Source organism: Eucyclogobius newberryi, unplaced genomic scaffold (assembly GCF_026437365.1).
Source record: "Eucyclogobius newberryi isolate DKJ021-1_F unplaced genomic scaffold, fEucNew1.0.hap1 SCAF_1, whole genome shotgun sequence".
Classification (NCBI taxonomy): domain Eukaryota; kingdom Metazoa; phylum Chordata; class Actinopteri; order Gobiiformes; family Gobiidae; genus Eucyclogobius; species Eucyclogobius newberryi.
Window position 1 is genome coordinate 15,269,542 of NW_027315723.1, and position 60,948 is coordinate 15,330,489.

The 60,948-nt window shown below is 42.4% G+C and overlaps 1 protein-coding gene across 1 annotated transcript; it reads right to left on the minus strand.

Moving 5' to 3' along the window:
* Positions 1-32,347: 32,347 nt before the first annotated feature.
* pudp (pseudouridine 5'-phosphatase) lies at positions 32,348-55,280 on the minus strand. Its single transcript, XM_072451005.1, has 4 exons — positions 55,174-55,280; positions 52,070-52,288; positions 50,425-50,654; positions 32,348-32,623 (listed from the first exon to the last, which is right to left on the minus strand). The coding sequence occupies exons 1-4, from the start codon at positions 55,241-55,243 to the stop codon at positions 32,447-32,449; spliced, it is 696 nt and encodes a 231-aa protein (XP_072307106.1). The 5' UTR covers positions 55,244-55,280; the 3' UTR covers positions 32,348-32,446.
* Positions 55,281-60,948: the final 5,668 nt, after the last annotated feature.

The following is a 60,948-nucleotide window of genomic DNA, read 5'->3' on the forward strand; positions in this document are numbered from 1 at the left end:
CATTGCATTCAAGATTTTTCAAATTGCTATATTTGATCAATGTTGAATCTGTAAATGTAGTTTTTGTAGATCATTGCATGATTATATGTTCGCTATTTGTTCACTGCCAGATGCCGTACTTATTAGGGGGTGCGCATGCTCCACCTTACGGCACGCGCTTGGAAAGTAGTTCTGCTCTGATACACGGTCACGCTGTATATGTTGGAAATAATGTGTGATTAAACACGAGTTAAACTTTGATCAAGACTCCTCGCACATTTCGACAGTTTTGTTTTTTTCCTGGATGATTTTGTCGTGGTGTTGCATTGTTTAATTTTTTGATTCGCCGTGGATTACTCAAAGATTTAGTCGTAAATTAGTTCTGGTTTGGATATTTTGTAATCCTGGTTTAGCTCAAATGTAGCATTATAATGTAGTTCTGGTTTGCTCATTATTTAGGTTAGGTTAGGTTGGGTTAGGTGTCTTTATTCGTATCCTTGTGCAAATTGGTTTGCAATGATTAAGAGACATCAAACACACATTTAGTCTTAAGGTCTGCTTTTGTCCTGATTTAGTCCTGGTTCATTTCTGGTTTTGTCCTTTGTCTTTGTAATCCAAAGTCCTTAGATCTAGTTTAATATTTATTTAGTCTTGTTTTAGTACAGGTTTACACCCGGTTGTCTAGGGCAAATAAAGATTTTGTTTAGCCCAAAAAGAAATGAAATATATTCCGTCCATATAAACCCCATTGAATCATTTTACACTGTACAAACTGACTTGTGTCCCTGAACATATTAATAGAGGCATTGGACACTAAGCATTTATCAGTCCCCTATGTCCCCCCTCCTCTCCCTCTGAGCCAATGCCACAAAACGCTCTTAAGCCCCGACAAATTAAGCTCCAAACCCCAATGGACGTTAATTTTTACCGCCTTTCCCCCTGCTCTTGAAGGCGACATCTCAATACTAACCCTATGGGAAGAGAAACTAACTCATTCAAAGATATTGTAGCTTTTAATGAGACTTTTGGTCAATTAAACCAGCTATTCTGTCAGAATTCTCAAGCTTTCGAATTAGAATTGTGGTACATGAAAAGTACAGACTTTTGGGGGACTTGAGGGGAGATCGTTAGCTTGTGTTGTGCAGTCCGAGTCCTGATTTCCTTTTGGTCCAGCCCTGGATTGCTTCTGGTTTCATCCTGGTTTAGTCCTAATAAAGCCTTAGTTTAGCTATGGTTTAGTACTAGGTTAGTCCTAGTATAGTCCCGGTTTAGTCCTGGTTTAGACCTGATTTTGTCATGGTTTAGCCCTCATAAAACCCTGGTTTTATCCACTCTAGCATATACAATGCCTCCCGAAATATTTCACTTTTTCCACATTTGGTTGTGTTTAATTCCAAGTGGCGTAAATTCATTATTTGCCTCAATGTTCTACAAACAATACCCCATAATGGCAATGTGAAAGAAGGTTGTTTGAATTATGTTTGAATTTAGTTGTTTTTTTGTTTTTTGTTTTAAAAAGCACATTAGCATTCAGTGTTTGCCATGACACTCAAAATTGAGATCAAGTCTATATAAGGTCCCGCATTTAACAGTGTCAGAGCACAAACCAAGCCATGAAGTCCAAGGAATTGTCTGCAGACCTCCGAGAAAGGATTGTAAGAACAACCATCTCTGCAGCACTCTGCAGCACTCCAAAGATCAAAATGTTGTCATTTTTTGACTCGGAGTGACCACCAGGGGTCAGGCTTCAACAGTCAATGACGGAAAACGTCTCGATCAACCCGATGAGTAGACTAAATCTCACGATTTTGAGATATTTCAATCGACCTTTTGTAGGTCGCTATACTTTATTTTGGTAACGAAGGCAAGCGAGGGGAACATGCGGGGGACACGGGCGCCGCCATGTTTGTTGTGATGACGCTGCTGGGCGTGTTTCAATCCAAGAAGTCAGGCTTACCATTTTTTCAACAAAATGCTGATATTTTTTTTTTCAGTCGGCTAGTTTCATAGCGGGTCGGTCGGGTTATTATTTTGCCTAGCCTTATGTACAAGTGTTTTGTTTCGAATAGAAACAAACATATCTTTTTCACATAGTCATTATGGGGTATTGCTTGTAGAATGTTGAGGAAAATAGAATTTACGGTAATCTATTTTGGAATAAGACTGTAACATAACCAAATTTGGATTTATTATCTTTAGTATATTCCCGATTTAGCCCTATTTTGTTCTGTTTAATCCTGATATGTCCATGTTTAGTTCTATGGCCCTGGTCAAGCCCAGGTTTAGAGCCCTTGCTTAGTCCTGGTTTTGGCCTCCTATCAGCTCTAGTTTGGTCCAGGTTCAGACCTGGTTAGGCCCGAGCGCCACAAGCTGGCGAGAGGCCTATTAATCTCGTAAGGCCGTGCGAAGCACGGCTGCGAAAGTGCGCACGTAGTGCGCACGAAATCGAGCGCGAAGCGCTCGCCCACTTCCAAACACTCACTAACGCACTCCTCCACTCATGCACGCCCCGTGCATACTAATTAGTTGTAGGAAAATGGAACATTACCGTTGTAAACGGGCGAAGCCCGTGCAAAAGTTCGCACTAAACGAGCACTTTACATTGGGATGACGACCGCGAAGCGGTCGTCATCCCCATATAAAGCACTCATTTGCGCTAAGTAGCTCACGAATACGTTCCCCATCTCTTGCATGTTCCGTGCATATAAGCATGTAATGCAAAAATTGAACATTATTACTGTATAGAGGGCCAAAAACACAAAGTGGGCGGAGCCCACTCAAAATTATCGAAAGTACCCGTCAGTGACCAGGGACCCACACCATGAGGTAGGAAAGCGCGAGCGCTTTCCGAAAATGTATAGTTTATGATATTTGAAAAATGGGAAACATTGTTTTCGCATCGGAATATTTAGGCCCGAGCCCCAGCAGGGGGAGGGCCTATTGCTCCCGCAACGCTGCCGAAGGCAGCGTTGCAACTGTCTGACCAAACATGCGGGCGCAGCCCGCATGTTTGGTACCCCGTCGCCCCTGGCAAGTACAGTGAACTAGCCCATGCCGAAGGCATGGATCATGCATACTTACTCCTGCTATGACAGAAATAGTCAACAATTAGTGAATGGGCGTAGCCCATTCACTAATTGTTGACAACAGCAGCGCGAAGCGCTGCATTCCTCCAAAAACCCTCCTGGCATCGTCTCGTACGCGAGAATCCATGCCGCAGGCATGGGCCATGCTTGTATCTGCTCAAATCAATGGAAGTCTATGGGGAGTGGGCGGGGCATCCCGACGGAATAGGGAGTGACGAGCGCGTAAGCGCTCGTAATGATGATTCCACCCCATGGCGGCATCGGGAAGGCTTAGAGCTTTCAAACGATGTATCATTTGTTGTTATAGTAAAAACGGCTATATTGTTTTTGCTAAAAATATTATTATTATTATTATTATTATTTTTCTTGTTCTTCTTCAGCGCTTTGATCTCTAATTTGACCCCCTGAACATGCTCAAAAACTCACCAAACTTTGCCCAAAATTCAGAATCGGCGAAAAATTTTATTTTTTCTGGGCCATTTTTTTTTTCGTTAAAAAATGGCGCGACAGCGCCACCGACAAAAGTCAAAATACATTGCGCCTATGGGAGACGCCCCGAGGTCAACTTTGGCGTAAAGCTACGAAATTCGGGACACGCATTCCTCTCGTGAGGATAAACAAAAAAAATCATTGTGGCCACGCCCCCAAACTTACCCTATGGCCGCCATCTTCCTTTGAAAATGAAAACAAGCTGAGTTAGCCATTTTGTTTACGTCAAACTTTGACGAACTCCTCCTAGGGCGTTTTGCCCACCGACTTCAAAATCGGCGTACGTCCTCTGGACAAGTGGGGCATCTAAAGTTATTCAATTTTTTGAGATACCTTTTACGGTCTGTGTGCGGCGCAGCCGCAAAGTTGGACAACTTATTTTGGAATATTGCAGGTCTAAAAATTGCTCCCATTTGATCAAAACCAGTCCGATTAGGACCAAATTTGAATCAGTTGTTAAACTTTCTAGTTTGGACCAGTTTAGGCTGACAAAATTGAAATGGCAGTGATAGCGCCCCCTACAGAGTGACCTTTAAATTAACATTGAAGGTCAAAAATTAGTTTTACCAAAATTGTCTAAACTTTACCCAAAATTCTATTTTGCCGTCCCGATCACAAAAGCCAATCACAAAAATGCCTAAATTTTTACGCCGTAGTCGTAGCGATGACAGAAACCTCCCATGTTATCCCTATGGGAAAACCACAAAATCTCTCAAATTACCACATTTTTATGTTTTACACTTTAACGAAGTCCTCCTAGTGCGTTTTGCCCACCAACCTCAAAATCGGTGTACGTCCTCTAGACAAGTGGTGTATCTAAAGTTATCCAAATTTTAAGGATAACTTTTACGGTCTTTGTGCGACGGAGCCGCAAACGTTTCCCAGAATTCTGACTATTTGGCCTTCAGAGTGGCCTATAAACAATAGAGTTTTTCCAAATGACATGATATTTTGAACGAAATTCTAATTTGCCATCCTGATCATACAAGTATGAGAGCCAAAGTCATATTTTGTACGGCGTAACCGTAGCGTTGACAGAAACATCCCATGTTATCCTTATGGGAAAATCGTAGAATCGCTCAAATCACCACATTTTTACGCTTCACACTTTAACAAACTCCTCCTAGGGCGATTGTCCGATCAAGTTCATATTTGGAGAATATCATCTACACAAGCGGGGCATCAAAACTTACCCATATTTTGATTCTAAGTGCTACGGTCTCTGTGTGGCGGACCCGCAAATATATGTCAGAAATGGGAAAACAGCGAAATCTCTAAAATCACCACATTTTTACGCTTCACACTTTAACGAACTCCTCCTAGGCCGATTGCCCGATCAAGCTCATATTTGGGGAAAATCATCTACACAAACGGGGCATCAAAAGTTATCCATATTTTGATTTTAAGTGGTACGGTCTCTGTGCCGTGGAGCTGCAAATATACTGTCACAAATGGGAAAAACGCCAAATCCTTGAAATGTTCACATTTACGCTTCACACTTTAACAAACTCCTCCGTGGGCAATAGCTCGATCAAGCTTTACTTTGGGAAAAATCATCTACACAAGCGCGGCATCAAAAGTTATCCATATTTTTATTCCAAGTGCTACGGTCTCTGTGCGGCGGCGCAGCAAATTTGACTGACACTTGTGTTCATTTGCACTGGATTGGCCATGTCCAATGTGTCGCCGTCTGTCAAGTTCTTTTTTTATTCAACACACAATAAGGGCGCCATCTTTATCAAGTCAAAAGCGCAGAGTCGGAAGGCCGGCGGCCCGCGAGGGCCGTTGGATGCCGCTTGCGGCTTTAATATTCTTTCTTTCTTTCTTTCTTCTTCTTCTCGGGACCAACCCCCCTATTTTTCACCCAGTGAACATTGACGAAAAGTCACAAAAATTTGCACACCTCTAAAAATCGTGCCTCTCTACATTCTGGCTATTTCCCTTTTCTAAAATAAAAAAAATTGGCGCGTCAGCGCCACCAAATGTACCAAAAATGCATTGAGAGATGGGAAATGACCCAAAAAAAATCTGATCGTAGAATCATGAAATTTGGCGCAGAGGTAGATGGTGACAAGAGAAGTAAAAAATATTATTACGGCAACGCCGTCCCCCGAACCAAATGTCGGCCATATTGCTTCAAAAATGGCTAAACATGACTTGGGAGTTTTTCCAAACGTCGTACTTTTACGAACTCCTCCCAGGGCGTTGGCCCTAAAAAGCTGAAATTTGGTGAAAATGCTACTGAGGAGTGGGACATCAAAAGTTATCCAAATTACATTGATACCTCTCACGGTCTCTGTGCGGCGAAGCCGCAAACTGTAACTAAAATTTCAGAAATCTCCCATATTTAAAATTTCTGCCGTTTGCGCAGATAAAGTCCGAATTGCGTCAAATTAGAATCAGTTGTTAAACTCTTTGCCCTAAACCTACTTGAAGTGAAATAAATTCATTTGGCGCCACAGCGCCCCCTACAGATTTTATATGGAGGTTAAATGTTTAGTTTTGCGAAATTATATGAAATTTGACACACAACTCAATTTTAGCATCCCCATCAAAAAAGTCAATGAGACCCATGTCATAATTGTTATGGCGTTGCCGTAACGATGACCGAAACCTCCCATGTTATTCCAATGGGGCCAGAACATGTTTACACTTTAGACTTTCACAAACTCCTCCCAGGGCGTCAGCCCTATTAACCTGAAATTTGGTGAGACTCATCTTCAGGACCATCAAAAGTTATCCACATTTTCATTCAAAGAGTCACGGTGTCTGTGCGGCAAAGCCGCACATTTTGCCAAGAATTCAAAATAAAATTGCTTTTTGATGGTAAAACAAAGGGGAGAACATGTGACAGCGTCACAGATTCAGCAGTAGGCGTGATAAAAGGACAATTGGGGCGCGTTAGCGCCCCCTCCTCTTGCGGCGTGGCGGCGGTGTGGCGGCGGCGTGGCGAGGGCCGATCATTGCCGCTTGCGGCTATATTTTCAGTTTCTTCTCCCTCTCTCCTGCATTTTTATTTCCCTATCACTTTGTGGAATTATAGCAGCTCATTTTCAAACTCCTGGATTTCAATTAGAAAAGGATGAGACGGATTTGAGCAAACTGCACAGAAAACCTGGTCTGAATACTGAAGAGGGCTCTGGTCCTGCGGCCGCCCAGGAATGCAATACATTATTATTATTATTATTTTCTTATAGACATATATATGAGGCTGAAGAATTTAAAAAGACGGCTGCTCAGTTGTTCAGCACATTTTAGTAGTAAAGATGTTTAGTTTTTGTTTTTGGAACAAAATATGCACTACAATGAGAAACAATTAATCAACAAGAAAACTGTGAATATAAAAAGGGGGGAAATGGAATACAATAGAAATAAAAGTATAATAGATTTCAGGCAAATCTAAATTGTTGTGCATAAACTATATTTTTTCACTGTGTGAATTTAAAACCAACTAATTCAAGTCAAATTTGATTCTAAACAGACATTGTTGACGTTAACTCAAATGTTCGAGAATCTCCCTGTATCCAAATTGTATCTCAGAAATGTAATGAGTCGCTCTAAAATAATATAAATAAAGATGATTATTGCATTATTAACCTTTCTTTTATTTATTGAAAAAAACCTCTTTTTCGAGGGTCATGGAGAGATAACCACAGACGGCAGGTGAAGGTCTTTACTCACTATGTCTGTGTTTATTAAGGTAAGCGTTTGATTCTCCAAGCTAAAAGCTAATGCTGACCTAATTTGAAACTTAAATAGGAAATAAATAACTGGTCAATTGTTAAGTCAATTGTTTTTGTATACATAATAATTCAGATTGCAGTGCTATTTTAACATGAATAATTCAACTAGCTTTGACGCAGGGTTTCAGTGTCCAGATACAAATTGACTGCTGCCAGTTGTCATAAGATAGGACAAAGAACAACTAATTCTGTAATGAAACTAATCTGTCATGGCCTTGTCCCCATTTACTGGTGTTCACTGGTATCTTTACTGTAGACGTGGCCTTCACGCCTCTTGGTTTGGTATAAAATGTGTGTTTCTGGTTTTGACTTGACTTAAGGACAGATGGGACTCTAGGAGGGACAGATTGCTTTTACTTGTTGCACTTGTAAACTAAATAAATCATCATGATTGGACTAAAGACAACTCTGCTCAAGCGTTTTGAAGTCTTTCAATAGAAAGTCCACAGCACAGTCGGACTGTACCATGAACACTGCCAGCCCTGTACACGTGTCATTTCTCTGTAGTAATAATGTGCAAGTCCGCTCTATTCTTCATCACTCGTGTCTGTATTGGAAACAACATAACTCTAAAAGTCTGCGTTTTCTTTTGTAGTTGTGGAACAGTGGGTGATAGAACAGCTCATCTACATTAAACTGAATGGTTGTTTTCGCCATGAGGTGTCAAAGTGGGCGTTCCCTCAAATGCCAGTCCATTCACCTTCACCACACTTCTTTCATTTAAGTGCTTAAATTCCCTTCATTAAACGACTAGCCATCTTCATTGCAAGCAGTTATCATTGTTAGCCTCATTAAACTGCTTCACTCCACAATGTTCCAGCAAGTAGCAAGGCAAGTTTATTTGTAGAACCCAATTTGCACATTCAAATTCAAAGTCAATTAAAGCCGCAAGCGGCATCCAACGGCCCTCGCGGGCCGCCGGCCTTCCGACTCTGCGCTTTTGACTTGATAAAGATGGCGCCCTTATTGTGTGTTGAATAAAAAAAGAACTTGACAGACGGCGACACATTGGACATGGCCAATCCAGTGCAAATGAACACAAGTGTCAGTCAAATTTGCTGCGCCGCCGCACAGAGACCGTAGCACTTGGAATAAAAATATGGATAACTTTTGATGCCCCGCTTGTGTAGATGATTTTTCCCAAAGTAAAGCTTGATCGAGCTATTGCCCACGGAGGAGTTTGTTAAAGTGTGAAGCGTAAATGTGAACATTTCAAGGATTTGGCGTTTTTCCCATTTGTGACAGTATATTTGCAGCTCCACGGCACAGAGACCGTACCACTTAAAATCAAAATATGGATAACTTTTGATGCCCCGTTTGTGTAGATGATTTTCCCCAAATATGAGCTTGATCGGACAATCGCCCTAGGAGGAGTTTGTTAAAGTGTGAAGCGTAAAAATGTGGTGATTTTAGAGATTTCGCTGTTTTCCCATTTCTGACATATATTTGCGGGTCCGCCACACAGAGACCGTAGCACTTAGAATCAAAATATGGGTAAGTTTTGATGCCCCGCTTGTGTAGATGATATTCTCCAAATATGAACTTGATCGGACAATCGCCCTAGGAGGAGTTCGTTAAAGTGTGAAGCGTAAAAATGTGGTGATTTGAGCGATTCTACGATTTTCCCATAAGGATAACATGGGATGTTTCTGTCAACGCTACGGTTACGCCGTACAAAATATGACTTTGGCTCTCATACTTTTATGATCAGGATGGCAAATTAGAATTTTGTTCAAAATATCATGTCATTTGGAAAAACTCTATTGTTTATAGGCCACTCTGAAGGCCAAATAGTCAGAATTCTGGGAAACGTTTGCGGCTCCGTCGCACAAAGACCGTAAAAGTTATCCTTAAAATTTGGATAACTTTAGATACACCACTTGTCTAGAGGACGTACACCGATTTTGAGGTTGGTGGGCAAAACGCACTAGGAGGACTTCGTTAAAGTGTAAAACATAAAAATGTGGTAATTTGAGAGATTTTGTGGTTTTCCCATAGGGATAACATGGGAGGTTTCTGTCATCGCTACGACTACGGCGTAAACATTTAGGCATTTTTGTGATTGGCTTTTGTGATCGGGACGGCAAAATAGAATTTTGGGTAAAGTTTAGACAATTTTGGTAAAACTAATTTTTGACCTTCAATGTTAATTTAAAGGTCACTCTGTAGGGGGCGCTATCACTGCCATTTCAATTTTGTCAGCCTAAACTGGTCCAAACTAGAAAGTTTAACAAATGATTCAAATTTGGTCCTAATCGGACTGGTTTTGATCAAATGGGAGCAATTTTTAGACCTGCAATATTCCAAAATAAGTTGTCCAACTTTGCGGCTGCGCCGCACAGAGACCGTAAAAGGTATCTCAAAAAATTGAATAACTTTAGATGCCCCACTTGTCCAGAGGACGTACGCCGATTTTGAAGTCGGTGGGCAAAACGCCCTAGGAGGAGTTCGTCAAAGTTTGACGTGAACAAAATGGCTAACACAGCGTGTTTTCATTTTCAAAGGAAGATGGCGGCCATAGGGTAAGTCTGGGGGCGTGGCCACAATGATTTTTTTTGTTTGTCCTCACGAGAGGAATGCGTGTCCCGAATTTCGTAGCTTTACGCCAAAGTTGACCTCGGGGCGTCTCCCATAGGCGCAATGTATTTTGACTTTTGTCGGTGGCGCTGTCGCGCCATTTTTTAACGAAAAAAAAAATGGCCCAGAAAAAATAAAATTTTTCGCCGATTCTGAATTTTGGGCAAAGTTTGGTGAGTTTTTGAGCATGTTCAGGGGGTCAAATTAGAGCTCAAAGCGATGAAGAACAAGAAAAATAATAATAATTAAAGCCGCAAGCGGCATCCAACGGCCCTCGCGGGCCGCCGGCCTTCCGACTCTGCTCTCTGCATTTTACAGAGTTGGCGCTAACGCAATTGTCTAAGAACTAAGACAGTGACACATTGGACATGTACAATGCTGTGCTTAACCAGTGCAAATGAAGACAAATATCGGTCAAATGTGCAGCTCCAGCGCACAGAGACCGTGACACTTGGAATAAAAATATGGATAACTTTTGATGCCCCGCTTGTGTAGATGATTCTCCCCAAATATGAACTTGATCGGATAATCGCCCTAGGAGGAGTTTGTTAAAGTGTGAAGTGTAAAAATGTGGTCATTTTAGAGATTTTGCGGTTTCCCCATAGGGATAACATGGGATGTTTCTGTCATCGCTACGGCTACGCTTTACCAAATATGACTTTGGCTCCCATACTTTTATTTTGGGGATGGCAAATGAGAATTGTGTGCAAAATGTCATGTCATTTGGAAAAACTCTTGTTTATAGGCCACTCTGAAGGCCAAATAGTCCAAATTCTGCGAAAAGTTTGCGGCTCAGCTGCACAGAGACCGTAAATGATATCCATAAAATTTGAATAACTTTTGATGCCCCACTTGTCTAGAGGAGGTACACCGATTTTGAGATCGGTGGGCCAAACGCACTAGGAGGAGTTTGTTAAAGTGTGAAGCGTAAATGTGAACATTTCAAGGATTTGGCGTTTTTCCCATTTGTGACAGTATATTTGCAGCTCCACGGCACAGAGACCGTACCACTTAATATCAAAATATGGATAACTTTTGATGCCCCGTTTGTGTAGATGATTTTCCCCAAATATGAGCTTGATCGGGCAATCGCCCTGGGAGGAGTTCGTTAAAGTGTGAAGCGTAAAAATGTGGTTATTTTAGAGATTTTGCTGTTTTCCCATTTCTGACATATATTTGCGGGTCCGCCACACAGAGACCGTAGCACTTAGAATCAAAATATGGATACGTTTTGATGCCCCGCTTGTGTAGATGATATTCTCCAAATATGAACTTGATCGGACAATCGCCCTAGGAGGAGTTCGTTAAAGTGTGAAGCGTAAAAATGTGGTGATTTGAGCGATTCTAAGATTTTCCCATAAGGATAACATGGGATGTTTCTGTCATCGCTACGGTTACGCCGTACAAAATATGACTTTGGCTCTCATACTTTCATGATCAGGATGGCAAATTAGAATTTTGTTCAAAATATCATGTCATTTGGAAAAACTCTATTGCTTATAGGCCACTCTGAAGGCCAAATAGTCCGAATTCTGGGAAACGTTTGCGGCTCCGTCGCACAGAGACCGTAAAAGCTATCCTTAAAATGTGGATAACTTTAGATGCCCCACTTGTCTAGAGGACGTACACCGATTTTGAGGTTGGTGGGCAAAACGCACTAGGAGGAGTTCGTTAAAGTGTGAAACAGAAAAATGTTGATATTCGAGAGATTTAGCGGTATTCCCATAGGGATAACATGGGAAGTTTATGTCATCGCTACGACTACGCCGTAAAAATTAAGGCATTTGTCTGATTGGCTTTTTTGATCGGGACGCCAAAATAGAATTTTGGGTAAAGTTTAGAATATTTTGGTAAAACTAATTTTTGACCTTCAATGTTAATTTAAAGGTCACTCTGTAGGGGGCGCTATCGCGCCCATTTAAATTTTGTCATCATAAACTTGTCCAAACTAGAAAGTTGAACAACTGATTCAAATTTGGTCATAATCGGACTCGTTTTGATCAAATGGGAGCAATTTTTAGACCTGCAATATTCTTAAATAAGTTGTCCAACTTTGCGGCTGCGCCGCACACAGACCATAAAAGGTATCTCCAAAAATTGGATAACTTTAGATGCCCCACTTGTCCAGAGGACGTACGCCAATTTTGAAGTTGGTGGGCAAAACGCCCTAGGAGGAGTTCGTCAAAGTTTGACGTGAACAAAATGGCTAACACAGCGTGTTTTCATTTTCTAAGGAAGATGGCGGCCATAGGGTAAGTCTGGGGGTGTGGTCACAATGATTTTTTTTTTTTGTCCTCACGAGAGGAATGCGTGTCCCGAATTTCGTAGCTTTACGACAAAGTTGACCTCGGGGCGTCTCCCATAGGCGCAATGTATTTTGACTTTTGTCGGTGGCGCTGTCGCGCCATTTTTTGACGAAAAAAAAAATGGCCCAGAAAAAACAACATTTTTCGCCGATTCTGAATTTTGGGCAAAGTTTGGTGAGTTTTTGAGCATGTTCAGGGGGTCAAATTAGAGATCAAAGCGCTGAAGAAGAACAAGAAAAATTAAAGCCGCAAGCGGCATCCAACGGCCCTCGCGGGCCGCCGGCCTTCCGACTCTGCGCTTTCGACTTGATAAAGATGGCGCCCTTATTGTGTGTTGAATTAAAAAAGAACTTGACAGACGGGGACACATTGGACATGGCCAATCCAGTGCAAATCAACACAAGTGTCAGTCAAATTTGCTGCGCCGCCGCACAGAGACCGTAGCACTTAGAATATAAATATGGATAACTTTTGATGCCCCGCTTGTGTAGATGATATTTCCCAAAGTAAAGCTTGATCGACCTATTGCCCACGGAGGAGTTTGTTAAAGTGTGAAGCATGGATTTGGCGTTTTCCCATTTGTGACAGTATATTTGCAGCTCCACGGCACAGAGACCGTACCACTTAAAATCAAAAAATGACTGACTTTTGATGCCCCGCTTGTGTAGATGATTTTCCCTAAATATGAGATTGATCGGGCAATCGCCCTAGGAGGAGTTCGTTAAAGTGTGAAGCGTAAAAATGTGGTCATTTTAGAGATTTCGCTGTTTTCCCATTTCTGACATATATTTGCGGGTCCGCCACACAGAGACCGTAGTACTTAGATTCAAAATATGGATAAGTTTTGATGCCCCGCTTGTGTAGATGATTTTCTCCAAATATGAACTTGATCGGACAATCGCCCTAGGAGGAGTTCGTTAAAGTGTGAAGCGTAAAAATGTGGTGATTTGAGCGATTCTACGATTTTCCCATAAGGATAACATGGGATGTTTCTGTCATCGCTACGGTTACGCCGTACAAAATATGACTTTGGCTCTCATACTTTTATGATTTGGTTGGCAAATTAGAATTTTGTTCAAAATATCATGTCATTTGGAAAAACTCTATTGTTTATAGGCCACTCTGAAGGCCAAATAGTCAGAATTCTGGGAAACGTTTGCGGCTCCGTCGCACAGAGACCGTAAAATCTATCCTTAAAATTTGGATAACTTTAGATGCCCCACTTGTCTAGAGGACGTACACCGATTTTGAGGTCGGTGGGCAAAACGCACTAGGAGGAGTTCGTTAAAGTGTGAAACAGAAAAATGTTTCACACTAATTGTTGACTATTTCTGTCATAGCAGGAGTAAGTATGCATGATCCATGCCTTCGGCATGGGCTAGTTCACTGTACTTGCCAGGGGCGACGGGGCACCAAACATGCGGGCTGCGCCCGCATGTTTGGTCAGACAGTTGCGGGAGCAATAGGCCCTCCGCCCTGCTGGGGCTCGGGCCTAATTAAAGACTGTACGCAGTTATTGTAGAAAAGAGTTATTCTTCCAAATGTAGAATTCTTGTTGCTCCCCTCCCCATTCGTTTGCTTTCACTTCAACACAACTTTATTGATTATTTGATAAAACAGCCACTCTTTGCTAAGCGTCTTTCTCAAATCCAAAGTCTTTCCTTGTTCTTTATAGATATGTCCAGCTCTGCATCTCCCTTTGGACCCTATCTCGACAGTCCAGACCTGAGTCCGTGCCAATTCCTGGCCGAAAACCGGATCTTAGAATTTTGTAGAGGCCTGTTGTCTCTGTCCAATAGGATTATATGGGGAGATAGGAGGTGCTTGGTATGCTACGCTAACCCATGCAAATGTAGCTGATGTTTTATTCATGTTTCTTGGTGAGAGGAGACGAGGCCGGTGATATGGAGACGACCAGGTTTAGAGCATAATGAGAGACAAGGACACGACAATAGGCTCTGGCTGTTTACAGAATATCAACAAGAGCAAGAGGTCACATGGTTTTGGCGGGGGAAAGTGCAATGTAATAGACACGTGGAATTGAATTAGTGCAGGTTTATTATAGTCTTGGTTTTGGTCTTGATTTAGTGTTGGTTTACTCCTCGAATTTGACCTTGGTTAAGCGTTTTGTTTTATTACCGTTTTGGTGGTGGTTTTGTTTAGGTCCTGGTTTAGCACAGATTTTGTTGTGGTTCAGCATAAATAGTGAAGTTAGTTATACATAAATTAAAATATTTAAATGTGCCTGTAAATGTCTTGGTTGCGGTTCAAAGTACTGTGCAAAAAAGAATGGACATTTTTAATAGTTTTATATTTTTCACTGAGGTGGCTCAAGGGTGGGATGTAATTTAACACTTACAATTCTCTTACAATTATTTTGATTTGTGTGAATAAATCATTTTAAATAATCATAATTGTAAATATTTGTTTACTTACTTTGTTTTACTTAATTCGGAGCAATTTCAAAGTCAAAGTAAACTAAAATTGTTATATCCACTGATAGTGAAAAATTCTGATTCTCATGAAGTACATGAATTGTATTATCTTGAATTGTTTTATTAAATTATAGTTTTTTTTTTATCTGCCAAATTATTCTCTGCAAATGTATTCAGATGATATATTCTATTATCTATCTACATGCAAAGTATACTAAAAGTCATCAAAAGTATTGAATGGGTAATACAGTGAACAACACTGAAGACACTAAACGTAAACATGGATTATTTTATACCTGGCAATACATTCTCCTCGCTTTCCTTCAGTAGCATTTCTCAAGTTCTTTAGTTTTTCAGGCATAAACATGTCAAGACGCTTCTGAGTAGTAGATCCAGGGCCCTCAGATCCGTGGTGGTCATTAGTTCCATGATTTGTTCTGTTTTACGCCTGCGGCTCGTTCACATCACCCACACGAGCTGATTGGTCTAGACGGTTACCGTTCTGACCAGTCTGTGCCGGAAGAATTTTAAACTGAGAAAAAGTGAATGACCCAAAAATAGGTAAAAATTGCCGCTATATCCGACATTTCCTTAAGCTGTAGGTGCCTGTCGGCCGAACATGAGCAGTTTTGTTTTACATTGCGATCTATAGAAAAACAACTTTCTGGGACGTACATTTTTTTTTTTGCTGCAGTAACAATGGAGTGGCCACTGGGGCCGTTATCGACCTCTTTAGGCTAGTAATATCCTATCCAGCTAATATAATGGATCTACTCTGTTTACGCTGGAGACACAGTGTAGCAGGTGCGCGCCTAAGACAGGATCATGGCGGCGTCATGCGATCTCTCTGCTTCAGACACCTTTTGAAAGAAAAAAATAAAAGAAAGTGGACATTAAGGTCAGATAGGAGGTTAAAAAAGACAAAATAGGATCTTCTTATGCGAGAGGCTTTTGTCAGCTTGGTACAGCAAGAAGCCATGGCTAGCTGGTTACAGTGAATCTACAGAGCAGGCTTTGTGTGAAAATGGTGTCCGGGACATGAAACAACTGTCTATCAGAAGTTAGCTTTATTGGGAAATGCCAACAAATCCATGACGAGACTGACACCTCCAACAACCCAGGAATATAGCGGGGATCGGTCAGTTTAGCGTCTTCCTTAGACACTGTGCTTAAGAAGCACTTGAACAGAGCGTCGGTGTTAAAAGCTACGTCCGAAACAATTCAGAATTAACTCCTGGACTGTATTCTGACTGTGAATAAAAACTATATTTCAGATGAAGTGAAAGCAGCCGATTTCTTATCACTCCGAGATATCTGAAGTGTCGAAGCAGTGTAGCACTTGTGCTCCGTTACCTTGAATGCAAACACATCAAACAGGAATGTTTTCTGAGTTTATTACGCTGGATAATGCATAATGCATAATGATAAACAATGAAAGCATCGCTGAACTTCTATTCATAAATAGATGGTCTGGTTAATAGAAAATCCATGAAAGGATGTTATAAATGACCTGTATTTAAGAACAGCTTTCCATATAGGAATGTTGTCTGTGATGATTAAATATAAAAATGTAAAATGTTACACATGTAGTTCAGGGAAACTTAGAAGCTGTTTTATGAAACACCAACAATTGTTTGTGTTTTTATTTCCTCTTCATGTAGTAATTGTTACTCTGCACTATAAGTTACAGAATCAATGAGATTTTAGTTTTGCTCTTTACAATCTGATATTTTATAAAGTGTAAGATGTAATTTTATGTCAAATGTATTTTATCGCAAATGGTATCTGCCTCTAAGTCACTGTATTATCATAACCAAAAGTGGAAATAAAGCTTGTTTACTTATTAATTCAGTTGTAAATGTGTATTTATACAGTCAATGTAAAATATTCACTTTGGACATAAAAAAACCAACAACACACTGACACTAAAATATAACACCTGAACAGTTGGAAATTATGTTTATTAGCATAGCCAAGCAATAATATGAAGCATTAGCCAGCTGCTAACTACCTGAAACAAACAGCTCTGCCTCAGTCTGGAGTGTTTTCTGTAAGTCCACTGGTCCCTCCTGACCAGAGCAATACATTTGTGGACATTTTTATATATTTTATAAATATAATACTAAATATAGCCGCAAGCGGCAATGATCGGCCCTCGCTACGCCGCCGCCACGCCGCAAGAGGAGGGGGCGCTAACGTGCCCCAATTGTCCTTTTATTACGCCTACTGCTGAATCTGTGACGCTGTCACATCTTCTCCCCTTTGTTTTACCATCAAAAAGCAATTTTATTTTGAATTCTTGGCAAAATGTGCGGCTTTCATGCACAGACCGTGACTCTTAGAATAAAAATTAGGATAACTTTTGATGGTCCACACCTGAAGATGAGTCTCCCCAAATTTCACGTTAATAGGGCTGACGCCCTAGGAGGAGTTGGTGAAAGTATTTATAAGTGTAAGCATGTTCTGGTGATTTCCCCATTGGAATAACATGGGAGGTTTCGATCATCGCTACGGCAAAGCCATAACAATTATGACATGGGTCTCATTGACTTTTTTGATGGGGATGCTAAAATAAAGTTGTGTGTCAAATTTCAGATAATTTCGCAAAACTAAACATTTAACCTCCATATAAAATCTATAGGGGGCGCTGTCGCGCCAAATTAATTAATTTCACTTCAAGTAGGTTTAGGGCAAAGAGTTTAACAACTGATTCTAATTTGATGCAATTCGGACTTTATCTGCGCAAACGGCAGAAATTTTAAATATGGGAGATTTCTGAAATTTTAGTTACAGTTTGCGGCTTTGCCGCACAGAGACCGTGAGAGGTATCAATGTAATTTGGATAACTTTTGATGTCCCACTCCTCAGTAGCATTTTCACCAAATTTCAGCTTTTTAGGGCCAACGCCCTGGGAGGAGTTCGTAAAAGTACGACGTTTGGAAAAACTCCGAAGTCATGTTTAGCCATTTTTGAAGCAATATGGCCGACATTTGGTTCGGGGGACGGCGTTGCCGTAATAATATTTTTTACTTCTCTTGTCACCATCTACCTCTGCGCCAAATTTCATGATTCTACGATCAGATTTTTTTTGGGTCATTTCCCATCTCTCAATGCATTTTTGGTACATTTGGTGGCGCTGACGCGCCAATTTTTTTTATTTTAGAAAAGGGAAATAGCCAGAATGTAGAGAGGCACGATTTTTAGAGGTGTGCAAATTTTTGTGACTTTTCGTCAATGTTCACTGGGTGAAAAATAGGGGGGTTGGTCCCGAGAAGAAGAAGAAAGAAAGAAAGAAAGAATAATATTCCGATGCGAAAACAATGTTTCCCATTTTTCAAATATCATAAACTATACATTTTCGGAAAGCGCTCGCGCTTTCCTACCTCATGGTGTGGGTCCCTGGTCACTGACGGGTACTTTCGATAATTTTGAGTGGGCTCCGCCCACTTTGTGTTTTTGGCCCTCTATACAGTAATAATGTTCAATTTTTGCATTACATGCTTATATGCACGGAACATGCAAGAGATGGGGAACGTATTCGTGAGCTACTTAGCGCAAATGAGTGCTTTATATGGGGATGACGACCGCTTCGCGGTCGTCATCCCAATGTAAAGTGCTCGTTTAGTGCGAACTTTTGCACGGGCTTCGCCCGTTTACAACGGTAATGTTCCATTTTCCTACAACTAATTAGTATGCACGGGGCGTGCATGAGTGGAGGAGTGCGTTAGTGAGTGTTTGGAAGTGGGCGAGCGCTTCGCGCTCGATTTCGTGCGCACTACGTGCGCACTTTCGCAGCCGTGCTTCGCACGGCCTTACGAGATTAATAGGCCTCTCGCCAGCTTGTGGCGCTCGGGCCTAATAATATTTTTAGCAAAAACAATATAGCCGTTTCCACTATAACAACAAATTATACATCGTTTGAAAGCTCTAAGCCTTCCCCATGCCGCCATGGGGTGGAATCATCATTACGAGCGCTTACGCGCTCGTCACTCCCCATTCCGTCGGGATGCCCCGCCCACTCCCCATAGACTTCCATTGATTTGAGCAGATACAAGCATGGCCCATGCCTGCGGCATGGATTCTCGCGTACAGGACGATGCCAGGAGGGTTTTTGGAGGAATGCAGCGCTTCGCGCTGCTGTTGTCAACAATTTGTGAATGGGCTACGCCCATTCACAAATTGTTGACTATTTCTGTCATAGCAGGAGTAAGTATGCATGATCCATGCCTTCGGCATGGGCTAGTTCACTGTACTTGCCAGGGGCGACGGGGCACCAAACATGCGGGCTGCGCCCGCATGTTTGGTCAGACAGTTGCAACGCTGCCTTCGGCAGCGTTGCGGGAGCAATAGGCCCTCCGCCCTGCTGGGGCTCGGGCCTAATAATATTCCGATGCGAAAACAATGTTTCCCATTTTTCAAATATCATGAACTATACATTTTCGGAAAGCGCTCGCGCTTTCCTACCTCATGGTGTGGGTCCCTGGTCACTGACGGGTACTTTCGTTAATTTTGAGTGGGCTCCGCCCACTTTGTGTTTTTGGCCCTCTATACAGTAATAATGTTCAATTTTTGCATTACATGCTTATATGCATGGAACATGCAAGAGATGGGGAACAAATTCGTGAGCTACTTAGCGCAAATGAGTGCTTTATATGGGGATTTAAAGTGCTCGTTTAGTGCGTACTTTTGCACGGGCTTCGCCCGTTTACAACAGTAAAGTTACATTTTCCTACTACTAATTAGTATGCACGGGGCGTGCGTGAGTGAAGGAGTGCGTTAGTGAGTGTTTGGAAGTGGGCGAGCGCTTCGCGCTCGATTTCGTGCGCACTACGTGCGCACTTTCGCAGCCATGCTTCGCACGGCCTTACGAGATTAATAGGCCTCTCGCCAGCTTGTGGTGCTCGGGCCTAACAATAATAATAATAATATAATATATACTTGCCTTGCCTATTGTTCTTGTGGGAGTGAGACCCCCTCTGTGTGGACTACCGTTCCTCTCTTAGTCTCTATCCGACCACACTTCTCTCGTCCCAATGACATTCCACTGCCACTGCCGGCTCTACACTTCCATAGTAATTCTTTGTTTTGAGACTTTCTGTTGAAACAGCCCAGAGCGCAAATAGCAAAAAGCAGTAGCAATGAGTGTGTGACGTCACTTCGGCCCAATACTGCAGTCCCCCAGATGTGGGATGGCATCCTGGCGTGGTAAGGCTGGTTTCAGGTGTTGTCTGTGCCTCAATATTCTAATATTGCACATATTCAAAACAACTTCTCTTCAATGTTATTTCTCCCACATCTAATCATGTCTCAAAGTTATCATAAAATTCTTTCCAAATCAGGCTACATACTCGATACAGCGCAGTAGTGATGAGAAGCCTCGTTAGTATTGTTCTTAATCACGTTCATGTGTGTATCTGCTCCTTTGGGCTGAGCAGATAAAGTTTATGACTCTGCTCTTAACGTCAAAGCTTCATTAAAACAAGTGGTCCAAAAACCTCACAGTAATTTCCATTTTATGTCCACCGCCATCACTGCAGCATTAGCTTAAACACGGTCACCTTCACCACTACAGGGTTGTTACATAAGGAGGGATGTGTATGCTGTAATTAGATAAAAGTAGGCGGAGTCTTAAAATGTGTCATTGGCCTTAGTTGTCAATGAAAGAAAGATAATAATAATAAAATGACACATAGTACATATGTAAACTTGAATATTTGTATTATATCAGAAGAAGAATATTTACAGATGAGATGCAAAAAGGGTTATGATGATGATGTGACAATGTCCTCTGGTCAGGAGGAGCCATTCTGCCCGTTTCGGTTCTTAGTTTATCATAACTATAAATATAGTATGAAGATATAAAAACATGCTCTAACAGCACAAATATCTAAGTGTTTTTGAAATGCTTTGGAGGGGCTTTATGACATTTCAAAATGACACTCAACCTTGACCTCTGGATAGTCAGTTTATGAGTCTTGGCAACAAAATGGTTGGTGGCTCTTGTGGCTGCTTGGCTGACACACTGAGCCGTTTTTGAATTTTTATTTTTATTTTTGATGAGCTTGGGATATTAACCAACTAAGACATGCATCTTGAGCAGTTCAAAGGACAGAAGTTAAAGACTGTTGGATTGAAATTAGTCCATGTTTTTTCTGCATCCATAAAGATTGTGGAAGGAGCTATAGCTACGGACTTTTTACACCAAATGCGGCAGAAGAGAGGAGGAAATACTATGAGGCAATGACCCATCTCACCACCAACCAAAACTCTAGAACAGAGTGAGACTTAGAAGAGGCTTCTTCTGTTGTGTCATCTGGCTTCCTTTGAATGCTGACTGTGATGCCCAGCAGTTTTATCCTGGGGGCTGTTACTCTCCTCAAACTGCCCTGACACACAATCTGCTGACACCTGAGAAGTCCTCCAGCTAAGCTGCACCGAGACCTCTGACTGAGACACAAAGGTGCATTAAATAACTTTGTGGATGCATTAAATAAATGTTCTGACGGAGGGTGTACCAACTATACCTTGTATCCATGGAGATAATGCTTTTATGAGTTAATGCTTTGCTTGGAATGTTCCACAGTCTGGCATCTTGTGTATCATAAAGATTATTTATAGTACAATATTTTGCTTTTCTAAAGATAAATATGAGTATGTAGTTTTGATACATTGATTTGTATGACAACCTTATACTAGTAAAAATAAAAGATGTATTTGACCTAGCCGCACGTATGTTCTTCATGTAAACATATTGACAGACACTTGATCTTTCCCCCTGTGTAAATACACTCTCTCTCCCCTCTGTACCCCTACACTGTGTATCAGATTAATTATTAAAACAGCCTTGTCCCTTTGGCTTGTCCATGATGCATTCAGGCGCCATGGGACATATCGACCCGCACGCCGGTAACTGCAGAATTTGTTTTCTATTACCTAGACTGAACCTGATCACAGACACAGGGACACGCTGCCTTCAAGCACGACTATTCTGATGTTTTATTTATGTACAAATGTGTCGATGATGTTAAAGCGTTGGCAGAAATCAATTGTTCTATTGTAATAGCATTAAAGCTCAAACTTTAGTGAAAAGTCCTTTTATTACACTACTGCTCTTAATACAACAATGACAAACCTTTCCGGGAGAGTAAATTATGGGTCTACTACTACTATTCCTATTCAGTCATCATTACACAAGTTAGTCCAGGTCTTCATTTTCACTGCTCTTTATTCACTTAAACACTGATACATGTAGGATTCGGCAGCGTCGCAAAGCCATTTTAGCTCTTTTTTTTGTTTTTTTAATCCTCTTGTTTATATCATGAACTGCAGCTTTCCAAAGGCGACGTAAGACAAATCAGTGCCGCAGTTTTTAACTTGGAAGTCAGCTGACTTGTTTTTTAAACTTCTTCAGTATCAATATCATGAATTAAGATGACCAAAGTACAACAAAACTGTCCATAGGTGTTGTAGATTAGAACTATATAGAAGACACAAGCACAACAAAAACGTACATGTGCCACCCAATCGACTACCGAGCGGCACCGTTAGGTTTTCTAACGTGCGTTTGGTTCTAACTCGTGGAGCGTATCGACTGATGGAACGGAGGCATTTTTCTTACAAACACTGGAAGAGTCTACCGAAGAAAAGGTTTCAAACGCAAAACCATTAGGGAATCAATCTACCGGCACTTTTAATCGAGACCGCGATTCAGTCATCTCTAATCACCAATGAGCTTGGAGCTTTTTAATAAAGAGGTCCCCAGTGAATTGTTTGGAGCAGAATTCAGACTTTGGAGAAAGAAATGTGTAGATATCCAAAAGCTGTTTAGTTTGTGCTCCAAAAATGTATATTGAAAGACATTTTATTTGTTTTTTTATAAAACAAAATCAAATGAAAAATATGAGTAAATTTAAGGAAATGAATCATGAATTAGCTTCTTGCTACGGAGCATCTTTTCTCTTGGTGAATAATGCTGTCTGTGCACTCTCCTAGTTTTAAAGAAATAGAAAAATATGTTTTTATTCTATCGCTAATCATCATCAACATCAACAACTATGTCTTATGAATACAAATACTACTGCTACAATTAAGACTTCAACATCTCTTTGTTTTCTTTCAATCAAAATATTTAACTCCTAAGTAAATAAAGTTTGTTAAAGTGCAGGATGAGGGTGGAAGTTGCATGAATGAAAGTGCATGGCCAATGCACAGGGCTGAAAGTATGAGCAGAGCAGCTGCTGGTCCCAGAGACAACTGCAGGTAGAATCAAGGACACTTAATGTATTCTTATTTCGCCCCGCCCACTTTTCCCTCTTTTCCCATGTGAATGCCACTTCCATTGTAATCGCACTTCAAGTCCAGCGGGAACTCCGTTGGTTTGAATGGAGAACGACGGAAAAGTCTGGCCGCTAAAATGCTATAATGTATAATGCTATAAAGTAGATTGATTTGAGTAAAATGTCCAATGTTCAAGTCAACAATGCGGCGATTCCTTGGGCGGCCCAAAAACAGCTTTTTAGTCTGTGTAGAACGTACTTTATCTTGAGGTCAGCAGCCTTGTGTGAACTAATACAACTGGAAGAAGGATTACGTCATGTGGCGGTACCAAGACGGGCTTCTGGAATAAAGTGAATAACCTTTGATCTGACACCCTCAAACCTAAGTTACTTTTGCTATCAGCTCAGTTTTACTTATCTTACTTATCTACTTAATGCCACAATTCAAACTGAAAATATCCAATTACTATTAAAAACTGCTATTGTTCTCCGTTTACATAAAGAAGAGCAGAAAAATTATATGAGTAATTTCTGCCCAATCTCAAAACTATCCTGTCTAGCAAAACTCTTGGAGAAGCTAATAAGTAACCAGGTGCGTGCTTTTTTAACCAAATATTCAGTTTTAAAAAACTGCCAGTCCAATTTTAGACCAGGACATAGCACTATCAAAGCTGCTACCAAAGTTATATATTATATTGCTATTGCATTGGACAATCATGAAGAATGTGCTGCTGTTTTTGTTGATTTGTCAAAGGCCTTTGATTCTGTAGATCATTGTATTCTCTTGGATCGTCTGGATGCTTTAGGGTTTGATACAAATGCATGCGCACTCCCCCGTGTGGACTGATACAACACACACGTGCGTTTGTTTATTAGCGCAACGGAGCGCATCGCATCTCTCGTCTCCCGTAGATTTCTGTCCACTTCTGCGTCAGCTCGAACTGTCTTTCTCCGTCTTCATTTTGCCCCGTACACTGAGGGAACTATATTATGATAGATCCATGCGCTTAGGCACGCGGAAACGTACCGCACGCGGCTGCAGGTGAGCGGTAGGTGCGTTTTATGATTGATACGTGGCAGGACTAATGATTTATCCACGCCACGAGGAAATATGATAAAAAATTCAGTCATATAAACTCAATAGGTAATAATCTAAAACATAGTCACATCCACTTGTATGGAGATGATGTGGTTCTAGATGCTGGGCACCTTCTGCTGCACAAGTCATTCAAAATACACTCCATCCAACAAAACTGTGTTCATTTAAAATTGAAGTAAATGAAGTAAAACAAAATTCTGTTCTCTAAAAGACACTCTAGTGACACCAAAAATGTATCTATTCTTACACTCGATGGGAATATATGATTGTGCAAATACCCATTACAAATACTTCTGGATCAATGACAAACTCTCTTTCAACAAACACGTTCAACAGCTGACAAATAATCCAGATTTTCATTCTTCTTTAGAAATAAAAAGTGTATTCCTTTTACTTGTATAAAACAGTTCATCCAGGCTACATTTATCTGAATGCTAGATGTTGGTGATATTATTTATTTGCATTCTACAGTAACTGTCTTAAAACCTCTGAACTCAGTTTATCACTCAGCTCTAAGGTTCATTATAGGAGAAGGAGACAGAACTCCCTACTGTGAGTTATACTCTAAAGTGGGAACAACACTGCTTTATGTTTGTTTACAAGGCTCTCATTGGTATTTTGCCTGATTATTTATCGCCTGTGTACAGTGGCCGGGGCGTCGATAGCGCGCGTCCGGTGCGTAAACCTTTCAAATGTACACGCGCTCAAATTCTGCGTTGGGCGCGATTAGGCCGCGGCGGTCTTGTACGTAGTTCATACATTGTCAACACAGACTAAAGCAGGTTCCACACCGCCGCGGCCGAAGCGTCCAGTTTACATTCAAAGTCTATGGTAAACGCGCGTCGAGCACGTAGTGCGTTATCCGCGGCGCGATTTCTTCGTTTTTGCGGCGCGATTGGTGCGTTTTTTTACGCTCTCGACGCTTTGAGCGCGCGTATGAGCCGGCCGAGGCGACGAAAGCGGCTTACGCGACGCGTTCAGATATGTTGAGGTCTCTGGCAGCTGAAGCGTAGCAGCCGCCGCAGCAGCCAATCAGAGCTGACGCTCCAGCCCCTCGCATTTCCGGTATTCCCCGTGGAATTCCCCAAGAAGCGCCACTTTTTCCTTGCTCGTCAACAATGGCAGACGAACGATTGATTGTGGCTGTTTGTGGGAGAAAGGAGCTGTACGATGTATTCACGGTGGAATACAGAGACAGAAACAAACCAAAAACGCGAAAACAACACTCTCGATATCCGCCATTTTACACAATGAAAGGCCATACCGTCAACAACTCCACAGCTCATGCAACAACACCTCTACTGCGCATGTGCGCAGAGAGCGCGAGCGCGCTATACAGTGGCCGGGGCGTCGAGAGTGCGCGTCCGGTGCGTAAACCTTTCAAATGTACACGCGCTCAAATTCTGCGTCGGGCGCGATTAGGCCGCGGCGGTCTGTACGTAGCTTTAGGAACAAAACTCAGAGACTTTTTAGTTTAAATGATTACATGCCTTTTAATTAATTGAAAGCACTGGTTAAAAATGATCCTACGACTACTACAACTACTACGACTACTACTGCTCATTTTCCCCATTCTCATTTTACATGCACTCTCTTCTCGTCCCAGAGTTGTCTGTGATAAGCTTCGTCAGATAACTCCAGCGTGAGAACCATAAGGAATGAAGTCTCCATTTCCCTGTATCCGCGCTCATTTGTCACTGGCGCTCAGTACATGAAGTATTCATAAGTACAGCAATTCAAGGTAGCACTTTCCTTTTGCAGTAACACATCGAAACTGACGCTCAAAGACAGAGGAACCAAGTCTGATGGGAATTTGGGATTTCTTAGTTTAAGGGAGAAAAAGAAAGGGTTTATGTTACAAAATGTCACAAATGCACTGAGGGAACGGGGTAAAAAGTATCTGGTTAGATTCCCTAACCATACTAGACATTTTTGTGTGGGGTTTGCACGGTTTCTATTCCCACAAAAAGATTTGCAGTGGGGTAATCCACCAGCAAGGTACTCCTGACCAGGATCCTAGAGCTTGGCAATATAGCAAAAAATAAATTTGAAAATCATAAATTGTTAGTCTTGTATTAATTGCAATTTTTTTTCTAAATCCTTGAGCTCCACAAAGACAATAAGACTGTGTATTGCTGTTCATGCATGTAATGTGTACACAATTTCAGCTTACTCCACTTGTGCAAAATGATGTAAAAGAAAATCTCATACCATTTCATCGTATAACATTTCCTGCTAAATAAACTCCATTGCCCTGTATAGCTCTATTCTCAATCTTGTTTTCTCAAGCCTACCGGGTTTTCACTAACCTCCACATCTAGACAGCAGGAGTCCAGCAGGTGCAGCCCAGTATGGGCCCTCTCAGCTGGGTACGTGTGCTCCGAACTCCACTTCTTACTCATCCATCCTACTCCTCCCCCCCATGCTTTTTATATATACACAAACACTGCACATTCCATATTATTGCACATCCAATCATTTCACAGTCCACATTATTGCACAATCTACTCATTGCACAACCAATTCGGCCACACCTCTCATTCCGATTCCATAGTTATGTCTCAGTAGAAAGTCAAATTGAAATCCAAATTGCCACTATAAAAATAAGATAAGATAAGATAAGATATTCCTTTATTGTCCCACATGGGGAAATTTCATTGGTGCAACGCAGGTAGATACAGAGGTAGATACAGAAGAACAGATCACTTATAGGAAGTCTGAAAAACACTTTCAGTAGAAGATCTCCTATAAATAAATAAAAACTCCCATAGACAAATAAATAAATAAATACCATTGCATGTGATCACGACAGTAATTGCACATGAATATGTGTCACGACAGCACATAGATTGCACATGAATTTCACAGTAATTGCACATGAATTGCACATGAATTCCAACAGCAATTGCACATACGACAGAATTGCACATCAGTATTAGGTTAGGTCAGTATTGCGACGGGATAACGTGACGATCTCCGGGTAAGACGACTGTTCTCCGCAGTTTCATGAGTTCCTCCTTTGTGGAAACGCGGTGCGGTACGGCACCGGCCGGGGGGCGGGGCCCCGCGGGGCCGGGGGGCGGGGCCGGAGCCGGGGGGCTCAGAGCCAAGACACATCGCCACGACACGACGAAAACACTCAATCCAGCCGAATAAAGTCAAAACAAGTTAATTTAAAGCGATTCCAGTGCGTGTCCCGATCGTTCGTGAAGTTCCTCTTTCATATAAACGTGTACATAAACGTGTACCGACGACACGCCGTACTTTAGCGCGGCCGGAGGGCGCGGGGGGGGGGGGGGGGGGGGGGGCGGCTGGTGGGCTCGCTCGGAGCTAGCTCACGTCTCAACAACACAACGAACGCAACGAAAAACGCTCAAATCCAGCCGAAAAAAGTCAAAAACAGTTGAATTAAAAAAACTATTCCAGCGCGTGTCCCTATCGTACAGTAAAATAGAAAAAATATACTAACCATATTTACAAAATATAGGAGATAAAGCACAATAAGTGTGAGAAAGAAGAGAGAGCGTTTACACCGGGCTGCCAGCTGTACCAGCGCCTTATGACGTAAAATGAGTGCAAGCTTCGTGTAACGACGGACAGTTTTTTTCATTTGAGCTTTAAAATAATTATACGTAGAACTGTATTAACAACTATTCCACAAACCCCCAAAACAGAGAGTCACAGTCTGACCAAACATGGTACAGTTAATAATTTAACTGTGGTGGTGCAAGGGAGAGGTGTGAATCAGACATGTTATTTTAAAGCTAATCGTGTAATAAAGGTTCAATGGTCTATGCTTTTTCAGAAGATAACAGTGATGGTGGGAAACAAGTTTTAATCAAGCATTTTCAAACCTTTTTTTCTAATGATTTTCAGTTATTTTAAGTGGAGCAGGCAAATGACCAACTAGTTAAACAGTAGTAAGGATCTATGAATACAGTTCTATTGCTGTATAAATGAATGTCTCTACGGTGCATGATAATATTTATATATAATACAACCAGTAATTGCAAGTAAATAATAATACGATTAATAATATACATTACCTAAACTAAAATAGTAAATAACTTGAATAAGTAACAAAACATTTTACAATGTTTTTAAATTTAAAAAGTATGTCATTATGTAAATAGTAAGAAAACATGTGTTTTTATTAATTATGCATCTTAAGTCTACCAAACTGTGAGAACATTTAGGTTTATTATTTACAAGAAAAACACTTTGTTGCTCGTTGTACTAAAAAGAACATATCGTAACTAATTGAAAACTTAAAGGTTTAGTAACTTTTCTGCTAAAGATTGCAGATGACCTGTTACACAAACTCCGGTCCGTTTTTGCCAAACGTGATGCAGATTCACATGGATTTGAGAAAGAACACTCCTCTATTGATCTGAAAACCGGACCAGGCCACTGCGGCGTCAGGCAAACTTCGTGCAGATTCTTTCTGACCTACGCAGCTCCCGGACCCGGGGCCACAGCGGGGCCACAGCGGGGCCACAGCGGGGCCACAGCGGGGCCACAGCGGCCCAGGGAACAGGGCGCATTGATTTTAAACACTTTCTAAATCTTGCTGAACCCGCACAGTTCCTAAACTACACCCGGACCGGAGTTAGAGTACACCCAGTGTAAGCAAAGGAATCTGTCTCCATGGAAACAGGCAGGCGAGACTACAAAACCAGATTACAGATTAGATCTGTGGAGAGGCTAACCCTTGCTTACAGTAAGAAAATGAGATTTTCAAGGTTTTAGCAATACATAAAAACGCCTGTAATTGAGATAGGTTTGATACCAGACTGTGGAACATTTTAGGAAAATGAATAGCATCTCCATGGAGACGAGGTAGTGGCAGACTCCAATAGAAAATGTTACATAGTGCATAAAAATTTCATATGTTTTCAAATCAAATCAGCAACAAAAACTAATTTCCTTTTCAATTTTCACATGAGTGGATCGATAGCATTTTATCCCCACACATTTGATGTCTGCACAGATCCATGTGATTTCAGAGGTGTTAATGAGTTCCCTGGTGGCTGCGCAGTGAAAATGTGTGACAGAAATTTCAAATTAAATAAATGTAAATTACAGCAGCTGCTGCAGATACAGAGCTGAATGTGCAGCGCCGCTAAAAATAACCAAAGATTCATTAGATTGAACTCGATAGATTAAAAATAAATGAGAATAGAATAATTATTAACTACAGGGGAACAGCCGCAGGAGAAGGTATGGAAAAGAAAAAGCAAGAGATCCTGAAGTCGGGTTTAGACCTAGTTTAAACCTGATTTAGATTTGGTTCAGTAGATCAATACAGTGGAAAAATATGTAAATACATTTGTGATCAGATTGTTTATGAGCAGTCTTGGCTTAATTAGTCCTGATTTACTCCTAGTCAAATCCTGAGCAGTCTTGGGTTCGTTAGTCCTGGTTAAATCGTGAGGCCTGGTCTGGTATGGACCAGTCTTGGTCAAACTCTAGTTTAGTCTTGATCTAGTCCTGCTAAGTCCAGGTTTAATCCTTGTGCTGTCTTGAGTGAGTCAGTATTGGATTAGTCCTAATTTAGTCCATATTTCAAGTCCTGGTCCAGTCCTAGTATTTATTTGTACTTCTGCCCTTAGTAACTCATATTTTAGAATATTTTGCATGTTTTTTTAGAAAGACACTCAGTTACACACAACGTAATATTCCTTTAATTTAAATTACATTGATGAAAACAAAACCTACATTTTACATTCCAGATTACATAAATATTAATTAATAATTTTATTATTTCACAATTGTTCAAAATAATGGCAAAGTAGCTTAAAACAATTGGCGTTTAATTATGTCTGTAGGGAACTGCAGATCACCTCTGAACGTTGCCATGGTGACAGGAAAGCAGGCCATAAGGTTGTACCATCGTACAACCCCCACGTGGAGATTTGTCTCTCCAGAAGGAAAAACTTTACGCTTTGAACGTTGGAAAATGCTTTTTCCATCAAATGACTGAATCAAAATGAACTCAAAATTCTACTCTTGACCTACAAAGCCATAAATGACATGGCCCCATCCTACCTCAAAGATGCTATAGAACCATATCATCCAAACAGAGCTCTTCGCTCTCAGAATGCCGGCCTTCTGGTGGTCCCAAGAGTCTCTAAAAGTACTGTAGGAGGTAGAGTGTTTAGCTACCAAGCTCCTGTGTTATGGAATCAGCTCCCGACCCATGTTAAATATGCTGACACAGTCTCTTCATTTAAGTCCAGGCTTAAAACGTTCCTCTTCGAAATCGCTTATGGTCAGACTAGTTAGGAACAGAAACATAAACCCACAGCTTTAGCTACGCTGCCCTAGGAGCAACTATGCTGGGGGAAGTATGACAGCTTGAGCACTATCCTCTTCTTCTTCTGACTACTTATGCTATCAAACAATATTTATTTTTTGATTCCACTTGCAAACTGTTCACCGCCTTCTTTTTCTTTCTTTCACTCCTGAGGACCTGTGGACCCAGATGTCCCTCCCCTGGTGAAGTGGTCCCTGCCCTGTGTGGACGGTCCCTCATCTGCCTGAGGAGTGGGTCCAGCTCGCCCCCGACGGTCCCTCATCTGCCTGAAGAGTGGGTCCAGTTCGCCTCAGTCAGTCCCTCATCTGCCTGAAGAGTGGGTCCAGTTCGCCTCAGTCGGTCCCTCATCTGCCTGAAGAGTGGCTCCAGTTCGCCTCAGTCGGTCCCTCATCTGCCTGAAGAGTGGGTCCAGTTCGCCTCAGTCGGTCCCTCATCTGCCTGAAGAGTGGGTCCAGTTCGCCTCAGTCGGTCCCTCTTCTGCCTGAAGAGTGGCTCCAGTTCGCCTCAGTCGGTCCCTCATCTGCCTGAAGAGTGGGTCCAGTTCGCCTCAGTCGGTCCCTCATCTGCCTGAAGAGTGGGTCCAGTTCGCCTCAGTCGGTCCCTCATCTGCCTGAAGAGTGGGTCCAGCTCGCCTCAGTCGGTCCCTCTTCTGCCTGAAGAGTGGGTCCAGCTCCAGTCTCCTCGTGTCCGTCTGTCCGTCTGTGAGAGTCGGATCTCTCCTTCACTGGAACTCCTCCAGGTTTCTACGCTTTTTTCCCAAAGAGGTTTTTTTTGTAGTTTTTCCTGGCCGAGAAGGAGAGTCTAAGGACAGAGGACCCTGGGACATCGTCCCTCGCCACCACAGACATTGTTGATTCATTTCTCCCTGTGGCCCTCAGAGGCAACTGTTGTTGTGATTTTGGGCCTTACAAAAATAAATTGATTTGATTTGATTTGATAAACAATCATTTTTGCAGACTTTGTCCACAAGATGAATTTACTGCACATGATGTTATTGTGTTCTGCATGTTCATTTAACGGTCTTATGACTCGTCTAGTGAACAGTTTTAGCTTTGTAATTATGCGGTCTGATGTCAAACAATAGCTGAATAGTTCCGGATCTTCTTCTTCTGCTCAGCTCTGACTCAGCACATGTGTCTGATTGGTTGAATATTGGCTCAAGCCAGACCAACACCTCCAGGGGTCAGTCAGAGAGAAAGAGAAGACCAAACTCAGTTCCATTACAGGAAGTCCAGGAAGAAGGAAGAGAAACTTTTTCTCTCCCATAAATAAGAATTCTGTGCCGTCTTTTGACATGATTTTTGCTGTAAACTGCAACATGCAAACTCAAGCTAAGTACATTTTAGCAACTTTTCAAGTCTACAACAAAACCTGGATCTAGTACAGTATAATCTCTCCAAACCAGCCTCATCTGGGAATCAGTGCAACAGCCTTTTTGGTATCAGAGGAACACCTCAGAGCCAAGGGTCACACAGATCAAGAGGACCTGGTTCAGCTGATCTTCACCCTGATGTTTCAGAGCCAGCGTGTGGACCAAGCTGCCTCCCTCTCCTAACGTGACCCCTGCGTGACCCCTGAGTGAACCCTGGACACACAGGCCCATCTCGGCTTGATCATACAGCTCCTGCTTCTATACATTTCACAATCTGGCTGATAAGATCATTTTAGAATCAACGCTAACTGTAATACCCAACTAGATGGATCTAGAACAATCATATCTAGTGGCCGTTATCGGCTAATTTGCATATTACATATTCATTAGTATCTGTTTATTTATTTGGTCAATACATCTTCATAGACCATATTATTTGGTTAAGTAATCATTCCTTTCCAGAAAAGGGGTCAATGTTACGGTTACATTCTCACATTCAGATCAACAAGCCAGTACATTTTTTATAAATTAATTCACTTAGATATTTGATTATAGAATTGTTAAACGCCTAATACAGGACAGTGCCCAAAATTACTCTTTTAAGTTAGGACATGAATAACACTACAGTACTTGAAATGGTAAAATCACTACATGTTTAATTCAAGTTTTTTGAAAATCCAACCACGCCACATCTGAATATTAGACATTTTTCCTGCTCCATCTCAGGTAAACACTAAAGGGATAAAGGAGGATGGGAAGGCATCCGATTTATTCAAAAGGTGGTAGTCCAAACAGCTCTGGCCTGAAATCCTCCATGCTGTGTAGAGTTAGCGTAGCCTCTTTGGTCAAACTCCGTTCCAGGTTTGGATCCGGGACCATGACGACCTGCATTTGGGCCGAGAGTGCCGCTTTAACTCCAAGAGGAGCATCTTCAAAAACCAGGCACTAGAAAGAGAAAGAGGGAAGGGAGGAACAGAGAGATAGAAGTAAATATACAAGGTCATAAGTAGAAAAATATTTATTCTGGGCTGCTGCTGTTTTTCAGCCTAGATATAGTTATAAGACAAGGGGCCTCATTTATAAAGCTTGCGTGCGCACTACACAGTACGTAGGCCACCCTCTGCACCATACGTGGTATTTGGCCCTTGTGCGACCCTCAAAGATTGTAAAAAGAAACCTATGCACTATTAAAAACATAAAAATACACACCAAAAAAAGGTAAAAACTTTTTCTTTGTTCAAGTATTTTTGCCCCACAGGACAGGTGAGTGAAATGGGGGAGAGAGAAGGGAGGACATGCAGTAAATTGGGATATGAACATGCCTCTTTTAGCCTAAAAATATTTGTATCAATTATTGTGATCCATCAATTATTGCGCTGTGATCCTCAACACCTTACATGAAAGGACCAAGCGGACACCTGAACACGTCAGCACGTCACAAAAAACAGAGCAAAATAGTTCTATCCATGGTGGTGAAAAAAGTTGTAAAGAGCGCTACAGGTGAGACTAAATAGCCATTGCACAAGAGACTATAAGCATAGCAGTGAGAATCCCTCTTTAAACAGGAATGGAGGTTTAAGGTTCAATTTAAAGTGAAGCCCTGGCCATTCTGATGCTAATCTGACGCTAACAGCCAGTTTACAATAGGATTTTGATTACAGGGCCGTTAGGATACCAAAAAAAAGTACTTTCAAGTGATACTGTAAACAACCATTATCAGGAGGTCCAGGCCGGTGGGCAGGGCCTACAAAAAGTAGAATATCCGAGTTCTCAGATTAGATCCGCAGATTGAGACTGACTCTTGGATGAAAGTCAAAAAGTCTTGTTCAAAAAAACAGTATCCCAAAGACTACAACTTAATCTTTTTCTACAGTATCAGTGGGATTAGTTCATTGTAAGTATTTAAAGAAAGTCCGGTGGGGGTCTCTAGTTCAGCGCTGTAAATGAGGTCTAATTGCAGTAATATGATCAGCAACGGCCCGGACGGGGCCATAGCCCTCAAATATGAGACCTATTTAAAGCTGTACTCTGTAATGTGTATGTTAACGTTGGTTTAAAGCAGTGGTTCTGAAACAGTTGTGAGGGTCCACAAATGGGAGGCAGTGTGAAATGAGGCAGTTTAAAGTTTTTAACACCCACCAGCCTGCACAAGAGTGAAAAGCGGTCATTAGACGCACTATTTTCTAATATCACTCTTATTTTCATTGTCAATACTAGCAAGCTATAAATCATTTTAAAGATTATTTTCTCAACAAAAGGAATTAATTAGCAATTACCAATAGTCTGTGATAAAAATCAACTTATTCCGGGTCCTCATGCTTATTCATTTTCACATACATTGCTTTTAGCCATTATAATAATAGGTAGTTGTAGTCTCCAAAACATCAAAATGTATGTTTTATGATCATAGAGGAGCTAAAATTGTAGTAAAACAGTTTGGCACAGTTGGCACATATTCGGATCACTTGTTCCGAATATACTTTTTGATACAAAAAGGTCAACAGCACCAAAATACCTGTTCCTAGAGATCTGAAACTTTACACAGTTGTTGTCGACAAAATAAACAGCAAGTACAGTTAATAGAATATTTTTACAATGACGTATGTCTTGCTTAGGACCTTTACAAATTGACAATATACAGGAGGAGAAAGCCTAAGCTTTCCGCATCACACGTGCACGTGGGCTGTAAGATCCACTTTTAATAAGCAATGCCATTTGGGTATGTCTGACTATTGTGCAAAATAGGTTGTGTTAACAGGTTAAAGGTGCACTATGTAAGTTTTTAGTTGAGGGTCCTTCACCTGATTTTCTCATAAATTGTTCTTGCTTTGCCTGGAAGGTTCCACAGCATGATATAAACTCATCTATTATTAATTCATCTAGTCAAAGAAGTTTTTATTGCCTAAAAGGACTTTGCTACATGTTGCATTAAAAAAAAATGGGTACTGATGACATTAATACAAAAATCTATATAAACCAATATTCAGCTTTGTTTACACAACAATGCTCTTGAATAAAGTTGACATTACATAGTAGGATATCGTTCAACTCTAGCCAACCGAGTCTATATAATATATAAAAAAATAAAAAAAAACATCCTCTCCTTGAACCGACACCTTAACGTGGTGGAGGGGTTTGAGTGCCCGAATGATCCCGGGAGCTATGTTGTCGGGGGCTTCATGCCCCTGGTAGGGTCTCCCAAGACAAACAGGTCCTAGGTGACGGGTCAGACAAAGATCGGTTCAGAAGCCCCCTATGATGACAACACGAACAAGGCAGTTTACGTCGCCCGGATCGGCGTCACCGGGGCCCCATCCTGGAGCCAGGCCTGGGATGGGTGCTCCATGGCGAGCACCTGGTGGCCGGGTCTTACCCCACGGGGCCCGGCCGGGCACAGCCCGAAAGAGCGACGTGGGGCCGCCCTCCCGTGGGCCCACCACCCGCAGGAGGATCCATAAGGGGCCGGTGCAGAGAGATCTGGGCGGCAGTCGACGGCAGGGGCCTCGGCGACCAGATCTCCAGACACAGAGACTAACTCTGGGGACATGGAATGTCCCCAGAGTTAGTCTACCTTGTGCGGGAGGTTGAGCGATACCGACTAGATATAGTCGGCCTCACCTCCACGCACAGTTTGGGCTCTGGAACCCATCTCCTCGAGAGGGGCTGGACGCTCCACTTCTCTGGTGTTGCCCACGGGGAGAGGCGGCGGGCTGGTGTGGGCTTGCTGATAGCCCCTCTGCTCAGCCGCCACGTGTTGGAGTTTACCCCGGTGAACGAGAGGGTCGCGTCCCTCCGCCTTGTGTTGTGGTGGCCTACGGGCCGAACAGCAGTGCAGAGTACCCGGCCTTCTTGGAGTCCTTGGGAGGGGTACTGGACAGTGCACCGACCGGGGACTCCGTTGTTCTACTGGGGGACTTCAATGCCCACGTGGGCAATGACAGTGACACCTGGAGAGGGGTGATCGGGAAGAACGGCTTCCCCGATCTGAACCCGAGCGGTGTTCAGTTATTGGACTTCTGTGCTAGCCACGGATTGTCCATAACGAACACCATGTTCAAGCACAAGGGTGTCCATCAGTGCACATGGCACCAGGACACCCTAGGCCGGAGGTCAATGATCGACTTTGTTGTCGTGTCATCTGACCTCCGGCCGCGTGTCTTGGACACTCGGGTGAAGAGAGGGGCAGAGTTGTCAACCGATCACCACCTGGTGGTGAGTTGGATCCGCTGGCGGAGGAGGAAGCCGGACAGACTTGGCAGACCCAAGCGCATTGTGAGGGTCTGTTGGGAACGTCTTGTGGAGCCCTCTGTCAGTAGGGTATTCAACTCGCACCTCCGGGAGAGCTTCTCCCATGTCCCGGGGGAGGCTGGGGACATTGAGTCCGAGTGGACTATGTTCTCCGCCTCCATTGTTGATGCGGCTGCTCGGAGCTGTGGTCGCAAGGTCTCCGGTGCCTGTCGTGGCGGCAACCCCCGAACCCGGTGGTGGACACCGGAAGTAAGGGATGCCGTCAGACTGAAGAAGGAGGCCTATCAGGCCACTCTGGCTTGTAGGTCTCTGGAGGTCATCGACAGGTATCGGCAGGCCAAGCGAGCCGCGGCTCGTGCTGTCGCAGAGGCAACAACCCGGGCCTGGGAGGAGTTCGGGGAGGCCATGGAGGAGGACTATCGGTCGGCACCAAAGAAATTCTGGCAAACCGTCCGGCGCCTCAGGAGCGGGAAGCAGTGTCTCACCAACACCGTTTACGGTGCGGGTGGAGGCCTGCTGACCACGACTGGGGATGTCGTCGGACGGTGGAAGGAATACTTGGAGGATCTCCTTAATCCCTCAGTCACGTCTTCCGAAGAGGACGTAGAGACCGGGGACTCGAAGGCTGGCTCATCCATCACCCAAGCTGAAGTCACAGAGGTTGTTCGCAAACTCCTCGGTGGCAGGGCTCCGGGGGTGGATGAGAGCCGCCCTGAGTACCTAAAGTATCTGGATGTTGTAGGACTGTCTTGGTTGACACGTCTCTGCAACATCGCGTGGCGTTCGGGGACCGTGCCTCTGGACTGGCAGACCGGGGTGGTGGTCCCTCTGTTCAAGAAGGGGGACCGGAGGGTGTGTTCCAACTACAGAGGGATCACACTCCTCAGCCTCCCGGGTAAGGTCTATTCCAAGGTACTGGAGAGGAGAATCCGACCGATAGTCGAACCTCGGATTCAGGAGGAGCAGAGTGGTTTTCGTCCCGGTCGTGGAACACTGGACCAGCTCTATACCCTCCATCGGGTGCTCGAGGGTTCATGGGAGTTTGCCCAACCAGTCCACATGTGCTTTGTGGATCTGGAGAAGGCTTTCGACCGTGTCCCTAGGGGAGTCCTTTGGGGGGTGCTCCGGGAGTACGGGGTCCGGGGCCCTTTGCTCAGGGCTGTCCGGTCCCTGTATGACCGGAGCAGGAGCTGTGTTCGCATTGCCGGCAGTAAGTCAGACCTGTTCCCAGTGCATTAGCACTCCGCCAGGGCTGCCCTTTGTCACCGGTTCTGTTCATAATTTTTATGGACAGAATTTCTAGGCGCAGTCAGGGGTCGGAGGGTGCCCGGTTTGGGGACCACAGGATCTCATCTCTGCTGTTTGCAGACAATGTCGTCCTGATTGCTCCATCAAACCCGGACCTGCAACATGCACTGGGACGGTTTGCAGGCGAGTGTGAAGCGGCTGGGATGAGAATCAGCACCTCCAAATCCGAGGCCATGGTTCTCGACCGGAAAAAGGTGGCTTGCCCTCTCCAGGTGGGTGGGGAGTCCTTTCCCCAAGTGGAGGAGTTCAAGTATCTCGGGGTCTTGTTCACGAGTGAGGGAAGGATGGAGCGTGAGATCGACAGGCGGATCGGTGCAGCGGCTGCCGTGATGCAGTCGCTGCATCGGACTGTTGTGGTGAAGAGGGAGCTGAGCCGAAAGGCAAAGCTCTCTATTTACCGGTCGGTCTACGTTCCTACCCTCACCTATGGTCATGAGCTTTGGGTAGTGACCGAAAGAACAAGATCGCGGATACAAGCGGTCAAAATGAGTTTCCTCCGCCGTGTGGCTGGGCGCTCCCTTAGAGATAAGGTGAGGAGCTCGGCCACACGGGGGGAGCTCGGAGTAGAGCCGCTGCTCCTCCACGTCGAGAGGAGCCAGCTGAGGTGGCTCGGGCATCTGTTCCGGATGCCTCCTGGGCGCCTCCCTCGGGAGGTGTTTCAGGCATGTCCCACCGGGAAGAGGCCCCGGGGAAGACCCAGGACACGCTGGAGAGACTATGTCTCTCGGCTGGCCTGGGAACGCCTCGGGATCCCCCCGGAGGAGTTAGAGGAAGTGTCTGGGGAGGAGGAAGTCTGGGAGTCCCTGCTCAGACTGCTGCCCCCGCAACCCGGCCCCGGATAAAGCGGCAGAAGATGGATGGATGGATGGATGGAAAAAAAAACATCAAAGTACACAAATACCCCTATTTTCTGCTTTCTTTTCTTCCTGGACCCCAATGTAAGAATGTAGCTTGGATGTATGTGATACTGGCCTGACCACAGGTCTGATGCTGCTCACAGTGGTCCCAGGGGACGCTCAGGGAGTTTGTGTGTTTGCTCAGACACATGAAGAGTTACAGGTTTTACATCAGTCAAGCAGCAGTTTGTGAAAAGTTGAAAATGACAGGAAGCAGCACAAAGTTCTAAAAAGGAATCCCTCCGAGTCATCAATGCAGGAACAATGCATGCACAGAGAACAAGTTTAAAGACAGTTTAAACATTAATTTAAGACAATAATGTTTTGTCAAATCCTAACTGTTGTGTAAATTAGTCGAGCTTTGGCCCTTGTTAACATTATGGTTGGTAGGAAACCATTATGAAATTAAGTCCGACCAGGAAGTACAATCATAAAAGTCATGTGAAACTATAAAGGTAAATAAGGCTAGATATTTATCTATATATAAATCTAAAATATATTAATGTCACCTTTCAGTGATATATGTAGTCTAATCTGTTATTAGCACTTGAACCATTGAAATACAGAAGAAGTAGTAAAATGCCCCACTCACATTGCTCTGAATGAGTGACTTGTGAGAGAGAAATGTTTAGGTATAATATTCTCAATTTGAGACAAAACACTGCCTTTTTTAATTAAGTTTGTTTGTCATCCCTATATTTAGATTTGAACAATACTGTTTTGTTACTATTAATCATCATCCAATGTTCCATAGAAAATCCTTGTGTCGCATTCACAAATCCATGCCGTTTGTAAAAAGCACGTTCTCTGGTCGTCGTTTTGGATGTGCTCTTGCTCTTGACTTTTTCATGAGTTTCCCGCGCTCTCGTCTACGCCTCAGATTCTGCCAGTGAATAATTCTACCCAAGCATTTTTTACACCCTGAGATCTTGTTGTTTATTTATTTATTTACTCTCCTGTTTGCCGTGGTTAGTTCAGGTGAAGCTACGGGAGAGGAATACATTTGTTGAGGCCATTTTGAACTTAACAGCGAGCTGGAGTGAGCGGTGCAGGAAAAACATGTTTTGTAAAATGTATTTTGCTGTTCAAGTGAGCCACTACAGAGCTGTGTTCACTGAAGGAGTTGAAACCAGTTTCTCTGCCTTGTGTTTACCTAAAATGGAAGCTTGTCTTCAGCTTGAAAATAGGCCCAATCTTAAAAATACACAGAATCTAGACAAATCTAAGCCATTTCGGAACAATAGCAAACCACTTACACCAAATGTAGTCAAATGTTTGCTGCTGTGGTAGAATACAATTGTTTTCCCGCTATTCTTTTCTTATTTTGCCACTTATGTGAAAGAAAACTTAAACATTTTAAAAGGTGCAGTGTAACAGTGTAACTTTTTCTTGTCACCAAGGAGATGTTATTGCTTTGCCTGAAATGTTGCACCGTATGGCATTAAACCCACATAGCTTGCATTTATTCAATGAACTGGCATGTTTGTTTCCATGGAAATAGATCACTTTAAAGACATACAATGGAACTTTTCAGGAAATGCTCTCCATTGATACGAGAAGACACTCCACCAGAAAAGTAGCTTTGTGGCCAGGTTTTCAGCTTCTGTTTATTGGTGAATTTTTGAGAACCAATATTTAGTTTTAAATTGGAAATCGCTCTAGCAACGGTCCCCAATTTGTCATCATTCTGAACTCCATACCAATTCATTCCTTGTTTATTTAAGTCTCAAATACATCAATATTGCGTTCCGTTATTTGCTTAAAAACCACGTGTTTCCTTCAAAGTCACCATTAGGAAAACATTCAAACCGATCCAATTTTCAGTCCAACTTCCATCACATTCTGTAATGGAGTCTCACAGTGTGAAAGAAACAGATCTGACTTTGCTTTGACAAAATGATTAAACCAGGCTCAGAATAAACAGGATTAGCAGAGTTTAAAATGAAATCTGATCCTGGTATGAGCTCAGAGGAGGCGGCCATTTTGATCAGGGCTCTTTGAAACAAAGTCACAGATAAGGTGAAGGCTTCTCTATTTAGACTGGTGTATTTTTAGACAATTTTCGTGACAACCAGGGTCATTTTACACATTCAGTACAACGGTTGGGTATTCTATGGGAGATACACGGCTCATAATGCAGAGAAGCAGAAAGGCTATTGATACAGGTCTTGAGTATTGACTCTCATTCAGACAAATTATAAAGCAACATTTCCATTTTATAAGATTGATGTAGTTAATTAACCGGCAGAAGCCTGATTGATGTGATATGAGGTCTATGCATTGTTGTTCCATCAAACACGTCAAGCTGATTGGGCGACGCGTCACAACAGTGGGACAAACTGAGAAATCAAACTTTTGTTAAATTATGTTGAAAAAAAAATGCATGAATCGTTTCCATCGGCAGGTTTTATTATTGAGCCTTTTGCCAAAACAACAATGGCAATATTACACCGCAGTTGTTGTGGTGCATATGATTTAGGGGAATAAAACGCATGTCTCCTTGTTGTTTAATCCTTACTTAATGAACCCAGACTCACCGTTTGGGATCCACTGACTCAGGCTTTATTCTCTCATTTCAACAGTGTGACACCAAAGAAACACTGAGCTTTGTTCTCAGACTTCCACTGTTATCAGGATTCACACATGTTACTTTCCCCTCTCCCGTAGTTAACCTCACCCGTTCTCTCCCTCCCGTTCAGTCTCCTTTCTTTTCCCCACCTCCTTTCTCCTCCCTCTCCGTGCACCCTTTTTCTCCTGATCTCCTTCCCTCTCCTTTACCCGTTATAACCCTCACCTCCTTTTCTCTCTCTCTCCTCACTCTCCCTTGTTCCCCCTCATTAACCCAATCCCATTTCACTCTTGCTCTTCCCTTGTCCTCTCTCTTCCTGTTTCTCTCATCTTCCACCGCCCCTTTTCTTCTCCTTTCTCTCCTCTCCTCCTTTCTACATTTTCTCCCTCTCGTCTCATCCTCCCTTTTTGCCCTCTCCCTCTCACCCTTTTGCCTACTCCTCCCCGCTCTGCACTCTCTTCCCCCGCTCTGCTCTGCACAGGATTAAACGGTCACTCCACTTCACTTACGGCTAATTACCGTGTTTTAATGGCTCCAATCAAAGACTTGAAGCTCCCCTGTTGTTTGTGTCTTTTCTCTGTCATTGTTCACTGTCCTCACTCTTCGACAGGCAATGATCTTCCTCCAGGACCATGTTGCGGAACATTCCGGGCAAAGCCGTCCCGAGGAAACAAGCAAGTCGCAGTCATTCCACTGAAAAAGGTGCACTTTTAAGAGTGGATTATAATGGTAGTCTTTTCTTTTTCACAAGGCTGGTTTTGACATAGTTAAACTTGATAGGTCCTAGATTTAGTCTTAGTCCTGGCTCAGCACTTTGTCCAGATGTGGATATGATCGCCCTCCGAGACAACCGCTGTTGTGATTTTGGGCGTTACAAAAATAAATTGAATTGATTAGGCCTGGTTTAGTCCTGGTTTAGTCCTGGTTTAGTCCTGGTTTAGTCCTGGTTTAGTCCTGGTTTAGTCCTATTTTAGTCCTGGTTTGGTCCTGGTTTGGTCCTGGTTTAGTCCTGGTTTAGTCCTGGTTTAGTCCTATTTTAGTCCTATTTTAGTCCTATTTTAGTCCTATTTTAGTCCTGGTTTAGTCCTGGTTTAGTCCTGGTTTAGTCCTGGTTTAGTCCTATTTTAGTCCTGGTTTAGTCCTGGTTTAGTCCTGGTTTAGTCCTGGTTTATTTTCTAATCCTGGACGACTAGTTTGGTAGTTTAGACCTGCTTCAGTCATCACTTCATTTTGCTCCAGTCCTGGTTCAGTTCTCATTTAGTCCTTGCATGAACAGCGTTGCCTTCCTTTTCCCACTCTTGGACACATTAATGCTCCTTCCTATTGGCAGTTCACATTGAGTAAAGACCAGCCTGAAGCTTCCCCCTGGACCTGAGCCAAAACCACACGATTAAACTCAAATTGTGGTGTTTACATCGAAGAAATGGGCCTTTGGAGGAAATAAATGTGTAATAATAAGCAACCAGGTGAAACCAATTATTCTAGACTCCTGCAGCAATTACGACAAGATTTCATCTGAAAACATTAGAAACAAGATCTGAGGAGGAGCATGAAGAAGATCCAGAATTAAACCGGAACTAAACCAAACCATTCAAAAGGCAAGAGAGAAATAAAGCAGGACTAAGACTTGACTTAAGTGATTCGAGAATTACAGTAGTAATGGCTACTCTTAACGCAGCCACACTCAGAAAAGACCCATTATATAACATTAATGCTAATAACTTGATCAAACGCTTAGAGGTCTGTTCTAGAAGACTGTTAGAAATATCAAAGATATAGAACCATGTCTTGGAAATGGCAGTGTGTAGTGGGTTAAGCATTTAATCTAAAACACAGCAGGCAGACAGTGGTACATTCACACAAAGTATATACTGTTTTCTGAGCACGACTTACATTGGTCATTATAGGGCTGAACAATTTTGAAAAAATCATGAAAGTTGGGACTTATACAATGGACAGAGTGAGCTGTAATTTTGTTTCATTGTTTTTTTGCTTTGATTATTTGCTCTCTCTCTATTGTGTTCTGTGTTTTACATGTTGAAAAACACTTAATTGTAAAAGCAGTCAAAGTCTAGCTTAAGATCTGGAGATGGTCCTAGGCACAGCAGTGTGGCGCCGGCTGCTGCCGACATGTTTGCAGAGGACACATTTTCCTACAGGGACAATAAAGTATATCTTACCTACCTATGTTTCTCACGGAAAGTCTTAGTTCAAAACCCCCTTGAGCCCAGACCTCTGTCACTGTCTCAATGTCTCCCTTCATGTCCCTTCTCTCTCTCTCTCTCTCTCTCTCTTCTGGCTTTCACTTCCTTCTTTATTCCTTTTCAGCCCTCTCCCTCTCTCCACTTCTCCTTCTTCTCCCTCTCTCACACACCGTCTCTTCCCCGCTCTCTCCCCTTTTCTCCCTCTCCAGGTGATGGATGCATACTTCTCAGTACTAACCCTGAGCAGTAGTTGTAAATCGTGCAGAAGGAGAAGGTGTGGCGTTTCCTGCGGGCCCTGAACTCACCGTATTTACATGGTGCCAGTTTATTTAGTGCTCCATAAACCTCGGCTCGTCCAAATAACTGTCACAAACATGTGGGGCATAAGCACTTTTCAGCGCCGCACTTTCAACCACTCGGAAAACTACACTCAAAATAACATTTAATAACAACTAAACTAAACCAGGCACTAAAACAGGATTAAAGCGAGACTAAATCAAATGTAAAACTCAATACAAACAACACTGGGGTAATAAACTAAGTCTAAATAAAAAGACAAAACCGGAGGGCTGTTGAATAAAACTGGTTTACTTCATAAGCTCAGCTCAAATGGCTAAGTCTGACTTATTTTGTCATTTCAATTTCATACGAGTGTCACCCAGTCGTTATGGAAATTTAGACAGGGAACTTAACTTGGTCTGGAGCAGGTTTAAAGGGGGCTTAGCCTTAGGGTTTATAGAAAGACTATAAAAAGCTTACTTGTTAATTATATTAAAATATGTTGGCCTTGTAAGAATATGCAATATTTCAATATTGGCCTCTTCCTTTATTCATTAATTCATTTAAGTGTAAACTCAAATTGCAAGACGTAAATTTATAATTTTCTAATTAATAAATGCCCCAACATGAGCAGCACATTAGTGAAAGTAGGTTTGATCCTTGAGCCTGTGCTTTTGTGATGGTAAAATACAAATTTCATTCCTCTTCTCAGTTTTTCCTCTTCTCCAATAGTGCCTCACCAAACACAGGTGTGTGTTTTATGTCTTAAATGGGTTTTGGTGGAGGTGGGCTGTCAAAGCTCGGCTTATTAAGACTGACTGGGATAGTCCGGAGTGAGACTGGTGAAACTGACTAAGCCTGAACTCTTGGTTTTTGGCTCAGTCAAGACAGAAATTGGGCTGCAAGCCTAGCTTTGTTGAACTAGTTTTATGAAACAGGCCTCATGTTTAAACAGGAATAAACCAGGACTAAACTATGCAAGACTAAGACTGAACTAATCCAGACACTGTGTTCTCCCTGTGTCAGGGTGGGTTTCCTCTGGGTGCTCTGGTTTCCCCCATCAACCTCTAACATACAGGTAGACTGAATGTAAACTGGTTTGGCGTAAAATGTGATTTGAATTCAAAACATTGCTAATTTCAAAGCAGTCAGCGCTGGTCCTGTGCTTTTCTCCTCAGCTTTTCTCTCATCTGTGCAGCACAAACACATGCCAAGGAGGAGCATCACTGCTGAAACGTTGGTCCCTGTGATTGCACTGGACAATGCGCAGCCTTTCTTGCTTGTTCTGCAAGTTCAAAGAATGGTACTGGATTTACAAACACTGGAAAGATCTATAGTCCAAGTTGTAGCTCCAACAACAGAGCAGATGCTTTAATCTCTCACCAAACAGAAAATTAAATAAATGAAAACTATTTCCTATCTGCTACTGTGCCCTGTGAAACACATTTCGGTGGTACAATATCATCCAAGGACAAATGCTGTTTAATTATAGCTTTATCGAGCCCAAGCTGTCGAATCTGAGCTACCAAATCAATCGCCGATTCATATCTTCTGAGGCTCCAAATCAATGCACAGAAATCAATGGTTTTAATAAACTTTCAGTCCGAGGATGTGCAATGAAGTGCCTCCCAAAGTAGTTTTAAAATATACATGATTTTTACAAGAATAACAAATTTATAAAGCGCTGAAGAGGTGTAAAGAATCGATTTGGTGCAAAGTTTTGATAACAATGTCCATCTGCCGTGTAAAGATTAAAGCCAGGGACAAAAATTATATAAAGAAATAAGTTTGATTTTGTGAGAAGGACCTTGGTAATTCATCAGTGTCATCTTTTGTCTTGTGTAAAATTGGTTCTATGGTTATACATTTTAAAAGGGAAAATGACATAATATTGCTACAAGTTATTAAACAAGGTCAAATAAAGCAAAATTAAATATTACTATTGTTAATATTACTACAAGTAAGATGTTACTTTACAAAAGGTATTTCTGTGAGTACTACTAGAGGTCGGTGTCAATTTTAATGTTTAAGTCTGTAATGATTATTGTAAGAAGTCATGACATCTCACATTAGTCATAACTATTGACAAAATGTGTAAAATCCTTAAATTTACTTTCCTTCACATTTGTCCAATAGATCTCCAGCTTTATGAAATTACATTTTCTGAATGATAATGTAAACTCAAAACATAAATGGCAAATACTTTAATCTAGTTTGGAATACAGATTAAATAAAAAATAACTTGGTGCTTCAAATATCTTCACAATTATTTTATTTTTGATCCGCAGATTGAGAATAACTCTTGGATCAGAGTCTTGTTTTTCTAAAACAGTGTCCAGATGACTACAACTGAATCTTAGTCTTATTTTACCCAATGTTTTACACTTTTTTGTATCATTAAAATTTGTTGTCATCCCTGGCACAGCAGCAGGAAGGCCTTGTTGTCTGGTTAGGGTAAAGTAGCTTTTTTTTTATCGTGCCAGTTATGCAGACAAACTTGAGGGCCCCTCTGCAGTATCTTAGAGGGGGGCACAGGCCACAGTTTGGGAATCCTTGGTGCGTAATCGAACTAGTAAAGAACATAATAATTGTGCATTTCAAAACAATACACAACTAAACTATACATCTGTACAATAAAAAACAAAATCAACAGTGAAATAAGTGAAGCTTTTGTTTTGGTGTAGACTTATTTACACATGCACCATATCAAAACTGAGGTAAACTGGGACTAACTCGAAACTAGACTAGATTGAGACTAAACCAAATCTACCGGTACATTAGGACTAAAGTGTGAACGCACCATTACTCAGAGTGGGAAGAGAAACCAAAGAATACAACATATTATTACTCAAGAGAAAGTAAACATGTGTTGTGTGAAAACTACTTTCTCACACTACCAATCCATTCCCAGCAGGTTGCATTAGCTTTGTTTGAATAAGATAAATGGACAGAGATGCTAGTTCAGGCTACGTCGCTAACACGAGCAGCTCTTTCCCATGTACCACATTAATCATGCTAATCCTTTACACTCGGGATCCTGTGTCTGAGCCACAATATTTAAATCAGTGCAATTACAATGTGAACTTTTTATCTTGGCGCTAAAATGTCCTATTAGCAACGCAGCTAAAGATATGACTGCTATTGTTTTACCTGGTAAACGGGAGATAAAGGTCAAAATATTACAGAGAGTCACAAGGGGAACACTTATAAATATGTTAATTTTATGAAGCTTCATGTATGGACCACTATATAATGTTTTAATGGGACTGAACAGGCTCCTATCATTTATAAGGGTATTTAACATTTGAAATGTCACTAAAAAGGTTAAAGGTGCACTATGTAACTTTTCATGTGTTTCAGAGTGACGAAAAATTTGAAAACCTCTAGTAGTCCAACAGAAGAGGAAATTGCAATGGTTTGAACAGCAAAATATATAAAAAGTATCAAATAAAGCAAACTAGTGGAAAATATCAAGATAAGGTAGAACTAAAAGGATCTCAACCAAGAACATTTTGGAACACAATGTGAAGTCCTCAAACAAATAATGTTTCTATGAGGTCTTATTCTGTGTAAAAACTGCCAACTGTGGTCGAGACCTCAACAAACTTGTTCTGAAATGCATGAGATTCTTGGATCAGTTTAACAGTTCAGAGTTCTCTCTCTGTCCCTTTCTCTACCATCTCTGTAACGCCCCCATGTTCTCCTTCCCCTTCTCTTTTATTCTCTCAATTCCACCTCCCTCTTTCCTCCCTTCTCCCTTTCTATCTTCCACCTTTCCCTCTCTGCCCGTTTTCTCTCTCTCTCTCTCTCTCTCTCTCTCTCTCTCTCTCTCTCTCCCTGTCGCACAATCATCAGTTACCTCCGTTCTACACTGTGTCGATTCTCCTTTACCGCAGCTCCATCTCTCACGCCTGAGTGCAGCGCGGAAGAGGAAAAGAACACAAAATATGAGACGCGCCCTCTGCACCGGACAAGCCCTCAAAGCTTTCAAGAGCACAGACTGTGTGTCTGATCCTAAAATATAACACCCAGACAGTTGGAAATTCGGTTCTTTAAAACTGTCTGCAAGTATGCTAACGTTTATTAGCATTGCCATGCAATATTATGTAGCATTAGCCAGCTGCTAACTACCTGAAACAAACGGCTCCGCCTCAGTCTGGAGTGGTCCCTCCTGTCCACAGTAATACATTTCTTGACTTACAGAAGAAGTATTGTTTGTTTTGAGACTTCTTGTTGGCCCAGCCCACGCTGCAGCAAACGGCTTTCGTCCTCAAGATGGCAGTGGCAACAAGTGTGTGAACTCACTTCAGAGCCATGAATATCTGCAAAATTATACTACATTGAATCACCAGACATTGAACAGTCTTTTAATATGTAAATCTAAAAGAAATTGAAGTGTGAATAGTTATTGGGTCCTTCAGTAGAGCAGACTTTGACAATCTCTGAGTAAGTCTATATACGGAAGAGAAGGATGGACATAAATAAACGTTACATAAGAGGAAGAGTCCTAGAAGGAAGGCCTAGAGGAAGCCCAAAGAGGAGACTTAAGGATGTACTAACGAAACACAACATGAAGGTATTAAAACTATTATCCACACACAAATCTACCATATTTGCCTTCAAAATGGTGCAAGAACATGTTCTAGTTCTCGTAGTCGTTTAAAACAAATCTACAAGTTGATTGTTACATAATTAATGACTGCAGAGGAGTGCCGCAGACTCGGATTCGTTAAAATTATCATAATCCACCATTTCCTCTGCTTCCTCCCACGAATGTGGGTCAGGCTCGAGCTGGGACGAAAATGAACGCAGATATTTGGAGGCGCTATTTTCAACGAGAGAGGGGGGGAGAGAGAGAGGGGTGAAGAGAAAGAAAGAGGGGGAGATCTAAGGGCCAGAACAAAGGGGATTGAGGGGAGAAGAAGAAGAGAAGGGTTTATTAAGGAGACCGGGAAAGAAGGGGGTGATAAGAAAGAGAAAATAGGGGAGAAGGGGGGGAATGAGAGAGAAAGAGGGATGCAACAGAACAGGGAAAAGAAACAGAAAGGTGGTAAGAGGGAGAAAGAAAAACTGAAAAAATGAAGGTAAAGAGAGTGAGTGAGTGAGAGAAAGAAAGAAAGAGGGCAGGAGAGTGAGACAGGGGGAGGAGATGCGTGAAAGAAAGGGATATACAGAGAGAGTAAAAAGAGAGGGGGGAAAGAGGGGAGAGCGAAAAGATGTAAAGAAGAGATAGAGAAAGGGAGAGAGAGTGAGACAAAGACAGAAGAGGTAATATATAGCTCAGCTCAGCCCTCAGTTCTGCAGCAGAGATCTGAAGGAGGAACTGACGGAGGATAAAAGTGTCTCAGATAAATGTGTGTGGGAAAATAAAGAAAATACAGGCACTAAACCCAAGTTCAGACCAGGTTTGGAATCATAAGCAGGTTTACTTGGCTGAAGGTGTCAAGTCCTTTAGGTTTTTACTTGAATATGAGCCTGGTTCAGTGTCCCTGGGTCATTGTCCCTGGTGCAGTGTCCCTGGTGCAGTGTCCCTGGTGCAGTGTCCCTGGTGCAGTGTCCCTGGTTCAGTCTCTGGTTCAGTCTCTGGTTCAGTCTCTGGTTCAGTCTCTGGTTCAGTCTCTGGTTCAGTCTCTGGTTCAGTCTCTGGTTTTTTACCTTTATTTAAACATAACAGTGTGGCGTGCAACACTTACAGTATTACCTATATTGACATAGTCTTTCAAGTGTGATGGGTACTTATGTGGTGTATGAGGAGTGTAGGAGCTGTATGTGTTGTGTCGAGTATGTGTTGAGTACTGGTAATGACGGTCAGCCTTTGTTCTGCCGTCAAGGCCAGCTTTCATTTCACATTCTCTTTTGTTGGTATTGAAGACTGAACTAGAGTGTTTATTGGATTGGGGTGGCTTTAAATCGTTATTACAGGGAGTGTGAGTGGACAGGTTGTGAGTTTGAGCATTAAAAACAGGCTGGGTTGTTTGGTCAGCTTGTGTGTGTATGTATGTCCATCCATCCATTTTCTACCGCTTGTTCCCTTTCGGGGTTGCGGGTGACTGGAGCCTATCCCAGTGACTTCGGGCCTTAGGCGGGGTACACCCTGGACAGTGGCCAACTTGTCGCAGGGCCAACACAGAGACATAGACATTCCGGCCAATTTAGAGTCACCAATTTTGCCTAACACATGCATGTCTTCGGTGGGAGGAGCCGGAGAACCCGGAGAGAACCCACGGTAACACGGGGAGAACATGCAAACTCCACCCAGAGAGATCATGTGATGTTGGTCTGGTCCGGGAATCGAACCCATGATCTCCTTCTTGGGAGGCAAGAGCGCTAACCGCCTTTGCCACCGTGCACCCTTTATATATAACGTGTATGTGTATGTGTATATATGTGTATGTGTATATGTGTATATATATATATATATATATATACGCATACGCATACGCATACGTATACGTATACGTATATGTACACACACACACACACCATCAACGATTTAAGAATCCAACAATGTTTAAAATGAACTTGCATTGGTTGTGTTATTTTAACCCTCAACTGAACCGTAAATAAAGTCCATCTGTCTGGCCGTATAAAAACGTTTTATTCATCAAATATTAAAGACGTCCTCATGTTCTGAATGCATCTGGAGGTTTAAGAGCGGCGTAAATCTGTGCGTTTCAAAATGGCCGCCCATAAACCTGCCCTTCTTTTCCATCACGGCCTGGCGTTCACAGATGCTCATGTGCTCTGATGATACAACCTCTCACCATAATAAAGACGGGAGAAAACCATCTTTCATTTCAGCTTTTCCTCGTAAACGACACTGGCATTTGAGACATGAGATGCAGAAAAATCACGAAAGTTATTTGGAAGTTGTTGTTGTTTTAATGCATTTAACTACGGGTACTCTAATAGAGCGTCACAAGATAATATTGAAACGCTATAATTAAATATCCAAAGGACTACTCTTTAATCAGAAGTGGGTAGCTAGAGTAGCCAAAATGTTTTCTCGCATAAGAGAAAGTTACTCCTAATTTTGTTAATATTATTGGAAGGGCAAAATATTTAAAAAAATGCACAAAACCAACTATTTTGAAAGCAGTGCAAGAAACACGAATGTTCAAATCATTTAAGATTGTCTCACTTGTAGACAGTGGGAAGTGAAGACATAAGAACTGATACACGGTCAAATCACTCAAGTACGAGTAAAAGTGTCTGAAAAAAAGTAGAATTTAAGCCGCTCACCTTCTGTGGATGGGCAGATGGTGTGAATCTGGCGGCGCAGACAAGAAATGGATCCGGTTGAGGTTTGCTGCGTTTCACTTCCGGGTCGTCTCCCAGGACAATGTGGTGGAACAGGGAGAAAAATGGTTGGTGTCGGCTTGTCTTCAGGGCGAACGTGACTCCGGCTGAACTGGTGGCCACAGCTATGGGTACTGAGTGATGTTTCAGGTGAAGGATCAGACGCTCCACGCCTGAGAAGAAAAGGCAGATTAGGTTCAAAAGATGGGGAAATAATGAAGACTGTTATTAAGGATATCTGTGGTGAACGGTGATGACTAAGGATGTGTACAGGAGCAAATGTCTCCTAAAATAAGAACCATTTATTCATTCTACATTCATTCATTTTCTACCGCTTGTTCCCGTTAGGGGTCACGGGTGACTGGAGCCTATCCCAGTGACTTTGGGCGTTAGGCGGGGTACACCCTGGACAGGGGCCAACTTGTCACAGGGTGAACACAGAGACATAGACACAGACAAACATTCACTCTCACATTAAGTCACTAGGGCCAATTTAAAGTTGCCAATTTTGCTTAACACATGCATGTCTTTGGACGGTGGAAGGAAGCCGGAGAACCCGGGGAGAACCCGGGGAGAACCTGGGGAGAACCCGGGGAGAACCCGGGGAGAACCCGGGGAGAACCCGGAGAGAACCCGGAGAGAACATGCAGACTTCACCCAGGGAAATCATGTGATGTTGGTCTGGCATTTTCGTTATTCAGTAGTTCTTTCCTTTTCTACTAGGAAATTCAGAATCTCATTTCAGAGAAGGAATTCATTTTTTCTAAAGGTCAAGTAAAAATGTAAACTTAGACAATATTGTTTTTTAAGACCAAAGTACATTTTACAGATAATGACAGATAGTGACAGACTATACAATAGCTCAGTGGTAGAGTGCTCGTCTTCTGATCCAGGTGTGAATGTGTGAGTGAATGGGTGACTGGTTCCTTGATGTAAAGCGCTTTGTGTACCTTGACGGTAGAAAAGCGCTATATAAATGTGACCATTTACCATTTAATAGTACAATCAATTAATTAATTAATGTTTTTATTAGTGTTATGCACTCATGATCCCAGCCATATATGACACAATATCAGACATGTCCAAAATCCCAACCTAATTCCAATTACAATAAAGATTGCCATACAAAACATTATTTCAAATAACCAATATATAATTTATCCTTCAGGCAGCCAGAACAAATTTGTATTTTTCTGTTGGATCATATTGTAAATCAATTCATAAATCATTATACGGTGGACAATAAAACATGAACATGAACCTGACTCTGACTCCACTGGGACTCCTTTAAAGCACCTCACTAGTTGTAATAATTACCAGGCAGTAGTAGTGAGTTGGGAATATTTTGTTATTTTTTGTAGTTATGATACTTGAGCTGTAGAGGGTGGAATAGGTAACTTCTATAGCTAATTAAGCTAAACAAAGTATTTCACTCTTTAATTAAATGTACACTGATTGTACATTTAGAAAGAAGCACTGGAATTATCCTGTTTTAGGGTTATTGTGAGAGTGGCATAAAGTTGTGGTCAATATTATTGTTTATGGTGCTTTATGTAAGTAGCAGTAGTAGTACTAGTAGAAGTATTACCAGGTAGTAGTTGTGCGTTGGGAAATATCCTCTCTTGTATCTCCCTGGTTTCCCTGAGCAGTTCCTCTGCAGACAGGGGAAGGTCCAGCTCTGCTCTGATGACCTCAGCCGCATCCAGAGCCTTCTGACCCATGACCTTTGCCTTCAGCTCCCACAAGTACTCGCGCCCAAACCGGGAACACACCTGCTGAAACGACTCCGTGTACAGCCGCTCTGTGTCTGAGGAGAAGAGAAGCACAACTCATCAATCCAAGATGACGCCTACTTCATCCATTTTCTACCGCTTGTTCCCTTTCGGGGTCGCGGGTGACTGGAGCCTATCCCAGTGACTTTGAGCCTTAGGCGGGGTACAACTCGTCTCAGGGCTGACAGACATAGACATAGACACACAGATAACCATTCATGTTCACTTCACTCTCACATTCATTCACTAGGGTCAATTTAGAGTAGAGTAACACATGCATATCTTTGGACGGTGGGAGGAGCCGGAGAACCCGGAGAGAACCCACGGTAACACGGGGAGAACATGCAAACTCCACCCAGAGAGATCATGTGATGTTGGTCTGGTCCGGGAATCGAACCCATGATCTCCTTCTTGGGAGGCAAGAGCGCTAACCGCCTTTGCCACCGTGCACCCAATGACGCCTACTGCTTTACAAAAATGGCCACAGGCCTGTGCGCTGACGTAGTGAAGATGAGTGCCTGGACATGCCCCACATCATGTCCATCACCTCTCCTCTCTTGGACCCGCTGCAGTTCACCTACAGACAACACCATCAACCTGGCCCTCCACTTCATCCTACACCACCGTGACTCCCCGTGAACCTCCGCCAGGATCCTGTTTGTGGACTTCAGCTCTGCTCCAGGACACGCCTGACTCCAGCTGCAGGTCGGATCACAGCTGACCCTTGAGCCAGGACTATCTGAGCTTGTCTCCTTGGGCAGGAGGTTACGGCCCATTTGGACTGGAACCACAGTTTCTTTCCCTCTGCCTTTTGACTCAAACACTTTCCAAACTTTAATAACTATAGTTTTAAAGTGACATCTTAGTTTTGTTCTGTTGTTCTGTCCACACTGTACATTTGGGACTTTTTTATCAATCAATCAACCAACCTTTATTTATAGAGCCCTTTACAACACTCAAAGTGACCGAAGTGCTTCACAATAAAAATCAAGGCAATACAAAACATAAAACGAAGTAAAAACAAACTGTACAAAATAAAGTGTCATTACGATGATCGTTTTATACTGTAATATTGTTATTCATTGTTTTATGCTGCATCGCCATTTTTGCTCAAAGCTATCTACATTTTCTAATTGATTTTATTTAGTCTCATTAAAAAGAAATACAAATTAATTTAAATCTTCAATTTCCTGTATGAACACTACAGACTTTTAATCAGTGCCATTTAACACAATAGTTTAATAAGATAGTCCAACATATTTCACAGTGTGCACTTTGCTCTCGACAATACGCTTTTACTGAAGAAACCCAAGCTGATAATAGACCTTTGGAAATGACTGATCTTGATTCAAATGTTATTAATTGCACATCTCTACAAATGACAATGAATTACTTACATACACAGTTAAATAACACTACAATTGCAGAAATCACTAATCTAAAAGTACTATCCTGGGACTTTCCTAGTTAAATGAAGGTTAAATTAACTGTAGGTGGGAGAAATATTGGAAATGGTAATATAAAATACAGAACAATACAGTACAAAACAATATCTCTGACCTACATTCTCATTCCTCCTCAACCAAGACATTTACAGGGCACATTTTGACACATTCCTGATGCTTCGTTAAAATTCAGTTTGAATATTATTACAGAGCAGTGCAAAAAAAAAAAAATGTTAAGTGCAGTCAAGATTAAACTAAATGGGTTTTCTTTCAATTTCCTTTCCTTTACATTTCCTAATTTCAGGTCCAATTGTCATGGAAACAGAACCGAATAACTAATATTACATCTTATAGTAATAGTACTAATCATAATAACAGGTAGATAACGTTAACCAAATGTCCCATAAACATCAGTCAGGGCGTAGTAGGAGTAGATTTGGTTCTCTGCCACAAACCGTTTTATGGACTTCTCCAGAACATGATTTAAAACAGCCACATCCTTTTATTTCTCACCATGAACTCGTCAATCAAACTCCACAGTAACATTTTAACGCAGTCTGACGACGCTGAAATATTTGCTCAGTAAAAGACGAGACGTGACAAGTTTACAGAGTGGCTACATCTACATGGCCAGTAAAATCAGATAACTAGAATAATCACACAACCCGATAATTGGTTCTGACTTTTGACATGTGATGTTTTTATGTCCAAGCGACATGTGATGATCAAATGTGATGATCAAATACATGGTCAGTTTATCTCATTTCTGGACCTTTAAGATGATTTAAATGACATGTCTTTAAATAATTATTTTCAATCTTTAATATTCTCTTTCATTATCGTCTTTCCTTCCCACATTAAACCCTGCACAGGAGTGATTTCAATTATCTGATAATAATCTGATAACTCCAGAAATCAGACAATGATTTGGGGTGTGTCTAAACATTGCCAGTGAGAATTCAAAGTGTAGCATTAAACTGAATTATGGAGAGCTTTACAATATTTTGGATTCATTATGAAATCATACAAAGTTACGTTTAGAATGTGTGTCAAAATATGCTTTGACTTTGTGAATTTTATATTGTACAACATTAAGAAAGCTTAATTAAAACTTCCTACATTGCACCTTGACATTGCCACCCACTCGTATTACACTAGGTCCATCACACATGAATGAGCCTTTAGATGAATAATTACAAACTTTTGCGTTCAAATGCATGATAGAAAATGTACAAATAACAAGCCGAATTCATTGTGAGTTGAGTACAATTTCAAATGTGCCACCAAAAAATAGCAAAATGTTGACAAAGTAAGCGGAAGTACAGAGAAATGTTTGATTGCAACTTGTGTAAAGGGAGCTTGGCGAGTAGAAAAGTTCAGCGGGATATTAACGGCACATTGTCGGTATTTAAACAAATAAAATGATTGTAAACCTTAACTTGATTTGCATTGAAGGTACATCTAAGTATTCATACCGAGTAAGAGTCCGTCCATGTCGAAAATAACATGAGAAGTGGGTTTGAAAGAGTCGCTCGCTTCCGACATGTTGTTGTAGTTCCGTGTGTCGCGTGAAACGGATGGACGACCAAAAACTAACCCGGAGGTGCAAACGTAGCGCGAAAATAAAAAAGGAAAGCAACGTTTGGAAGAATAGATCAAGTTTATAGTCATAATACAAATACATTTTACTCGTATAAAGCCATCATGTAAGTAAGTAGGTAACTCTGGGATAGTTTATTACTGAATTGGAAACGTAAGCTCACCGTATTTTTTTCATTTTTTTTTTTTTTTTTTTTTTTTTTTACAAAACAAATTACTTTTAAAAAAAATGTTAAAAAAAATAGTTTTTTATTTATGTATTAATTCATTTTTTGGGGTATTTCTTTTTTTTTGCTTTACTAAGGATTTCCCTCTCTTTCTCACTACCCTCTCTCCCCTCTCTGTTCTTCTCACTCTCTTTCTCACTACCCTCTCTCCCCTCTCTGTTCCTTTCACTCCCTCTTTCTCTCTTTCTCATCACCCCGCTGTTCCTTTCACTCTCTCTTTCTCATCACCCCTCTCTCCCCTCTCTGTTCCTTTGACTCTCTCATCTCCCCTCTCTTCTCCCCTCTCTGTTCCTTTCACTCTCTCATCTCCCCTCTCTGTTCCTTTCACTCTCTCATCTCCCCTCTCTGTTCCTTTCACTCTCTCATCTCCCCTCTCTGTTCCTTTCACCCTCTCTTTTTCTCTTTCTCATCACCCCTCTCTCCCCTCTCTGTTCCTTTCACTCTCTCATCTCCCCTCTCTGTTCCTTTCACTCTCTCTTTCTCATCACCCTTCTCCCCCTCTCTGTTCCTTTCACTCTCTTTTTCTCTTTCTCATCACCCCTCTCTCCCCTCTCTGTTCCTTTGACTCTCTAATCTCCCCTCTCTGTTCCTTTCACTCTCTTTTTCTCTTTCTCATCACCCCTCTCTCCCCTCTCGGTTCCTTTCACTCTCTCTTTCTCATCACCCCTCTCCCTCTCTCTCTCTTTCTTTCTTGCAGATAATTGGGAGCAGGGCGCTAAATGAGATTGTCTTGTTAGTGCTAGAGCCGTGTGGGAAAACCATAGAAACTCTGTCTAATTAGGTCCATAGTCTTGTCCAAGTCCAAGTCTGTAGTTCGTCTAATGACCACAGATCCAGAGTGTTGGGGGAGGAAGAGGTTTTCATGTTTTCTAAATCTTGCTTATTTTCACCTGTAGTTGTGTATTGTAGTTGCAGTTTATCAATAAAAAGCAACATTCCATCCAAAATTAAAATTACACGATACTGACACATTTTTCTGAAAGTTGAAATAATCATTTAACTAAATAAATGTGTTATCAGGCATAATTATTCGTTAATTTTAAATATTGGGTGATTATATAGATTTTAGCCCTAGTTTACAGTATGGTTGCTAGGTAATAGTTAATGAATTACCACTACCTATGTCACATCTGCTGCTCATTTTCAGCCAGGAAGTAGCATTATAAATGTTGCCAAATTTTGTAAACTTAAAAGTGCATTTTTCAAGTTTCCGGGTGGAGGCTCTGGAGATATTGCTGCTTTGCTTGGAATGTTCCACAGTACGGCATTAAACTTACCTATCTCCATGGAGACAAAACAAGTTACAGGTCAGATCTGTAACGAAAGATATTCTTTAGCAATAAAATGATCTGTGTTTGAAGAAAGTAAAGTTGTGTGCCACACTGTGGAACATTCCAGGTAAAGCAACGACATCTTGGTGGAAGAAAGATGACAAACCCTTCACCAGAGTCACATAGTGCACCTTTAAGACACACTATGTGAAATAGTAATATGTTTGAGGGCATAAAGTGAAAAACTAAACTTATTTTGTGCGGAGCTCCTGTCCTTGTGCTTGATGTCTTTGTAAAAACATTAATGAAACAGTGTATAGGTTAAGCCTGTTTCGCGGAATTATCTGTATCTCTTTGATTCGCTGTAATTAAGTGCGATAGAGCTGGGTGAAGGACGGGCCGCTTCATAATTAAGACCAAACAATGGAAAACAGAACACAAAATAAATGGTTTTGAGTTTCACAGATTAATGCTTTGAAGACGCTTGAAGATGTTGCACCCTTGAATGATACGCCGATACATTCCGTTTTGCAACTTTTATTAAGTCCACGGTTCAGAATAACACATTTGAGGCACGCAGGGTACAACACCCACAACACACCTGGGCCACACTCAACACCAATGAATAGGCGTGGCTGACCTACTTTTAACGCCACACGCCGTCCAGGTACAGCCCCTTTCATGAACGTTCACTCTAATTAAAGTGCTCCGTGCTAACATGTACAATCTAACACACAAAAGTAATAATAATTTAGCAGTGTATTATACCATCACAATTAAATATCAGCATAATAAACTAGATGAGCAACACCCTCCCCCACTGAAAAGAGAAGTGCTCCCCATATATTTTTTGGGATTTCATTTTACCAAAGTGAACAAAACAATACAATAATAAAAAGGTTGCTCTAGGTATCAAGTATCCTGGTTGGGACCGTGGTAACGATGACTCACTATTGCACATTTCAATAACTATAAAATGTCCTTTTTCCCTTAACAGGGACGTTCAGTCCGTTTGGTATCAATGGGTGCATAGTCCAGTGAAGAATCAGTGGGTCTTCACACAATGGAACAAGGAAAATACTTGTTTCACCCAAAACATTACTACATAATTTTTCTACCATAATCCTTACTTTCATAAAATTATCAGATACTTCCACAATATCATAATTCTAATTAGTACATACGCTTTTCTACTTTGTTATTGTAACCATTTACTTCACCCACTGTCACAACCTTAATCAATAAACCACTATTTACATTGGCACTTCTACTTAATAGCGTGAAAAAGGATACGTATAGGGTCTTTTGTAGTCATCGGAGACCTCTCCAGCTCCTCTCACATCAACGATACAGCTATGCAGCTCCCGGACCGATGGTTCACCCAGCTGCTCGTAGGTGTAAAGACGTCGTGGCTGTCTCACCCTCACAGGTCTTGATGGCGCGGCTGTCAGCGCTCTTTGCTCTCCTTCAGACTCTGTATCAGAGGCTTGTGAACCCTCCTGGGGCTCTGGCTCGCCTCCAGGAACTTCAGCGGCAACAACGTCCGGCTGGTGAGCAGGCATAGCTCTCTCTTCATGCCTCCTTCTTATTAGGGGTTCTCTTGCAGCTGCTCTGGTGACAGGGGGAACTGGTTGTTGTGCGGTCCATACACCAAATTCTTCTTCACTTGAACACTCAGTGTTGGATCGTTGCAGCTCTGGCTGGACTCTCGGTCTCCTTGTTTGAGCTTGACGGGGACTTGAGCTTGGCTGAGGAATGTCTGCTGGAGGCTCCTCTACCAGGTAAGGGCAGGGCAGTAACAGATTGCAGTGCAACACTCATCTCCTCCCAGGACCTCGCAGGGGCTCGACTGCGTAAACAGGACTGTCTGGACCCTTCCTCTCGCTCACAGCATAGATGTTCTCTTCCCAATAACTCCGCAGCTTTCCAGGACCACCTCTAGGGGTCAGATTTCTAACTAACACATGGTCACCAGGCTGAAGCGTAGAACTCCATGTGCGCTGGTTGTAGCACTGCTGCCCTCTTCTGGCCAATTTCCACATTTTCCATGGCTATGGCATAAGCCTGTTGCATGGCTTCCCTCCACTTCTCTGCATACACCACCACAGACTGATGTTCCTTCTCCTTTCTCCTGCGAGGGATGAGCAGATCAATGGGCAGAGTAGGCTCCCGGCCAAAGAGGAGGAAGAATGGAGAAAATCCAGTGGCTTCATGGGCAGTCGAGTTATATGCATGGACAATTTTACTCAGATGTTCTTTCCAGCGTGCCTTCTGGGTGTCTGCCAGTGTCCTCAACATGCCTAGCAATGTCCTGTTGAAGCGTTCCGCTGGGTTAGACTGCGGATGGTAAGGAGACGTACGGGAGTGTTTGACACCAGAATAACTCTCAAGCCTACGGAAGAGCTGATTTTCAAATTCTCTCCCCTGGTCGTGATGAATTCTTGATGGAAATCCAAAGCGAAGAACAAAGTCATCAAAGATTTTCTTGGCCACCGTTTTCCCAGACTTGTCTCTCGTAGCATAGGCCTGCGCATATTTTGAGAAGTGGTCAACGAGTACCAGGATGTACTCCTCCCCACCGCTACTCTTCTCCAAATGCAGGAAATCAATGGAGACCATCTCGAACGGGGCTGATGTTTTGATACTCTGGATTGGTGTCCGAGTGACTCGGTTTGGCTTTTTTCTCTTTAGGCGGCAGCAGACACGTGTGACATGATGTTCAATGTCTTGCCTCATTTTAGGCCAGAAAAAACGTTCACGTGCCAAGGTGACAACTCTATCTGCTCCCAAATGTCCCATATCCTCATGCAGGTGCTTATAAATAAGGGCCCTCATGGACTCTGGAACAACCAACTGTGCTCAGCAGGCTGTCTCCCTCCAAAGAATTCCATCTTCATCTACATGCAAGCGGGGCCACTCTCTGAGCAGGTGTCGAACTGGTGCACTCTCTGCCACTTTTTCTTTGTACTTGAGGTACAGCTTCTTCTTTAGGCACAGGACTCTGGCTATGGTTGAGTCAGACCCCTGTGCTGCCTTGATGTCTTTAACTGCCAAGGGCTGAACAGGTGGAAAAATGCTGACCTCTTCTGGCAGTGCGTCAATGTTGCAGGTGACAGCTGATATCCAGTTGATTTCACCGCTGCTCTCTCCTTGCACACCCAATGTCATTGGCATTCAATGTCCTCTTGAGGGCATTCCTCAGAGCACTCTTCGATGAGTGTGTGAATAGGTCGGTGTCTTGACAAGAAATCTGAGTCACGATTTGCAGTCCCAGGCCGGTACTTAATTGTAAACCGGTAGTCGGCCAACTCCGCAACCCACCGATGTCCTGTAGCATTGAGCTTTGCAGATTTGGTGACATAGGTAAGGGGATTATGGTCACTGTACACGGTAAAGTGGGGTGCATGGAAGAGATAGTCCCGAAAGCGCTCCGTAATAGCCCATTTTAAAGCCAAAAACTCCAGTTTCCCAGAATGGAGTTTATAGTTCTTCTCCGTGGCAGACAATGTTCTGGAGCCATACCCAATTACTCTGAGGACTTCCCCTTGTCTCTGATAGAGAACCGCGCCGAGTCCTTCTTCTGAAGCATCCACATGTAGGATGAAAGGCTTCTCATGGTCCGGATAGGTCATCACTGGTGGATTAATCAGGTGGTTGACAAGTTTTTGAAGGGCTGCTTGGTGAACTGTGGTCCACTGCACTGGATGTGATGGGGGAAGCTGAGCTGACTGACCACTTGAGGGCTTCTTTTGGGGTCTCTTTTCTGCAGACTTGGGCCTGGAGAGAAGGTCATAGAGTGGCTTTGCAGTTCTCGAGAAGTCTTGGACGTATGACCTGTAGTAACTGAGGAATCCCATCAACTTCCTCACATCTCTGACAGTAGATGGGGTCTCGTATCGGAGAGCTTGGACTGTCTCTACCTCTTTGGGGTTCATCCTGTAGCCTTCAGCCGAGACGATGCGCCCCACATAACACACCTCAGGCTTGAAGAACTCACACTTTGTTGGTCTCAGTTTGATGCCAGATAGTTTTTGCCGTTGGAGCACCGGTCTCACATTGTGTACATGTTGGTCGAAACTATGGCTGAAGACCAGGACATTGTCGAGGTAAGGAACACACACTTCATCTCTCAAATCCCCAAGACAGCTTTCCA

Bases quoted from the DNA above. Each gene is read 5' to 3' on its own strand.
- pudp (XM_072451005.1), bottom strand. From the start codon at position 55,243: ATGTCGGAAGCGAGCGACTCTTTCAAACCCACTTCTCATGTTATTTTC. The intron at 52,289-55,173 runs GTATGAATACTT...TCTTCTCCTCAG, and splicing joins CATGGACGGACTCTTACTCG to ACACAGAGCGGCTGTACACG. The intron at 50,655-52,069 runs GTAATACTTCTA...TTTTCTTCTCAG, and splicing joins CAACGCACAACTACTACCTG to GCGTGGAGCGTCTGATCCTT.